This window comes from Arachis hypogaea, chromosome 5 (assembly GCF_003086295.3).
Source record: "Arachis hypogaea cultivar Tifrunner chromosome 5, arahy.Tifrunner.gnm2.J5K5, whole genome shotgun sequence".
NCBI classification, from domain to species: Eukaryota; Viridiplantae; Streptophyta; class Magnoliopsida; order Fabales; family Fabaceae; genus Arachis; species Arachis hypogaea.
In genome coordinates, this window is record NC_092040.1 from 94,665,037 (window position 1) to 94,737,125 (window position 72,089).

At 31.2% G+C, this 72,089-nt stretch overlaps 1 protein-coding gene and 1 pseudogene across 1 annotated transcript; one reads left to right on the forward strand and one right to left on the reverse strand.

The window, feature by feature from the left end:
• Nucleotides 1–26,384: 26,384 nt before the first annotated feature.
• Nucleotides 26,385–28,289, forward strand: LOC112802033 (1-aminocyclopropane-1-carboxylate synthase 7). Its single transcript, XM_025845024.3, has 3 exons — nucleotides 26,385–26,693; nucleotides 26,790–27,073; nucleotides 27,172–28,289. Exons 1-3 carry the CDS (start codon nucleotides 26,508–26,510, stop codon nucleotides 28,034–28,036), a joined length of 1,335 nt encoding a protein of 444 aa, XP_025700809.1. The 5' UTR covers nucleotides 26,385–26,507; the 3' UTR covers nucleotides 28,037–28,289.
• Nucleotides 28,290–51,178: 22,889 nt separating this feature from the next.
• LOC112804806 (U6 spliceosomal RNA) lies at nucleotides 51,179–51,292 on the reverse strand (annotated as a pseudogene).
• Nucleotides 51,293–72,089: the final 20,797 nt, after the last annotated feature.

Sequence of the window (72,089 nt, forward strand, 5' to 3'; positions counted from 1 at the left end):
TAACTAATAAATAAAAATAATAAATTTTATTAACCTTCTAATATTATTTTAAATAATATCCAAATATAAAATTGATGTTATATATATAAACGTTTAATAAAATAAAGCAGAGTGGACTCTTATAAATTTTTACAAAACATATAGAAGTTATTATATTATATTAGATAGTAGAAATTACTTGCCTTAGGATATAAATATTTGCATGGTTGGATTTCCATATTCTAAAATGAAAAGATGAGTAAAGTAATTAAACGAGAATAATCTCTCTAGGTGAATAATAAAAAATGCAAATAACATGAAAAATAGATTGTATTTTAGGTCTATTAACTATTTAAAATAAAAATTATTTTTTTTAAACAAAAAAGTTGTTAAAGTTACAAGTATGAGTATTGTAATAAATTAAGCTCATATCAAAGAAAATAAAAAGAAGTAAATAATTTATAAGATGATAAATTTATTAATTTAATATCTTAAAGTTTTGAGTTGGATATGATGTCAAGACTTTTTAGATTATAAATGTGAGGATTATAATGAATTAGATCCACATAAAAAAAATTATTCTCTCACTTAGTTTTTCTTTAAAAAATTTTCATAGTGTCCCAATAAAAGTAAGCATCATTATATTATAAAATTACTTCTTCTTAAAAATTGAGCAGATAGAAGAAGCCATATAAATAATTAGGGTTTATCTATAAAAATATTTTTTATTGAAAATATAAAAAATTTAAGTTTTTAATGTATTTATTTTATATTCATTCAATGAAAACATCTAAAATTTTTTACTAGTGATAAACTTATCATATGATTTAAATTTTTAATGTATTTGTTTTATATTTATTAAATAAAAATATTTAAAATTTTTTACTAGTAATAAATTTATTATGTGTCCTTAAGACACATGTTAGCTAAATTCAAATAGTTATATCTCTAATATTCTCTTACACAAAAATTTTATCTTTTGAATTTTATGTAAAATGTGCATAGTTTTTCCTCTTTTTTTTTTAATTCTTATGTTCTTTTTTTTTTGTTGGGATTTAATAAGAATTGAAAATTTTTTTGTCATAAAAATTTTAATATTATATTATAAAATTATTATTTTTTTAAAAATTTAAATTGATAATAAGAGACACTTAAATAATTATATCTCTAGTTATTTAATTAATGATTTCCATTGTAAGTGAATGTGTGTCTAATAGAGTACAAATAAAATGTTATAAACCAAGCAAATAAAAATGAAGGAAATAAGCTAAGTTTGTTGAAACAAAAAAGGAAGAAACTTGCAAATAATTTAAAAGACAACAAAAATAAAATTAAAAAAATATTCTATTAATCTTTATAGTTGTATACTTATATTAAATCTATAATTAAGGTCCTATACTTTTTAACGTTTATTATTAAAATTATTTAATTATAAATTAAAAAAAAAAGAAACTAATGAAATAGTTTAACCAATAAAAAATAACGGAATCTGACTAGATCAATAGCATATATTTGTCTTTTAAACTTACTTGCATTAAGATATTATTAAAATGCCCACTACGAATATGCTTAATTCAATTAATATATTGTAGAGATAGTATTTGACCAACGTCTGACCAACTCAATATTCTATAGTAATCTCTCTCAGACATAATCCTAGCATGATTAGAACAAAAATTCCCATGTGGCATGCAATCATTGGCGCTATATCTTCTGAGAAGATTTTCGTGCCATTTAATTGGGATACAAACCATTACAAATTTCTTTGCCAGGTATTAGTTTTATTGGACAATTTTTTTTACGTACTTTTTAATTTGATCGATTCAAAATTAATTTATTTTAAATTTAAATTTTATTTAAGAGTCTGTTACTAGTTAATAAATTAATATATATTTAAAATAAAATTTAAATCTTCAATATTTATTTAAATAAACGAATAAAATAGTTACTCAATTAATTTAAATTAATTTATTGGACAACCATTTTATTATCTTGCAGTTTAATTGATTCTTAATTTTCAATCCCTTTTCCGGTTCCATACATGTACTAGTATGTATAGTGTAGTATTAGCACTTATCCTCAGTATACTTTATTTCAAGCAAAATTTAATTAGATTCTTTCGTAAACTTTAATTTAGTTAACATTGCACGCATGTTTACTTCACATGTCAGTTTGTGATTAATTAATTAAGCTAATAAAGTAATAATTAAACATAAGATTGTTCTTATTGAAACTAACACTAGCTAGCTAGGGTACTTTTACTTAATTAGAGACCCCAATAATATTCCAGTGTAGGATTAGGAATTTAATGATTGTATTCAATCCTCCCCCCTTCCACAAAAAACTACTTGATAGAGGTATGTCAGGTGTGGTTTAGCACTAATAGTTAACCAAAATACCAAATACAATTATGTGTGTTTGGATTACAGTTTGCAAACCACAGTTTGCATAAAATTGATTTTGTAAAATTGATTTTGATGATAAATTAGTTTGGGTTAACGTGATTTATGTTTGGTAATCTTTATATTAAAATTGATTATAGTAAAATAAATATTGTTTAGATTATACTACTCAAAATCACTTTTAGATGAAAAATGACTAAAATAGACATCAATTTTATATACTTGCAAAATCAGAATACTATAAAAAATAATATAAAAAATATTTATCATATAAATAAAATAAATACAATAAAAAATAAAAATATAAAAGAGAGTACTATAAATTTTATAATGTTACACAAAAAGAAAATATTCTATAATTTTTTTTAGTATCGTCAGTACTCTTTAATTTAGTATTATTTTAGACTATAAATTTTTATTATTTATGACTCTATTGTTACTTATAATTAATTTTTTATTTATTTTGTCCTTTTTTTATAGGATCATAATTTATATTATTCAAAATTTTGATAATAAACGTAGTATATAATAATTACAATTACAATTACAAATTTTACAAATTCATAATAAAAAATAAAAAAAATTAATACAAAACAAAAATAGAGTACATCAAAGAATAGAAAAAAATTATACAGATAAGAAATAATAAAAATTTCATAAAACCAACAACATATATCATATGAACAAAAAAAATACCATAAAACGTAAATAAAATTCATATGAATAAAATCAAATAAAAATAAAAAAATTTCAATTTGTTAGTGATTGAAATAAATCTGAACGATTTTGATGAAAAAATGGAACTAAAAAATTATGAAGAAGTAGGAAGAACTACAAAGAATGACTGTGAAGATAATAGTTACTAGTATCATTCTTATAGAAGAAAATAAAGGGTAGGGTTGGTAAAAAAGAAATATTTTAGCTTCTCCTAAACATGAAACGTGACACGTGAAACGCAGAAGCTACAAATTTGAGCTTCTCCTAAACGTGGGTTCAGAGGCAGAATCAATTCTGCGTTCACAAAGATAAAAATTGCCAAATATCAAAGTGAAATTTTCAAGAAGCTCAAACGGGCTTCTCTCCTCCCCAACGTGTTTGCCAAACACACCCTTAGAAAATTGTTACAATATATGAAAATTGTTTCAAATCTACTTTTTTTTTTAATTGGCATGGTATTCTCTAATCTTACCGTTTAAAGACTTCATCATAAATCGAAATTTTAAATCGAAATTTTATTTAAGAATTTGTTACTTGTTATAATTCATTACTATATCATGTATGCACATTAAATCAACATAACAAATCTTAATCACAAATTTTATTATACTAATTTAATCAATAATTTAATAAAATACCTAACAAAATTCTAAACTCACAAAAAATACAAAAAAAATAAAAAATTATACTAAAATGACCTCTGATAGTGGCTATAAGATGGTGGAAGTGTGACGATGACAAGAGACAGCAACGACAATGACAACGTGCATTCTCAATGGAGGAGAGGTGCGTCGGGAGGGGAAGGGAAAGAGAGAGAAAGAGAGTCTTCGCAAAAGTGAGGGAGAAGAGTTTCACATTTAAATTTTATCCCGATAAATTTCTACTAGTAAAGTGCCTAAACGTTACATTTCACTAAATCGTTATAGCGACGTAAAATCCGTCGATAAATTTGGTGCTAGTAAAATAAGATTTTGCACTATTGAATACTGTTAGATTTAGTAGTGAAAAAAATTCGACAATAATCAACTTTGGGAATGAAATTTTGCTCGTACCCGACGCAAAAATCGTCGCTAAATCTGCTAATAATATTCTTTACTAAATTCAACGGTAAATTCGACGGTACTCATTATATTTTTTATAGTGAAAATTGAGTGATTTTTAGAAAAAACTTTTCCTTCTTCTATATCATATTAGGTCTCACTGCATATGTTGTCTCCGTTGGAATCTAACCAAGATTATATACAAGATAGTAAAGTAAAAGGTTAAGACGTCAAATTAGTCACTAAAAGATAAATTATTATTTAAATTTATTTTTAAAAGATTTTATTAATTAAATTAATTTTTTAAAGATTATAAATTAATTATTTTTATCTTTTTGTCATTCTATTAATAATTTCTATCAATGATTGATGATGTAAAATGTTAATTGATAACATACATTATACCTAACATGTTCAACTGAATACTGAATAAATATATTTACGAAAATCTATTAATTTAGTCGCTATATTATATTTGGATTAAGTTTATGTAATTAAAAAAATGACTAAATTAATATATTTAAGCAATGTTTAATTAAATATGCTAAATATTATGTATGCTGTCAATTAACATTTTATATTATTAATTGTTGATAAAATTTATTAATAAAATGATAGAAAAACAAAAATAATAATTTATACTTTTTAAAGAATCAATTTAATTCATAAAATTTTTTAAAAACAATTTCGAAAAGCAATCCGTCTTGTAGGGACCCGTATATAAGGCTGGAAGTGAGTTGAGCTTAGCTAAGCTAGACCAAACTCAAGTTCGACTCACAAAAATTAAGCTTGGCTCACGTCTCGGTTCATTAACAATCGAGCCTATTTCGTAAGCTCAATCTCGACTCAACGAAAGCTCACGAGTTGACTCGAACTCACGAACTGGCTCAAATAATAGAAAGTTAATCCATAATTCTATATCAATAAATTATAACTCATATATATTAAAAAAATAAATTTAATATATTCCTTATCTATCTATTATAAATTTTTATGTATGTTCTAAATCAAAATTATATATAAAAAATGACTATAAAATTTTAAACAATTTAAAAAAATTAATATATATGTAAAATTATATATTACTATTTATTTTATATATATATATATATATATATATATATATTAAACTATATATTAATATGCATATTTTATATACATTTAACCTGTGCTTTTGATATTATATATATAATCGAACTAGCTTACAAATTAATGAATTGAGTTTATTCAAATTCAAGTTTGACTCATTTAATTTATGAACTCAAATTTAAGTTTAAGTTCGGCTCATCAACTCACTAATTCAACTTATCAAACTATTAATAAATTGAATTCAAGCTTACTTATGAATTGACTTAACTCATTTTCAACTTTACCTTACTTATGAATTGACTTAACTCATTTACAACTTTACCGATAAAGTAAATCTTGGCCAAGAGAGTTTACTAACCAACATTTATATGTAATTACTAGCGAAAAATAAATCTTAAGATTTTAACCAATGAAATAACAACAAGAAGAACAATGATGATGACCATAAAATGTTGAACTAACTTGATACTAATTAAAAATTGGGCTTATAATTTTATCGAGCTAACTTGATCTTTCACAAGTATCATGGAATTGGCAACGTGTAAATCTTTTATAAGAGTCAAAGTATTTTTGTTATTTTTATTTAAAAATAATATTATATAATCAATAAATATTAATATTTTTTATTAATATTTATCAATAATAATTTATATTTATATTTATCAGAATTTTAGACACATATATTAATATAATTTATATTTATGTTTTCTTAAATTTAGATACATAAATTAGTAAAATTTATTTTTTAAAAATAATTTAATATTTGTATTGATTAATAATGACTAGAAATACTAAAAGATACTGGTTTTTAAGAGTCTCTCTTTATTTAAATAGTTAACAAACCACAAAATACTATATAACTTAATTTATTAGTATTAAAAAGACTTTTGACTTAAAAAATTTGTATACTTATAGATTTATCGTAATATAATATCAGAATTTTTATGATTGAAATATCTAGAGTTTGATATTTGTTATTTTTTAAAAAAATAATAACACAAAACAGATAAAAAGATAAAAAGAAAATCTATATAAAAATTTAAACAAATATAAAAAGATTTTTATTTAAAAAGACGTATTAAAAATATAATTATTTGTGTGTTTTTTTCTATAAATTTAAATTTTGAAAAACTTATTTAGAAAATAAAAAATAAAAAAGTTTTTTTTTTAAATAAGTAATTAGATAATCATAACAGCGAATCAGACGATATCACATCTTAATCCAAAATCTTAAGTCAAATACTCCATGCTATATAATTCTTATTTAATAACAGTTTCAACTGACGTGAGAATTTAGTTCTCGCCCTTAATTTATAACTAATTAACAAGTAAGAGACAGCAAATGAAGCAGGAACTTTAATTTAAACAAATTGAACATACTTTGCATTGTAACTTTAGAACCAACATATTGAGCAAATTGAAAGTCAAAACCTAGCTATATATAGGGCTTATTATTTTTGGTCCCTAGCTAGATCCAGTTGATGCTGTTGTCATCTGCATATATACGGAGGTTATAACCGAAAGCTTCAGGATTTTTTTCTAATATAAAATAAAAAATTAATTAATTTTTAAAATAAAATATTTTTTTTTTGTAATTAGAACAAGTTTGCTGTACTCCCAACAAACTATATATATAAATTATGATAAATGTTATGGTGTCTAAAAAGTGATGCCTATTTATTAAAGAGGATTAAAAGTTATTATTTAATTTAAAAGATATAAGAATAAATAATTTTTAAAAAATCAAAACTTACTACAAAAAATAAGTTAGGCAAAGTTTAGATAAAAACTCATAGGCACCGTAAAATTGGTCATAAATTATAAAGTTTGCCGTACCCGACGAACTCTATAACTTATATAAAGTTTGCCGCACTCCCGACAAATTCTATGTTGAGTTCGGCACACTATAAAATGCTGGTGGGACCATTTTTATTTGTCCTTTTCGTTCCTTTCTTTTCTCAAAATTTACTTTGTTCCTTCTTTCTGTCTTTTGACGTTCATGAAGTTTGTTATCCGAGACATTTTCAGTTTCAGGTCAGTAAATAATGTTAGTTAGAGTTACTGTTTACATATTAGTTAAAGTTACTAGTTAGAGGTTGCATGTTAGTTAGAGTTACAAATTTATTGTTTACATGTTAGTTAGAATTACTGTTTACTATTAACTATTTACATATTAGTTAGATTTTTTATGTTATTATTTTCAAGTATAATTGCTGCTTATTGTTTATAACATGTTAATCAATATAAGTTGTTAGTCAATTCTTAGTTAGTTTAAGTTGTGAATTATAAGATAATTAGTTGCATAATTAATTTAGATTAGAAAGAAATATGATTAATAAAATTTAGAATTCAATTAGTTATTAATTAGGGTTGTTTAGGGTGTTAGTTGACGACATCATCTTATTGGGTTAAATTTAAATTAGAAGGTTTATAAATTGAGTAAGAACTAAGGTTGACAATTATAGAAAGAAATATGTTTTTTAAGAATTTAGTTTATGTAAAAGGAACTGAGTTCAGAATATGTGATTTTATTTTACTAGAGTGTGGTTAGATGGAGCAGGAGTTATTGGGCTATGAGGAGATGATGTATAGATTGGATCAAGTTGAGCACATTGCTGGCAAGCTTGATCGAGTGGTACAATTTTTTTTACTGTTGCTTATTGTATTGCAATTAATAAACAATGAACTTGTTATTTTATGTGTTCACCATCCCTTTTTTTAATTTTTTGTCTTCGTTTGATAGGCGCCTCAGATCTTGTGCATCAGGAGAAATTTGATGACACGGATGGCGGAGCAGATTAGGCCATATCTCAGACGAGCTGGATTTGAGTATGTGGCCTATATGGTTGAGTTCGAGCACAACTAGTCACTTGCATCGACGTTGATTGAGAGGTGGAGGGCTGAGTCCCACACGTTTCATCTACCATGTGGGGAGATGACTATCACCTGCAGGACGTGGCCTATCAGCTGGGACTTAGGATCGACGGTGATCCTGTAAGTGGATGCATAGGCGGTTGGGAGCAGCACCATCAGGAACAGACCATTGAGGATTATGTCAACAGCTTCTGGATGTTGTTCCCAGCGCAGATGACAGACAGTCACAGACCAAGTGGACTGTGAAACTCACCTGGTTCCATAACATGGTATGCAGAGAGCTGGAGAAGGACGCTACAGAGGAGCACCTGTTGAGATACACGAGAGGGTACATCATGCAGCTGATAGGGGTATCCTATTCCCAGATGCATCTGACTCTCGGGTGCATATCAGGTGGCCCCCCTACTGGAGGACCTTGAGACGTATGGCTGGTTATCGTGGAGCTCGACTGTGTTGGCATGGCTGTACCGCCAAATGTGCCATGCCACGGAGCATGGTCAACGCAATTTGGGTGGGTGCGTTAGCTTGCTGCTGTCCTGGGTCTATCACTATATTCTGCTGCTACGGTCCGATGACTTTGATACTTGTCAGTTTCCACTAGTCGAGAGGTATTATAAATACTTGTAATAACCCTTAGTTAATTTATTAATTAGTTAATGAACGTGAGAGATAATGTGAGATTGTGTTTGGCATTGTAGGTGGATTCAGTACCAGTCAGACAATGTCAGAGACGAGAGCAGGCTTAGGCATTACAGACGTACCTTGAATGGGATTAATATGCTGAATGTAAGTGACAAATAGTTAAGTATTACAAATTTATTTTAATTAAATACCTATTGCATTTGAAATTTGAATGTCATCATTAATTTGCGTTCTGTGAACAGGTTGAGTGGACGCCGTATACTGACCCACACATGATTGATTTAGTTTCACTGGCAACAGGGACTCTATCAGCCCGCCAGTTTACCGGGCTGAGGAGGTTGGCTAGACGGTGGGGTCTCTTTTAGGACCTGTACCCGGAGACTACTTGTCCCTGAGACCCCCTAAGTCACATCAGTCTGAGACTGGGACCAATCAGCAAGGGCAGAGGCCGGAGGCTAGTGTTCGTTTTGACCTCGGGACACAGTTTCAGTTGCCATTCAGCTCATCAGAGCTCGGAACCCATTCCACTCTCCTCTCTTGAGAGATATTAAAATGACACTCCCTTCCCATCTATTTATAAAATATATATTTCTCTCCCTTATAATTTTTAAAAAGCGTCCTCTTAAATCCATTTTAATTTTTTTTGTGTTAACTAACGTTAATTTTATCTATTTTTCAAGAAAAAATAAATTATTTTTTACAAAAATACCCTTTAATAAAAATTTTATTTTTTTGGTCATTGAATTTTACTTACCAAAGTACCTTTTAATAATTTTTTTATTGATTAAATTATATTTTTACTAAAATACTTTTTTAAAAAATTTAATAATTAAATTATTTTTTTAAGATACTTTTCAATAATTTTTTTAATTATCAAATTGTGATTTTACCAAAATTTTTGTTAACCATTATAGTTATATTTTGCTATTAATTTTCTGATATCAATATAAATTATTTTAATATTAAATAAAAAAATCTTGGTAAGATTATTTTTCGATACCAATATATATTAATTGTTATACATATTAACAGTGGTGAGATTTTTTGTTTAATGTCAAAATAATATACATTGATATAAAAAAAATTAATAGTAAAATATAAAAATAATTGTTAACAAAAAATTTGGTAAAATCACAATTTAATAATTAAAAAATTATTAAAGGGTATCATAAAAAAAATTTAATAATTAATTAAAGGGTATTTTGGTAAGTAAAATTTAACGTAAAAAATAAAATTTTTGTTAAAGGGTATTTTTGTAAAAAATACTTTATTTTTTCTTAAAAAATGGATAAATTTAATATTAGTTAACACAAAAAATTGTAAATGAATTAAAGAGGAGGTTTTTTAAAAGTTATAAGGGAGGAAAATATACATTTTATAAATAAAAAGGAGGAAAACGTCATTTTAGCATCTCTCGGGAGAGGAAAGTGGAATTTTTCCTTATTTTTAAGTATGACAACCTAATGACTAATCTGTCACATATCTTAATTCTATTTAAGAGTTTGCTGCTAGCTAATATGCTATAATACATGGATACTGACACGAACATAGAACACGATACGACACGGGACACGCCAACATACAAATTTTAAAATCTTATAAGACACGGAGACACATATATATATAAATTATGAAGTATTTTTTAAAAAATAGTAATAATATTTTATTAATATTAAAATATGAATTTATTTTTTAATTATTTTTAATATATTATGTTGATTATATAAAATATTTAAAATATTTTTTATTTTAATAAATAATAATATATATTATTTCTAAATTTATTTTAAGAATATATGTTAAGAATAAAATTGAACATGTTAATACGTGATGATATTTAAGTGTGTTCAAATGTATTTAAAGAAAAAAATTTTATATTTTATTAAGACACAATTAAACATAATAAATATAACTATCAATAAATACTGTGTCTAAAATGTATCTGATTAAAATATTAGTTTTTCTAGTTCAAGTGTGTCTCATTTAACAACTTTTTCCTTCTTTCAAATAACCATGTTTTTATTATCACATCCGGAAAGAAAACTAACATAAAGTTGATCTGATTAGAATATTAGTTTTTTTTTTTTAATTATTGACATCGAATTTAGTCTTAAACATAAAGCAATATGTGAAAACTCATCTGTAGACTCGGTGACGAATCTAAATAATTTTGACAGTAAAGACAAAATATATATAATATAATAATAATAATAATTTAAATTTAAATAATATGTGTTCTAAAAATACATAACAAATTTAGTATTAATGAAAGATTTTAAATTTTTTTATTTAATAACTACAAAATAAATACATTAAAAATTTAAATTTTTTATATTTTTAATAAAAATATTCTCAATTTATAATTTTAATATGTACCTTTAAGATACAAGATAAATAAATTCTAATAATTTTATAATAAAAATATTATATTACATAAAAATCAACTATCTATAAAATTGTTCATTAACCATTATTTATTTGTGTATAAATATATTTATTGTTTAATTCATTTTCAATATGTATTTTGTATTTCAATATGTATTCTATATACAAATAGTTACTTTTTATGTACATATAGCATAATTATTATTATAATTATATTTTGTTATTGTAAAATATGATTAATCTTCAAAATATATAATTTATAAATTAGAACACTAAAATAATAATTTAAATAATAATATATAATTTATAATTCTATTTTTTAAGTTACATATTTTAAAAAAAATTGAGTAATATTTTTTTTAACAATACAATCGAAATCTCTCTCTCTCTCTCTCTATATATATATATATATATATATATATATATATATATATATATATATATATATATATATATATATATATCACTAAACAATTATTTAAAAATTCACTTCTCATATAATCAAAAGCCAACTCTCAGTGATATTTATAGTTAAAAAAAATTTGTTCGATTAATATAATTGCTACAGAAAAAACTATAACTAATTTAAAAAAAAAATCTTTTGAGTTCATTTTTAAGAAAGAACGCTAGTCTTATTTAAATTGAGAATTGATCATTATTCTAATAAACCTCTAATATAAAATTCTTAAACTGACTATTAAGTACTAAAAGTTGAGTAAAAAATTATTGTGGAGTCAAATTCAATAATTTAATGGGGACAAATAAATATTATTATCATATACTACTCAAAAAATTTTTAAATTGTAGTGTTCACATGAAGTTGTTTTTGAATCGTTGACGCGTGTTATTATTTGGTTTGAAAAAATCGATTTATTTTATACAAATAGTTTTTTAAAAAAAACCGGTTTGGATAAGATCAAATAACCACCTTTAAAAAAATTTTCAATTCTTTCTGTACGTTATCTCTAAATCCCTAAATGATGAATTTGGTACGTTCTTCTTCTTCATCCTTCTTGACCAATCTTTCTTTAAATTTATCTTTTACTTTTATTTATTTAATTTCGTCAAATATATGTATACAAATTGTTTAAAAAAATAAAGTTAGGTATTTTAAAAAAACAAAATAATTCACATTTTTTGTCTGTATAAGAATAACGAAAAAGGAAAAATTAGAAATCGAAAAAGAAAGAGGAAAAAAAAAGAATTCACATGGAAGGAAGAAATCAAGTTTACGATACGAACAAAAAGTTATAAATGGCACCATTTGTATCTATTTTTCTGTCTCTATTTCTGTATTCTTGAGGAGCTTTGTTTTGTTTTCAATAACTCAAATTTTCAGTCGCTAAATTTTTTCTCTAATACAAATTTTAAATTAAACTGTAAAAATATATTCAATTACAAATTTAAAGTTAAATTGAATTTCATGGTAATCAACCAATTAGCTTTCACATTAGTTATGAAAAATTGAAATAAAGAGAATGAATTTCAAGAGCGTAACGAAGAAAAAGAGAGTAAAAGTAATTGTTTGTTCTAACTTAAATTGATTTTTTTAATTAAATTATTTGTATGAAATAAATTGATTTTTTTCAAACCAAATAATAACACTATATCAACAATCCAAAAATAATTTCATGTGAAGTCGACTGTAAATAAATTTCTACCAAAGCAATAACTAACTTAAGGGAGTCATGTCCAATAAGAAGATCTCAAATGATTACCAAGTTCAATTTATTGCTCTCTAATTCATAAATAAATAAAAAAGGGATAACAAATTAAGATTAAGAAGTGAGAGTCCACAATGCAACTATAAGGTGTGTGTTTGAATTATAGTTTGTGTTCGGTTGTCGGTTTCTGGACAGATCGGGTGGTAATTGGAGGGAGTGAGAACGCCTCAATCACGGTCGTGCTGGATTTGGGTTTACCGGGTAGCCGAGCACTTGTTGTGAAAGGAAAGAGGGGGTGCCACCTGCAAAGACACTCTGACGCTCTAGTCAGCTAGTGTGCAGGCGGGGAAATGATAGGTGGAAAAGGTGACGTACCTTGGGGAAAGGGCAGGTCCTTCCCCATTTATACCGTGTCAGAGGTGGGCCCTTCAAGGACAGGCCCACCTTCTTCGAAGCTTCCTCCCAGCTGTAGTGGGGAGCTGCCAGGGACGCGTGTCCGGGTTGCGCAGTGAACCGTATGTGCCCGACCGTTCGGGTCGGGTCATCTTTGGGTCGGGTTGACCTGCAAGTGGCCTGGGCCAGGCCGTAACAGTGCCCCCACGCGCCAGTGGTAGTCGTGGGAGCTATCAATGGCGTGTAATGTTCACGTTTCGTCTGTCCTCGTCAGGTCGGTCGCTCGTGGGAGGGATGTGCCCCCTCTGCGCGCGTCTCTTGGTTGCCCAAACAACCGTTCCGTCGCCTCATCGTTCGCGCTGGGCATTGAATGCTCATAAAAGAGGGGAAAATCCTGTTTGCAAAGACTATTTTGCCCCCAGGTTTTTCGCGCTTTCTGGGAGGCAGTTTTAAACAGTTGGTTTCGTTTCTTTATCTCTTATACTTCTGCACACTCCCATTCTTCCTATTTTCCTGTTCCCTTCTTCAAAAAGTTTCAAAGTGCTGTTGCAATGCCCTTGTGCATCCTCCCTTCATCTTTTTTAGCTTTTTCAACTGATTCAGGTAGTTCTTGGATCTTTCTCTTTTCTGCTTTGTTCTTACATGCTTGTTGTTTGTGCTTGTTTATCATTTCTGCTGTCCTGCTTGATTTTTATTGTGATGTGGTCTCTTGAAATTGGTTAGGCGTGTTAGGGGAGGAATACCATTCCAGGATAGGCTTTGTTTGGGGTTTTTACATTTTTAACTGCGTTTGGTCTTAGTTGGGGAGTAGTGGGGTTAGTATCTGTATTCGCCCCGAGCACCCAGCCTTTTAGACTGACTGGATGGTCCCCTCATGTAGGTATGGCTCGCACGACCTCCCGGGCTTCCCCTTCTCCCGCGGCGTATGATCCCTACGCCTGGGTCGTTTCCGACGTAAGGGATTCTCCTAACCAAATGGGCGAGGAAGAGCTCACCGAGTTCTGTCAAGCCGAGTACTTGTGCGGAGGGACCGATGAGGAAGCCAATTATGACGTCTTCCTCCCGGCTCCTCATGAGCGCTTGTATGAGCTTAATTTCAACCATCCCCGGGTCGCCGATTGGATTTGGTTCTATAAATCCATGTTTACCCAAGTCGGGGTTCGTATTCCATTCTCCGCCTTTCAGATGGCGCTTCTAGGTCGGGTTTCCGTTGCGCTGTCGCAGTTGCATCCGAACAGCTGGGCTTCGATTCGCTGTTTCGAGATGGTTTGTGAATACCTTGAGCTGTCGGTGTCTGTAGATGTCTTTCTTTTCTTTTTCAATCTTACAAATCCTTAGAAGGAGGGGAAACATAAAAAGGGGTTCATGTCCTTCCGGTCTGCCCAAGGTCGGAGAATTTTTGGTTTATTTGAGGACTCCTATCACGGATTTAAGGATAAATATTTCAAGGTCCGCCCTGTCAAAGGTCGTCATCCCTTTTGGTTGTCGTTGGAGGGGGCACGCCTTATCCCGACCTATTGGAGCTTCGGGGCAGGGTCCAATGCCTTCGTTAAAGTAACCTATAAGGGCATGTCGGCGGTGGATAGAAAGATTGCCGACGTGTTGATGGCAATCTTTGGGAGGAATCATGTGAATCCTCACCTCCTCATAGGTGATCGGGAGGCCGGTCGCAATTATATTTGTGAGAAGCCTTTGCTTGTCTTGTGTCAGCTTCTTGCTTTCCTTAATAACTTATTGTCACTAACCGACTTCTTTTTCTTTTCAGTGGGAATGTCTGCCGAGATAACGGGTCTCCCTAACTTGTTTCAAACCTTCCTGTGTGCAAGTGACGACGAGGGAGGTAATGAGAAGTCTGCTGCTGAGAAATCTGCCGTTCCCCCGGAGGACAAGGCCGCTTCGGAACAAGGGGTTGAGGTTGGCGAGACCGGCACCTCGGCTCAAGGTGACAAGGCGGTTCGTGTTTCTCCCTTCTGTGAGGTGATCGGCACCGGGGGTTCGACATCTAACCCGGATGCCGACGACGAGGTGGAAGAGGTTCCTAGCCTCAAGAGGAAAAGAAAGACGTCGTCCAGTCCTGAGGGGGTTCTTACTGTCATGGAGAGGAATTTTGATGCCGGAAACTTCATAGATCCCAGCTGATTCCTGGTACTGAGGAGCATTTTCATGAGTCATCCCTCGCCGGGCAGGCGAGGTGGATGTACTGTACCCTTTTACGCGGCGCAGTGACAGCTCGGAAGGCCGAGTTCGAGCTATCTAGGATGGAGTCCCTTCGTAGAAGGTTGGAATCTGCTGGAAAGGCTAACAACAAACTTAAAAGTAAAGTTGAGACTCTCCGGGAGCAGCTGACCCAATCAAATGAGAAGCTTGATGCCGTTGAAAAGAAAGCTACTGCTGCCGAGAAGAAAGCCACTACCGCCGAGAAGAAGTTGGAGGAGTCGGACGCCACGGTTTCACGTCTTGTCGATCGCAAAATGGCTTTAGAGAGTCAGGTCGGCGCAGCACAAAAACGGGTGGCCGAGATTGAGAAGGAGAAGCAAGTTGTGGAGGTTGAACTGGCAGCGTTGAAAACAAAGTATAAGGACGTCGTCAAGCAGGGGAAGGGTGCAATCCTGGCGACCGAGGAGACCCTCAAGGCTCAGGTTAAAATTGTTTCCCCTGACTTCGACACGTCGGCGATTGGCGTCTTCAAGGTGATCAAGGATGGCAAGATTGTTGACGTTCCTAGGAAATGAATTCTCTTTTTCTGTATAAAACTTTTTGGTTTAGCCGCTTTGTTTTGGCTTTTGTGAACAATTGACTTCTTTGGTCGTTTGCCCGCTTTATTGTAGTTAATATTTCCTTATTCGCTTGGTCATGTTATCGTTTCTATTAACCGTTATTGGTTTATAGCTGTCGTTTATATTATCGGGTCGTGGCTTTTTAGTGTAGCCATTTGCTATTGCGGCAGTTGATGGGCTCCCGGGGTGATCAGTCCCGGGGCCGCGCGTCGTTGTCGAGTTGTAATGAATTCGATTGCGGAGTGGGTTGTCTAGAAAAGGTGAACAAAACAAAAGAGAGAGTTTGCACAAGTATATCTTATTCGGTAATCGCATAAAAGGCCCATAGGGCGTAACTAGTACAAATTTGCGTATGAACAACTTAGCTCGAATGGTCGGCATGTCGCCTCATGTGCTAGGAATAGAATCTTCTCAAGTTGTTCGCGTTCCATGTTCTCGGGACTTCCTTGCCATCAAGTCTTTCTAACTTGAAACTGCCTTTACCCATCACTTTTTTGATTCTATAGGGGCCTTCCCAGTTTGCCGCCAGCTTGCCTGCTCCTGGGGTCGGAGGGCCGATGTCGTTACGCCTTAGGACGAGATCGTTCGGCCCGAATTCCCTTTTAAGCACTTTGGTGTTGTAGCGTAGGGCCATTCTTTGTTTCAGCGCTGTCTCCATCAAATGGGCCATTTCTCTGGCTTCGTCTATTAGGTCTTTCTCCACGGCTTCCTCTACTCCCTTCAAAAGTAGCCGGGGGCTTGGTTCCCCAATCTCCACGGGTATCACCGCGTCTAATCCGTATGTTAGTCGGAAAGGAGTTTTCTTGGTAGAGGACTGCTCAGTTGTTCGGTAAGACCAGAGCACCGAGGCTAGCTCGTCGGCCCAAGCACCTTTTTTGTTATCCAATCGCTTCTTGAGTCCTAGTAGGATGATCTTGTTCGCGGACTCCACTTGTCCGTTTGTTTGGGGGTGCTCTACCGAGGAGAACTTTTGTCTTATGCCCAGGCCGGTGAGGAATTCCGTGAACTTCTTGTCGGTGAATTGTGTGCCGTTGTCCGAGATGACAACTTCTGGGATCCCGAATCGCGTTATCACCTGCCTCTACATGAATTTCCTGCAATTGGATGAGGATATGCTGGCCAGCGGCTCGGCCTCTATCCATTTGGTGTAGTAGTCAATGGCGACTATGAGGTACTTGACTTGCCCGGGACCGACTGGGAATGGCCCCAAGAGATCGACTCCTCATTGCGAGAATGGTCGGGAGGATGTTAACAGGCTTAACTCGGAGGCCGGCGCCCTGTGGAAATTGGCGTTCTCTTGGCACTTGACGCATTTTTTGACAAACTCCTTGGAGTCTGCCATCATTGACGGCGAATAGTATCCGACTCGAATTAGTTTTCTTGCTAGGGCTTTGCCTCCTATGTGGTGTCCGCAGCAGCCTTCATGGACTTTCCTGAGGACGTAGTCCGTTTGGTCGGGGTGTAAGCACTTCAGCAGGGGCTGGTTGAATCCTTTCTTGAATAGCTGTCCTTGAATGACTGCATATTTAGCTGCTTCCTTTCTCAATTTCACGGCGTCCTTTTCATCGTCAGGGAGTTTGCCATTTTCTAGGAAGCTAGTGATGGGGTCTAGCCATGAAGAACCCAGCTTTGATAAATGCAAGGTGACTGCCGGCTCCCTCGTCATGCCTTGGATGAGAGACCGGTTGCCTTCTCCCGGTTTAGTGCTGGCCAATTTTGATAGGAGGTCTGCCCGAGTGTTCCTTTCTCTTGGCACGTGGTAGACCGTGACCTCCTCAAATTTTCGGCTTAAGTCCTTGACTTTTTCCAAGTACTTTTGTAATAACGAATCTTTGGCTTGATAGCTCCCGTTTACCTGGGAGGTAACGACCTGAGAATCGCTGCATATTTCCAGCCTCGTTGCTCCGACTTCTGCTGCTAGGGTTAAGCCCCCTATAAGAGCTTCGTATTCTGCCTGGTTGTTCGAAATGGGGAATTCGAACTTGATCGATTGCTCGTATACGACTCCAACCGGACTTTCCAGGATGATCCCGGCGCCCCCAGACGTCTGGTTGGAGGCTCCGTCCACGTGGAGCTTCCACTGTGTGTTCGTTTCTTCGGTCGGATCCCCCGTTACCTCTACTAGAAAATCTGCCATCGCCTGCGCCTTGATGGCTTGCCGGGGTTCGTACCGTATGTCGTATTGGGAAAGTTCAATGGACCAGGTCATCATCCTTCCCGCCAAGTCGGGTTTTTGAAGTACTTGTCGGATTCCCTGGTCCGTTCTTACGACAACCTGGTGACCTTGGAAGTATTGTTTTAACCTCCACGAGGAGGTCAGGAGTGCTAGAGCTAACTTTTCCAGTTTGTTGTACCTCAATTCTGCCCCTTGTAGGGCTCTGCTTACGAAATAGACTGGTTGTTGTGCCCTCCCTTCTTCTCGCACCAGAACTGCGGCCAGGGCTTCTCTTGTTATGGCGAGGTACAGGTATAATGGCTCCCCGTCCTTTGGCTTCCCGAGAACCGGGGGTGCCGCTAGGATTTCCTTAAAGTGCCGAAAGGCTTCCTCGCATGCGGGTGTCCACTCGAACGCTATCCCTTTCTTCATGAGGTTAAAGAACGGTAAGGCCTTTGTTGCCGATGCTCCGAGAAACTGGGATAATGATGTTAGCCGTCCTGCCAACCTTTGGACGTCCTTGATACTGCCTGGGCTCTTCATTTGGAGTATCGCTTGGCATTTCTCCGGGTTGGCTTCTACCCCTCTCTGGGTTATCATGAATCCCAGGAACTTTCCAGCTTCTATGGCGAAGGCACATTTGAGGGGATTCAGCCTCATGCCGTGTTGTCGGAGGGACGTGAATACATTTGCCAGATCATTCAGGAGGTCGTCTGGTCGCGTTGTTTTCGCGAGGATGTCGTCCACATAGACTTCAACTGTCTTCCCTATGAGGTCATGGAATATCCTGTTCATCAGCCTTTGGTATGTTGCCCCTGCATTTTTCAGGCCGAATGGCATCACCTTATAGCAGAAGGTTCCCCCGGCGTTATGAACACCGTCTTGTCTTCGTCTGGACGGTGCATAAAATTGATTTTGCAAACTTGATTTTGATCAAAAGTAAATTTGTGTTAAAGTGATTTATATTTAGTAATTTTTGTATCAAAATGGATTATAGTAAAATAAATGTTGTTTGACTTATACCATTTAAAATTACTTTTAAATAATAAATTACTAAAATAGACATCAACTTAAATTTTTTTATATTATCCTATTATTTTAATTTAGATATTTAAATACATCTTATTAGTTAATTTTATAATAAAATTAATATTTACTTACTAAAATAAAAATAACATATAAAAATAGATAAAATATATTTTTAAATAAAAATAAAATATAAATTTTATATATATATAAAAGAATATTTAATCAAATATGTTACCTTTTTTAAGTATTAAATGTTACTTTAGTATTTTTTACATTGTACTCTTATTCTAGTACTCTCAATAATCTTATTCTTAATATTAATTTAGAATCCAACGTTTATAATTTTATTATTATCTATGATTAATTTTTTATTTAATTTATCTTTTTTAATGGAATCATAATCTATATTATAAAAAAATTACACTAAAATATAGTATGCGAGAATTACAATTATAAAAGAGAATACTGAAAATAATAAAAAAAATTAAATATTTACTTTATAGTGATTGAAACAAATCTAAAAGTTCTTGGTGATCTTTTTATATAATATATTTTTAGTATTTTTAGTACTCATTGTTTAGTATGTTATAATTTTTTACTATTATTATTATTTACAGTTAATTTTTTATTTAATTTACTTTTCCTAATAGAATTAATAAATTATATTATAAAAATATAATAACAAACATAATACACAAAAATTATAATTATAAAAGTGTATAATGTCAAACAAATAGATGAAAAAAAATAAATAATAGAAAATAGAATTCATATAAATAGAAATAACAAGAATTTTATAAATAATACAATAACATATATAAAGGATAAAGTTAGTAAAGGATAAATAAATTGTTAGTATTTATGGCTAAAAACCAGTTAAAAAAACACAGAAGTTACAAATAGTTGTTTCTTGTAAACGTGGTTTTGGCAACAAAATTACTTCTACATTCATAAAAAAAAATTGTCAAACCAAAAGTTAAAACTTTCAAAAAATTTAAACGTATTTCTTCTTTTCCAACAGATTTTTCAAACACACCCAAGACCATTATAAATTAAAAAAAACGGATGCATGATATGGGTATGTAGACCTTGCTTAATATAGTTGTGTTATAGAGCCAAGTAGCCGCCCATATATCGTCATATGATCCCTTGAGTCACGTTGTCTTTAATAACCACTAAGATTCACCATCTCAACTCCATATCTATTCTTGATTCTTTCTTCTACTTCTAGCACATGCATATTCATCGAGCCCCACGTCCTTAATTTAATTCATTATTTTTTTATAATTAACCATATACATATTCTTCTCTTATCATATCATGCCTTCATCATTTTTATTATTACGTAATATAGAAAAAAATTTCTAAACCACCTAATAATTATTCCAAAAAACAATAAAATTCTCAACAAAAAGAATATTATTTTTATTTTTTATTTTTATGAGATTAATTAATTTTTTATTAATATTTTTTTAAATTAATAAAACATATTTATGTGATATATTAAATTGATAATTTATTCATTAAATATTAATTAAAATTAACAGATTTTTTTAGTTGGAGACATCGTTGTCTGAGAGTTGTCCGAGGCTATTTAGAATTATTTTTAGTCTTTAGTTTATTATCTTTTTTATATATAATTGGTTAAATTTATCATGTAAGAATTGAAAAATATTAATATCTTTATTTTTTTATTTATAAAAATTAAATGAAAGATAATAATTTTTTAATATTTTTACTGTTATTTAAAAAAGTTGTTAAAATATTATATTATTAAAATTATGTTAAGTTTTAGGTGTACTCAATTTAAATTAATCATTATAATTCATATACACTCATTAATATTAAAATACATACAATATTTTATAATAAATAATAATGAACGCGTGCATTGTACGCTCAATTTTAAAGGAGTGGTGCGCGTGTTTTTTCTTGGACACCAACTTGTATAGCTTGTAAGCCAAAAATGCTTGTATGTGTAGTAGGTCTCATAGATATAATATTAAAGAATTAAAATTTAACATTTTTGAATAATTTGTAATAAATAGATAAGACTATTAACTACAATAAAAAAATCTCATTTTTATTAATATATATATTTTTTATTCAATTTCTATAACTAGAAAAATAAAAATTACTAATATTTAGCAATTTTTATATAATAAATTTAATTAATGTATAATAAAAAAATTATAAAAAATAGAGAATAAATTTTAAATAATTCTAACAATTATTCGAAAAATATAACTAAGTCTCTGACAAAAAAATATGTGAATCTTAATTTGCACATAAGGAATAAATCAGTTGATTAATGAACCATGTAAACATGCTTTATTAATTAAAAAAATATTGATAAAAAAATTAATTAATCTCATAAGATTAAAAGTCAAGAACTGAAAAGATTTTTTTTTGAATGGCTGATAATCCTGAACAAAATTAGGATTTAGCTAATATATATTCTAAGAACGCACAATAAACATATGATTAGTAGAAAATTTTAAATATTTTTATTTAATAAATATAAAATAAATACATTAAAAATTTAATTTTTTTATATTTTTAATGAAAATTTTCTTAAGTTATATATTTAAATTAATTGTTAGCTAAACCAAAAAAAAATTATTAGGAACCGGATCGGTATTCACCCTGCCTAATATTAAACAACACAATCCCGACAAATATCTTTAGTTTCCAAACCCCTAAGCCTTGTATGTTAGTTGTGCATGTAGATATAATAAATTAATTTTTTTGTATATCCATATCCAAGTGGATATCCTAGTTCCTAAGCTCCTAATAATTGCACCTTTATAGAAGGTCAAATGATCATTAAGCATTCTTGGATCAGTCTTAATTGCAATTAGTGGAATATTCACTCACTGTTTAATTCTGCTATTTCAATAATTAATATTGAACTTAGGCCTACTTACAATTATTATAGAAGAACCAAAAAAGAATTGCACGTTTTCTTAATTTTCGGACACATAATCTGGCGCTAGATACTTCTCGACAGCAGTATCCAAAAGAAATTCACTTGGCAACCATCTTCTTCCTTTTTTTTTTTTGTTAAAATTGTTTTCAGATTTATCGATTCTAATTTTTTTTACTAATTTCAGTATCTTTTAAATTTACATAAATTTTTTATATAAATTTTTTTATTAGTCTCATACTAAAATTTTTTTCTTAGAGTCAAGAAGAATCGAATGGTGGATATTTATATCATAAAAAATATGATATTATATATAAAAATATTCTTTTTAAAAATTAATAGTAGAAGATATATTAATAGTTATATTTTTAATAATATTTTTATTAATTGCTTAAACTTTTAAAATAAATAATTTTAGATTAATTATTCTGTTGATCTTTATAATTTTACTAAATTTATAATTAGATTTTTATAATTTTTTCTTTTAATTAGGTCTCTATACTACTTTTAATTTTGTAATTATATGAAAAACCTAATTAGATCTTTGACTACATATTTTTGAAAAAAAAATTCCGTTAATTCTAACGTTTTTGATATGAAAATGAGTTAATTATTACAAAATTAAAAGTAGTATAAAAAGCTAATATATATATATATATATATATATATATATATATATATATATATATATATATATAAATCTAATTATAAATTCAATAAAATTAGAGAGACGAATAAAATAATTAAATCATAATTTGATAATAATTCTCTCAGCATAATAATGTAAGTATGACAACATAAAGAATAATATCACTAGACTTCAGTGACCTATATATGTGTATTACATAAATATTTTTAACCTATCATATAATAATAATAATAATAATAATAATAATAATAATAATAATAATAATAATAATAATAATAATTAAAAGATGTGTTAAGTGAGTTGCACGTAGATGCTCCAAGCGATTTGTTTTGGTATGTATTTGATATCCTTTAGAAGTTTAACCAAAATAGATTATAGTTTCTTCTCTAAATTAAACCTTGATCTGGTTTCCATGACAGGAGAAGTTTTAGGTGGATAGAAAAATTATGTAGTGTGAATCTTCATACGAATATAGTAGTTGTTAAATGAAATAAAGTAGAAATATGCTATTTGTTTATCCACAATTATATATACTCTTAGGTCTTTATCATCTGATTTGCAAGATCAATGTAGTTATTTATTCATTTAAATTAAAAAATTTATAATAATAAATCATTGTGGTATATGGGAACTTGATTACATTTTTTTATGTAGAAACATGATTAAATATTTTTAAACTAGAGATCGAAACCTCATTAAAAAATTTAATTAATCATAAAAAATTAATCAATTTTTTATACTTAGGTTTACAATCAACAGTATCACCTTAATTACAATAAAAAATTAATCAAATTATTATTAGATACGAGTATAAAAAAATTATAAAAATTAATTAAGGTAAATTAATCAAATTATAAAAATTTCACTCTATCTAATTATTATTAAGGTAAATTAATTATTAGGTTTACAATTAATTAAATTATAATAATTATTATTAACCTAATTAGATACGAGTGAAATTTTATGCATTGTTAGTATAAAAAAATTATATAAATAATTAATTATGTATTATTAGATTAATAAAAATAATTAATTTTAAAATATATTATTTAAAAAGTCATATAAACTTATAAATATGATTGAATAGTAATTATATAAATTTTTTATTATTTATGTATTAAATTAAACCATTTAAATAATATTTTAATGTTATCTAATAAATAAATGTGAGACAATCAAGGATATAAAAATTAAACCAATCATTAAATCAATAGTAAAACTATAAGTTTAAAGGTTCAAAAATTTAATCAATATTTACCTGAGATTAGATCTGATATAATAAATAATATATTTATATAATATATATTTAAAATATTTTTTATGTATTATTATTTTAAATAAACTAGTAAAATATTAAAAAACAAATTAATTTTGATTTACTAATTTTTTGACCTTTTTTATTTTTACCGATTTTCTCACAACTATTTTTTATCCTAAACCAAATTAATTTAATGGTCCGTATTTGATTAATCTGATTGAACTCTCGATCATAACCATGGAGACAATACATTAGAATTAGTTTTCCTTCTAATAACGGGAGCTCTTGTTTGTACGTGTATTTGAATATACATGAATAAAAGCATACTACTAGTTTAAATTTTCTTTTTTTTCTTATAAGAATTGTTATGCGTGTATGTATATCTACATGCACAAAGGTAAAGTTAACGCCTATGATGGGTTTGACTCAGCTCCCTTCAATCTTGCAAAACAAACAAATAAATAGAAAATTTGTTGCTACAAAAATTTAGGAAGTGAAGGAGTAAACAAGTCAACTAAAACAAGTAGCACCGCGCATGGTTATTGATGCAATGCAACTTGATGAATTCTACAACTCTTAAATAGATATACAAAATATACAGCTATAGTCAATCCCGTAATTAAGTTACTTATAATTCACATAACAAGGTAGGGAACTTTTAAGCTTTATAAAATTATTAAATTCTGTTGTTGTGTTATTAATGCAATGTGGGGTCGGAATATCTTCCTAAAGAGCTTCTATTTTTGTCGTAGCTTCTTGCAAAATCAGAATCTTAATCACTCTTTTGGGTTACGTGGTATCTTTGTCATGTCATCAAGACACTTTAACTACTATATATACCACTAATAAAATAGAGAGATAGAGCTCCTCAAATTAAATCCTTGTTTATTAATAATAATTTGTATTATTAGAACCTCGTCTTAAGGACCTTGATGCATGATTTGGTTTCAAAAAGGAACTTTTTGGTGTTTGTTTGGCAAGGAGATTTGATTACCTAGTCATAGATTGAGAATATTATCCGTTTTTTTTTATGGAGAATTAAACTCACCCAATTTTTTGAAATGATTCAACAATATAATTATTATATTAAATAACATTATAACACAAATTATTAACCATTTGAATATTGGATATAAAATTATTCAAAATTCTATTTAATTATTTAAGCTTTTTAATAAACATAATTTTATAATATGATATTAATTAACATTTTTATAACAAAAATATTATTTAAAATTTAATCTTTATTATCAATTAGCTCTCATTATTCTTAATTAAAATAAAAGCTCATAAAATAAGCCTGACTTTTGAATTGTCCATATATGGTTTGTTTCAGAAAAAACTCTTTACAACAAGATACATTTAAAATATAAGATTATTTATATAAAAGATGATTCAATTTTTATATATAATATCTCTCAATTTAGTATATTAAAAATTTATTATTAGTTAATAAAATATTGTATATATAAAATAAGATTTAAATTCTTTAATATTTTTTTAAATGAACAAGTGAATTAACTACTTAGTCTAATTTATAATCTTAGATGAATTGATAGAGTGGTATTAGTTGTTTGAATTTTTTTTAACAATACGAATTTAAACTAGTCCTTGTGATAGTAATTACATTTATATTCTAAAGTCACGTATAAAATTATTAATTGAAAATTTTTTTTACAAGAAACATATAAAATTTAAACATTTTTATAAATAATTTTTAGATTTTCACTTTGAAAAGAAAATTTGTTCAAGATGTAATTTTGATGACTTAATGAACCAAACAAAGAGAAAGAGTGAAGGTTGAGAGAGGGGAAAATGAACTCTTCTTATTTTTTTAAAGTTTTTTAAAATAAAAACTTAAAAAGTATTTATTAAGTAGTTACATTTATGTACTTCTTGTGTACTCATATTATAAAGTTAATTATAATTGAATCTACAATATTGTTAATAAAAAATAATTTAGATAACATGTAATGTAAACTGTTAAAATGTAATTACATTTATATTCTAAAACTACCATTAAGATTATATATACTTAATTGTATTTGTGTGTGGATCTTAAAGGTTGAACCTATATAATAGCATGAAAAAAATCAAGCCTCAAACCACTATATATTTTCTGTGTGTGGATCTGGTATGGCATGCAAATTGCAGAAGTTAGCCACACAGTTGTCACAAAGTCTCTTAAGTCTTAACAGATAAACTATTTTTTGTTAAAAGCCTTAAAAGGCATTAGTAACGCTCTGATTCGCTCACACTACAGAATCAATCAATCAATTAATTAATTAATATCTAATATATAATATATTTTTTTCCTTTAGATTGTTTGTTCTCAACGCGCCATCCAAGTTGAACTAGTGATCCCTTTCTTTATGTCTTAAATCACAGACGCTATATATGTGCCAAAACTTGCATATAATTTTCATCATTCATTCAACACATCCTCTCTTGTTTCTCTCTCTTATAGACCCACTTCAGCTTTCACCTTTCTGAAATCAAAGATACACACTTTTTGAACATACTCAATTATGGGTCTTAAAATTGAGCAACAACAACATCAACAACCTTGTGTAGAGCTTTCAAAAATTGCTATCTCTAATACACATGGTGAAGATTCTCCTTACTTTGCTGGTTGGAAAGTCTACGATGAAAATCCATATGATGAATTCACCAATCCCTCAGGAGTTATTCAAATGGGCCTAGCAGAAAATCAAGTAAGTTTATTAATTATTTCCTGTCTTTTATTATAGTAGTTTTGATGATTTAATTAACATGCTAATAATAATAATAATTATGATGAACTTTTTCAGGTTTCATTTGATTTACTTGAGAAGTACATAGAAGAACATAAAGAGACAAAAGGAGCATTAGAAACAAATTTTAAAGAAAATGCATTGTTCCAAGACTACCACGGACTAAAATCATTCAGATCAGCAATGGCAAGCTTCATGGGAGAAATTAGAGGGAATAGAGCAAAGTTTGATCCTGATAGAATTGTCCTCACTGCTGGTGCAACTGCAGCCAATGAACTCTTAACCTTCATCCTCGCAAACCCGGGAGATGCTCTTCTTGTTCCTACCCCATACTACCCTGGGTAAGAATAAGAATTCGAATGATTTCAAACTTATACTTTAATTCTACTTCAATGTGAAAGACATTAAGACTAATGATTTGATTGGTCTAATTTTGCAGATTTGATAGAGATTTGAGATGGAGAACTGGTGTGAACATTGTTCCAATCCATTGTGATAGTTCAAACAACTTTCAAATAACAGAACAAGCATTGGAATCAGCATACAAAGATGCAGAATCAATGAGTTATAGAGTGAGGGGAATTCTGATAACAAATCCTTCAAATCCTTTGGGCATAACAATCCAACGTTCAGTTCTAGAGTTGCTTCTTAATTTTGTCACAAAGAAGAACATCCACCTAGTCTCTGACGAAATCTACTCCGGCTCGGCATTCTCCTCGTCCGAATTCGTCAGCGTGGCAGAAGTTCTTGAGTCGCGAAACTACAAGAACTCGGCTGAAAGGGTTCACATTGTTTATAGCCTCTCGAAAGATCTTGGCCTTCCAGGATTCCGTGTTGGAACAATATATTCTTACAACGACAGAGTCGTTACCACTGCTCGACGAATGTCGAGTTTTACACTCATATCATCACAAACACAGAATCTTTTAGCTTCAATGCTGTCAAACAAGAGCTTCACTAAGAGCTACATTAAGATCAATAGAGAGAGGTTGAATAAGAGGTACGAGATGATCATTGAAGGATTGAAGAGTGCAGGAATTGAATGCCTTAAAGGGAACGCAGGGCTGTTTTGTTGGATGAATTTGAGCCCATTGTTGAAAGATAAAACGTCAAGAGAATCCGAATTGGTGCTATGGAATGCAATTCTTCATGAGGTGAAGTTGAACATCTCACCTGGTTCTTCTTGCCATTGTTTAGAGCCTGGTTGGTTCAGGGTTTGCTTTGCAAACATGTCTGAGAACACTTTGAAGATTGCATTGGAAAGAATTTGCAAGTTTATGGAAAGAATAAAATCACAACAGTAACAAATTAAATAATTATTAATCTGTTTCTCTTTCCCTTCTTAGAGTCCCTTTTTTCAAATGGTTGGTGGCCATTTTGATATATCATGATTCTTTACTTGGGTGATTAATTAGTTAATTAAGAACATATTGTGAAGCTAGCTATATATCTCATGACTTATCATCAGTTGAAACTAAAAGTGTATTTGTCTTTGTTTGCTTGCTTATTTGGTTAAGCAAGTTTCTCATGATAATAAATTCTTCTTTTTCTTCTTCTTATTAATTATTAAGTTGGTGGGTTATTAGTTATTACTATGTTAATTAATTTTATGAATCTATCAATCTTTGTCTCCAAACTTTAAATTTTGAATTATTTTATCTTTGACCGACTATTAAATATACAAATCTAAGCAGCCACTAGTAATTAATATCTTTGATTATGAGTTGGGAGTTTTGAGAGTACATAACAACTAGCATTTAACTTTGAATTTTTTTTAACATAACAGTGGTAATATAGAAAAATAAATATAATATCTAAAATTTTAGAACCAACAAAATAAAAAAAAGGAGATTTTCAAATATTTACAAAACAGGTACAATTGAAAGAAAAAAATAACATAAAAAATAGATAGAAAAAAAAATCTTAGGACATTTCATAAGGCAAAATCTATGATGTACAGATACTGAGACCGGATACGTTGACACACGAATTTTAAAATCTTGCATGACACGGGACATGCATACATATAAAATATAAAGTATTTTTTAGATAAATTATAATAATATTTTGATATTTTATTGATATTAAAATATAAATTAAATTTTTTTATAAATTAATAATTGGTTACTTTTTTTAGTCCCAATTTTCTTACCAAATTTATAATTAAATCCGTATAATTTAAAAGATTTTAATTGGATTCTTGTAATATTTTAAATTTTATAATTAAGTCTTTGTCGTACAAAAAATATTAGAATCAACCAAAATTTCTTTTTAAACTGAAAATACGTATATTTAACCACTAAATTCTTAAATTTTAATGTCTTTTTATTTTTAAAATATTTTGTTAACTCTTAAATTTTGGACTTGATAAATATCTAATTATAAAATTTAAAATAGTATAAAAATTTAACTAAAAATTTTTAAATTTTAAAAATTTAATTATAAATATAATAAAACTATAGAGATTAAAAAAATAATTGAACTTTAATAATATAATATACAATAAAATAAAAAGATGAATATACAAAATTTTTTTTTTGATAAAACTACTTTGTCTTGATGATTCATATATCTGACCTGAATAGGGCCATTCATTTATATAAAAATGGCAAAAATATTTTTTTTCTAAAATTGTTTATTTGGACAAAACTAAAAAAAATTCTAAAAAATGGGTTAATAATAAGAGTGTGAACTATGAATAAAATTGAATAAAAAATAAATTAAAAAATCTAAAAAAAATAATTAACTTATTCAAACTAATAGACCAAAAAATAATAATTCTAACTAATATTAATTTAAACAATGATGTATTTCTTAAATCAATATAAAATAATTTTTTAAAAATCTCAATTTTATTATAAGTTTACTCAAAAAATTCAAAAATAAAATGAGAATTGCTATACCAAAAATAAAACAATTAGTAAATTTATAAATAAAAATAAAAATTCACTTCTTAAAAAAATATTAAATTTACAAAATGAAAAAATATCAAAATAATAATAAAATAAAAACAGAAAAGATAATGTTATAAAATTTATATAAAAAATTAATAACAAGATTAAACCATCTTTTGATAAAAATGTTATTAAAAATTTAAATTTTAAATAAATTAAAAAATTAATATAAAAGTTAGAAATAATAATTTTAAAAATATAACTACATTTTTTAATAAAAACAATATTTTTAATTTATACTACGTGTCAAAAATTTAACACATAATAATTTATTTTATTAATAAATTCAAATATTCTTATTTAAAAATATTTTAAACGTTTTTATTTAAATTTCTGGCATGAATAATTATCTATTTAATCATGCTATATACTTTATTGTAAGGATATCTGAATTGACTAAGATATATATTATATTAAATTGCAATATGCTCTGCCCCTATTGTTGTTGTGGGGGTATAAATTCAATAGCAAAATTAAGATTAAAATGGTCTACTATGTGATATTACTGTGTGAATAATTAAGACTAATGTATTATATTAATTACAATGCTAATATCACCACAAAATTTAGGTGTTTATTGATTGGAAATTAAAAAAAAATTGAATAAAATTATAAAAAAATAGAATAAAATAAAAAACATATTTATTTAATTATTTGTTTCTAAAATTCTCAGTTATCACTTTTAAAACGATTTTAATTTCAAAAATTCTAGTTTTGGTTTTAACATTTCGAATTTTTATAACTCTTTTTTTTATGGTTATTTTTTTTCTATTATTAATTTTTTAATTTATCCGTGCTCATGTATTATCGCTAGGTTTTCTATTTTCTAACCAATTTATCCAAACATCTTAAAAAGGTGAAGATACATGTTAGTATGTTGATTAATTTTTTTAAAAAAATAAAATTTTATTAATTATTTTTATTAAAGAAATAACATAATTTTTTAATATGAATATTAGAATAAGAAGATGAGATCTCTCAAATTTAATTAAAAAAATAAAAAACAGTAAAAAATAAAAAAAAATAAAAAAAGGAAATAAAAGTATTAAACAAGTGTATTTAATTGGTTAGAAATATTTTGTTTAGTATTAAGTACGTGTTCACGGAATTAAAAAAATTATAATAAATGATAGATTAACTTTTACTATTTTCTAATCTTATTTTTTAATGATAGATTTATATAAATACAATTAATTATCTTAAAATAATAATTTATTTCATGTTTAATATTGTATAAAAATAAATTGTTAACTTAATAAAATACTTAAATAACTAAAATTATATATTTAATAAAAAATAGAATATTATATTAAAAATATTAAAAATATATTTTAAACATAGATCAATTAAATATATTTTTATTATTTTCAATTTTTAAAAAATAAATTTTCTTTTTATAAATTAATTATATTTCTTAAAAAGTAAAAAATTAAAAACAAAAATATAAAGACAAATAAAAAATATTTTTTTAAATCAAGTGGTACTTCAACTTATTATCGTAGAATAATTCATGTAACATACAACCGATCTCTATTTATCATCATCATTAGAATAAATAATTAGTTAATTAAATGTTAGCTATAAAACCATGATTATCACGTATCTTTTGATTGAAAAGGGCATATAACCTATTATACTTTTTGTAAATTTATCGTTACCACGTGGATGAAGCTACTAACACACTTGGTTAGAGTGTATTTTGACTTTTGATTACTTATTTTTTTTTTAGCAATTAGAGGACGCTTCACGGTTTGACTTTTTAAGATCCTAGTTTAATTAATTAATAATGGATATATTTAGAAAGTCATATTTATTAATAAGTTTTAACATGAAATACTACTAAAATTTAATCATATCATATTATATGTATATATTAAATCTATCAAAATATCTCTAAAAATAAAGGTTAGAATCCAATAAAAAATAGTCAACAACCTTCTTTTGCCAATAGAAAAAATTAAGAATATATATAAGAGAAATGAAATAGAAGAAGTTGTAGGGCTGAATAGAAATTATTTAGTCAGACTCAAATGTTGGTCAAAATAATCACCAAAAAATGTTGGTCAAAATTAAGTTTATCTAATTTAAGGTATATAATATTAATTTAATTTTAATATTACTAAGAACTTGATTGGTACCAATATTAATAAGTTGGTGGACATCTCCATTTCTTAAGTTGCTTGTATGTAGGTAAAATGATGAACACAAAGAATGAAAAACAATTTAATAATGAATTAATAGTAATTCAGTTTCTAGACTTTTCACCAGTCCATTGGAAAATGAAGAAAACTATGTCCTAAAGTCCTAGTTACGTTTTATAAAGACACACATATACATATATAAGAAGCTCAGAATTCATAAAGTCTTAATAGAAAAAAACATCTAAAAACTAAGAGACAAAAAAATACTTAATGATGTGTATGGCCATAACACAAATGATAAAAATATTTTTTTGTTCAACACATATAGAATAATGTATCAAGGTAGTTGTTGCATGTGAAGAGAATTTTAATTTTATAATTTGATAAATATATTTAAAAAATATAATAATATCATAATAAATTAGTTAAATAAAAATGAGAATTTAATCATTATTTTTTCTATTATTTTAATTTAAAATTATTAAAATAATTTTTGAAAACTTTCATGATGAATCTCATGACATGTATGTTGTTATTATTTGAATAAAAAATTTATATATAAATATATGATATTTAATTTATTTTTAAAATATTTTTATTTTAATATGTATTTTATATAAATAATTAATTTTTTATTTTTTTTGTTGACAATTTCTTGGCACCTAGACCAAACCTTCTCTCCATTCATGAGAATTGTGTGGTGTATATTTTTCTACATAAAAATGAAAGTCAACCCAATATGTGGTAGCTAGCTTGCTTGAAAAAATGAGCTACTGAACTAACAAAAGACCAATCATAGAACACCAAAGCAGCTCCATGTGGCTCATGAACTCGATAATAAAATTACTTAAAGCATGCAAGGGAAAGAGAAATTTTGTGAGGAATTGGATTCTTGTCATAACTCCCAACCACTTCTTTGGACTTTAGCTTACAAATGATACCGTACTAACATTCGTAAAATTCTTCACTAGCTAATGTACAATGCAACAGAGTCCAAGGTTTTAAATTACCGGTTGTATTTCTAGATGAAAAGATTTGATTGTACTTCTGGTTGTAAATAAAATTAGTAAATATCTATGCATTTGTATCATAATTATTATTATTACTAGTTTATTAATAAGTATGTCAATTTATCTTTTACAAATCAAATATGTATATTAATAATAACTATAAAATTAGTCAAACTAATAAGAATCTTATATTATTTTAACTAAAAAATTAAATCTTTGATTCAAACATTAAAAATAGTGAAATATATATAAAAGAGTATTTTAGAAAAAAAATTAATTATGAACCAAATATTTTTCATGTTCCATTATTACAGTATATGTGCCTGTTATTAACTTTTTATATGAAATGAGCAAAAATACATTATAGCTTAGCTTATACTCTAACTAAAATTTATTTAACTAATTATAATTTAATGGAATTAGGATTTTAATGGTCAAATTGTTAAGATGTCAATGTAACCATAATTTAAAATCTCTAACAATAGAGATATAGACATTCTCAAAACCACTGTATTAATTAGATTACTATGGTCACAATTACAGTTGTCAGTTTGTAATTTAAAACCCTAAAAAGGAGTGAAATGCAGACCAAATAAAAGTTCCGTGATGAAAACTGCCAAAATGCCAGATACTACTACTGTCATAAAGCTCATACATTGCGAAAGAAAGAGTTTAGCACCACAACAATGAAGTTTGTTACAAACAAACAAAAATAAAAATAAAAATAAATAAAAAAAACAAAAATAATGAACACATACTCTATATAATAGGGTGTACTCTCTGCTATATCTTAGTCCAAGACTTTTGTTATTTTAAATCACTCTTTTTTCTAATTGTAAAAACATGTCATTGTAAAAAAAATTATGTATGTAGATATCAATCTTAACTAACTAATTAACATAAGAATAATATATATATATATATATATATATATATATATATATATATATATATATATATATATATATATATGACATAATTGAATAGTTTCAATGAAAAATTAAAAATTATAATGAAGAAAGAAACTTCACACACACACATATATATATATATATATATATATATATATATATATATATATATATATATATATATATATATATTATGATCCCTGGTTAGTGGTTAAAGCAGTTAAATAGATGTGCTAGCTTATTATAAGAAACTAGTTAAAATTAAAAATAGATAAATTAATTTAGCTGTTTTTTTACAATAAACATTTAGTTGGCTCAATTCAATTCGATTAGATTTGTCTAAACTAATTAATTAAATAATTGACTTATTTTCTAATTATTTTTAAAAAATAAATTAAAAAAATATTAAAATATTTAATAATTTTTTTACTTAATATCCAAATAAAAAAAATTATTATACATGTGTATCTTTTCATATTAAATTTACTAAAATCTAACCATATAGTTAACGAATTAGTAGTACAATAACAAATAATTTATTCAAAAATAAATAACAAATAACAAAAAGTTATTTTTTTCTATAAAAGGCCTAAATTTACAAACTTGTTCTGGCTCAATTCAAACCCTTTTAACTTGTGAAATCTGCCACTTTCTATCACTAATCTTGTAACATTAAAAATATTTCATGTTAAGGAGATTGCGATGTAAATAAATAAAATGAGTGTGATGAAGTAGTATAAATATATTTAGTACTGAATCTGACATTTTTAACTTTCCATTATACAAATATTCTATTTATTTCCTATACTCCTTATATTTGTGTTGTTGTTAAACGTTCGAGTAACTATTCTAGTAAGTACTCTTTCTTGTTACTGTTATATGAGTGATGAAGGATGCGCATGGATAAGAAAAATAAACGAAGAGATAATTTTGTCTTCAAACGAATTGTTTGGGACTAATTTTAAAGCTAAAATTAAGGTTAAGAATAATTTTAAATTCAAAAAATTTTATGAACAATTTTGATTTTCAGTCAAAATTATAAAGACTAAAATAATACTTAGTGTATACTTAAATATATATAGTTAAACCTAATATTTTTTATGCTTATGTAACAATATACAATTTAAAGTTTATTGACAATTTATTTAGGATAATTTTATTTGTTGGTATAGTATTCATTCTTAAAATTTAAACAATATGATCAACATTGTTACTTGTTAAAACTTCACATTTTATGAAATAATTTTTAAATTTTTAAATGCATTATAAAAGTTATTAGATCGATTAGTATTTCTTGATAACATGGTGTAGCAAAACACCATCGTCGAGTATTAGTTAGTGTGAAGAGAAACCAATAATAACTTTTGTTATTTAATATATAATTTATTCTATTAAAAAATAAATTAATATTTTCTAAATTTATAAATATATTCTCTTCTAATTTCTTACACCATTTTATTTGACAATATTTACCATTAAAAAATAACAAATGACTATACTATCCCACAATATATATATATAATGTGCAAAATAATTTCTTATTTTGAAATTAATTTTGGTTAGTTAAATAAAATTTAAAATATTTTTTATTTTCTTACTCAAATTTAAATTTAAATTTAGAATTGATTAATGGCTTATTTTTTTTAATTTCAATAAAAAAATAAATTGATTAGACATAAAATATTTAACATTTAATAATTTCAATCATTTAATTTTAATTACCAAAAATTAGATTAAAAATTAATTATAAACTTAATAATCGATAATATATATTATATTAGTACATAATAATAATATTTAATATATTAATTATTTATTTTTTTGATAGAATTAATGTATAATCTATTAAGAATTAGTTTATTATCAAAAAAATTTTTCATAAACTTTGTAATACATAAAAATAGTGATCTTATTTGTTATTATTATTTAAACAATTTTTCGTAATTTTTTAATTAGATAATTATTTTAATTAATAATCTTTATTATTATTTTTATACTAAAAAATATCATTTTATACTATTTACATATTTTTCATTATTATTAAATAAATAAATAAATAAATAAATATTTACCCTATTATATTTATTGTATTAGATGATTATTTAAGTTACTTATTTTGTATGTTAATTTATTAAATATTAAGATAAAAAAATTGTTCAATAAATTATGTAAATAATTATTACAGAAAAAAATTATATATTATATATAATAATCCTTGATATATATAATGTCATGTATATATTAAAATTATCTATTTTAATTATGTGAATTATTATTGTTATTTTTACTTTTTCGTTACATTAAAAGATAATATTTAAAACTAAAAAAGAGATAATTAATTTTTTTAATTTGAATTAAAAAAATGTCTTATAAATATATTCAACTTTTACATATACTACGTGTTATAATATTAAATAGTATAGTATTTGTTATAACAATGACTCAAAATATTAATCCAAGATATATTTGGGCCTAGTAAGACCTCAATACAAGCAAGATCAACTAAAATTTATTGTTAGGGTCCCAAATCTGACTTAGGTTTATTACCTTAAAGGTCCAATGCAGATGAAGTCCACGCGTATCCTCTTAAATCGACTTAGATTGAATCTCCATTGCTAGTTAGATATGGTAATGAGTACTCAGAGGAGCGTGAGAAGCCCCCTTCTCATCTACTCTTATTTAAAAAAAATGCCCCCGTTCATTCTCCATCATTGCAAGTTCTTGTTTAATTACCCTTTAGGGAATGTAGATCTCCTCGGTAAACTTTTGAAAAAAAATTAATACAAAAAGATATAATATAATAATCATAAAATAATTAGCTCAATATAATTCACCACAATTTATAACATATTCGTTATGAAAAATAATATTTCAAAAGGAGAAAACATAATCCAACATAATAATATTACATAATTTTTTGGGACGATACTGAGCGACGTAGTGACGGACTTGAGAGGCAGAGAAAGTGAGTTAGAGAGAGAGGATCGAGGCTGAGAATGAGTTTGAAAGAAAAAGGAAAAATTCGAATTGTTGGCAGAAATTAGGGTTACTAAATTCAAGAAATGAATTTATGTATATATAAATTAGGATAATTAATAATTTTATTCCATAGGGCGGGTACTTATGTCTGTGTCCCTATTAAAGATGACAAATAGGAAAGCCCACCCTGTCTCGCCAAAAGCCCGCGATCTGGTGGGCTAGCCTGTCCCGCCCCGCTTAGTAAGGTAGTTTTAAATTTCTCTCCCATCCCGCTTAATGGTAAGCTGGCGGGCTCTCTTTTTTTTATAAATAATTAAATATTAAATAATATATATAATTTCAATAAATTTATAATTTCTAAAAATATAAAAAAATTATAATTATAAATATGTAATAAACATAATTATAAACCAATTTTTCTTAAACAAAATAATAAAATCAATAATGTCCAAAGCAAAAAAAATATTGTCTAAAATATATAATTAAACATCTTCAAGTTTATAATCAATCAAACATAAAAATATAATCCAAAATATAACTTAAAACATCTTCAATTATCATTTTCATCCTCTTGTAGATTAATAACATTATAGAAATTTGTAAAAAAATGGTCTTGACAAAATAAAAACTTGGCCTAGCGAAAAAACTTGCACCGTCCCACTGAAATCCGCCAAAATTCATGGATTAGGCGGTGCGGGGTAGGCGGACTTTTTAAATTTGACAGTCTCAAATTTTCAGCCTAACCCTCCTTTTTTGTCAGGTTATGCAGGTCAGCCCGACGGATTGTGGCCCGTTCGCCATCCCAAGTCTCCATCCATTTTCGGATGGCAAGTCGTGAGGATTTTACGAGTCCCCATCTAACCCCAAACTACGAATAATTTCTGCAAATACCTTTTTTGGGTGTTTTTGTGATCATCCCTATTGCTAGCATTCATTTGTTTGTGACGTGGAGCTATTTTAGCCACTCAATAAATTCTCAGATAATCAAAGTTTAGGTTATATAATTTTTATACAGTCACATGTATCCTTGTTATAACAATTTTAATAGAAGATAAATAGATAAACACTAAGCTATTGTTTGAATATAAGATAAAAAATAAGAGAAAAGAAAATAAAAAGAAAGAAAATGAGAGGAAACAAAATGAAAAGAAAAGTATATTTTTGTGTGTGTGTTTAGACGAAGAAAAAATGAATGGAAAGAAAATAGAGAAATTTTCTTTTTGCTTGGATGGAAGAAAAAGTAAGAAGAAAATAAATTATAATAGAATAAAATTATATTAATATTTTTATATATTATATATAAATTATAATTCAAATGGTAACTCTGTATTTTAACCCATGTTTGCACTTGTACATAAGTTTTCTTTGCAACTTTGAAGAGAAAAAATTTACATGAGCTCCACATACATTTTTATGTTTTTCATTCAAAATTTTTTTTATCCAAACAATAAAAAATTATATTTTTTTATCTATTTTCTTCTCCAGCATTTTATTTTTTTACAAATTCTTTTAATCCAAACAAAGCATAAATAAGTCACATTATATGTAACACCCTAACTTTTAGCACGTCATGATCGTACCAAAAGTAAGGCGTTACAGACCTGATTTCCTTTATTATAAATTTACTATTAAGCCTTTACGTCGATATTGCGTTTCAACTTATAAGAAAATACCAGAAAATTATTTGTAGTAATTCAAATCACAATTATTAATAATAATAAATGCTATACAAATGAATTCAATATAAAACTCAAAACAAATTTTAAATATAAAACTAGTCACCTTTTTCGTCTCTCAGCCACATAGTTAATCCTCAGTCAAATGTCAACTCGTAATCACTTTAATACACTCACAAACAAATAGTGCAAGCAAGAGATTTAATTCAATGTACAAGAAAGTCACAACAAGACAAACAATACAATCACAAAGTAATAACACAAGCAAGCGCAATCAAATGCAAATGTGCAAACAACATGATGCATATCTATCCCTAACGCAGGCCATGAGCTCATGTGTCGGTTGCCTACCCGCTCCCGACATTACCCGGGCACAAGTCCCAGATATGACTTTCCAGATGCATCAATGTGCTTATAAGTCGTACGGTTAGGCCGCATCAGTGTCACTTTTCAAATCAATAAGCGTACATCTGGAAAATAGTTTTCAGTGTGTGGGCGTCCCCACTTTACATTTGGCATTAAGGCCCAAACAATGTCACATCTGCTCTCCTGTGGCAGACATTTCATTAATTTAATATATTTCTTTAAACTTTGTTCTCTACTCTCCTGTGGCAGAGATCCTTTTAGTTAATATATTCTTTAAATCCTTGTTCTCTGCTCTCTTGTGGCAGAGATTCCTTATCTTAATAAACTGGGCTCAAATCTTTACTTAAAACAAAATCTCTCCTTAAAAGATTGGGTTTAAAACATTATATTTTTATTAATAAATCAAACTTTAAAATAGAATAAATCTTTTCTTAGCTAAATATATTTTAAATAATTTAATTTTGCAAAACCAAATCTTTTAAAATAACTTTTCAAATAAAACCTCAGATTTTATAAAATTTCGTCGGTATTTTCTCTAAAATTCGATCTAAACCACCCTTACGGATTCCCTATTCTTCAACAATTCACCAGCCTTTTTCTCAAAAATTCTCAAATCAGCGAAATACTTAATAACAACTCAGTAACATTAATTACTATTATTAATATATAGCCTTTTTCTCAAAAATTCTCAAATCAGCGAAATACTTAATAACAACTCAGTAACATTAATTACTATTATTAATATATATATATATATATATATTTGTAATTATTCAATTAATTTTGTAGGCATTCTAAATTAAAAATGTTTATCTTTAAAAGTAAATCCCCTACCTCCGTATGAGATCGAAATCAACGAAAGTTCCGGAAAAATTTTCTAATCGAGCTGCTAAAGAGGAAAGCGTCAAAAATTATTTGTGCCTCCTAGAATTTCAGTTGGCCAAACTCAAGGGACAAAAGAGCTATGTCACCGTCGATTTTTACTAAATAAAAATAACACTAACATGTAAAAAAGGAAGATACGAATACTTTTACCGGATTAAATTTTTTATTGAAGTTGCAGATCGCAAGTAATCGAAATTGGAAACTCACGGTTCCATGGTTTCGTTCTCTTCTCTCTCTCACGGTGTTTCTTTTCTTTTCTTTATCAGGTTTTGTGAATGAAGAAGGAATACGTGCAATTAATGAAAGGAGGCACGTGTTATGATCTAAGGTCGTGTGTGATAAATAGATGATTTGGTGTCACAAATCTTTCTTTTCTTCCTAAGTACAAGTTCGGTTAGCATAATGAATTGGAGAAGATATTTATTTGGTGGAAGAATGATTTGTCAAAGCAAAGCAAAGTTAGATGTCATGATATATATATATATATATAGTAATGCATAAGCCACCTTTGGCTTCCTTTGTTTTAATTTTCTTAAGGCTTCGCTGAGGTATAATAATAATAATAATAATAATAATAATAATAATAATAATAATAAATAATTAACTATTTAATTTAAAAAAAATATGGGGTCTTACATCCTATCCTATTTATAAAAATTTTCGTCTTCAAAAATTGATATAAATTGAAAAAGATTTATACTAATTTTCCTTTTAAATATGTCAAAAAAAAAACAGAAAGATTTAACATGTTCAATTTTTTAAACGTGAGAAAAATTATATCTTATGAATGACAAGATATGGTCGGGAGTTATTCAAAACACATCTCAAGAAAGAAGTTCGAAACAAAGAATTTCACTACAAGCAATCAAGAAAGAGATGACTTCAAGCTACACTAGCACAAGTAAGGATTATACGTTGAAACGAAGCTTACCCCAAAAACTTAACCTCTAACGTTCCCAAATCCCGTGATTCGCATTACCTATTACTTCTATTTCGCCCATGATAATCCATTAGTATTCCCATATACATAAGTCATTAGTATCAAGTTGACCAGACTTAATACCATGAGGAATGCAACGGTCGACTAACAGCATTAATCAATAGACAATCATGCATCTAAAACTTAAACTCGTCATTAGGACAAGTCCTATCGCATGACAGACAATTAGAGTATGCAGTGAAGCATAGTCAGTCCATTCCCAAGACTCTAACAGGGACGAACTGCTCTGATACCATAATGTAACACCCTAACTTTTAGCACGTCATGATCGTACCAAAAGTAAGGCGTTACGGACCTGATTTCCTTTATTATAAATTTACTATTGAGTCTTTATGTCGATATCGCGTTTCAACTTATAAGAAAATACCAGAAAATTATTTGTAGTAATTTAAATCACAATTATTAATAATAATAAATGCTATACAAATGAATTCAATATAAAACTCAAAACAAATTTTAAATATAAAACTAGTCACCTTTTTCGTCTCTCAGCCACATAGTTAATCCTCAGTCAAATGTCAACTCGTAATCACTTTAATACACTCACAAACAAATAGTGCAAGCAAGAGATTCAATTCAATGTACAAGAAAGTCACAACAAGACAAACAATACAATCACAAAGTAATAAAACAAGCAAGCGCAATCAAATGCAAATGTGTAAACAACATGATGCATGTCTATCCCTAACGCAGGCCATGAGCTCATGTGTCGGTTGCCTACCCGCTCCCGACATTACCCGGGCACAAGTCCCAGATATGGCTTTCCAAATGCATCAGTGATGCTTATAAGTCGTACGGCTAGGTCGCATCAGTGTGACTTTCCAAATCAATAAGCGTACATCTGAAAAACAGTTCTCAGTGTGTGGGCGTCCCCACTTTACATTTGGCACTAAGGCCCAAACAATGTCACATCTGCTCTCCTGTGGCAGACATTTCATTAATTTAATATATTTCTTTAAACTTTTTTCTTTACTCTCCTGTGGCAGAGATCCTTTTAGTTAATATATTCTTTAAATCCTTGTTCTCTGCTCTCCTGTGGCAGAGATTCCTTATCTTAATAAACTGTGCTCAAATCTTTACTTAAAACAAAATCTCTCCTTAAAAGATTGGGTTTAAAACATTATATTTTTATTAATAAATCAAACTTTAAAATAGAATAAATCTTTTCTTAGCTAAATATATTTTAAATAATTTAATTTTGCAAAACCAAATCTTTTAAAATAGCTTTTCAAATAAAACCTCAGATTTTATAAAATTTCGGCAGTATTTTCTCTAAAATTCGGTCTAAACCATCCTTACAGGTTTCCTATTCTTCAACAATTCACCAGCCTTTTTCTAAAAAATTCTCAAATCAGCGAAATACTTAATAACCAGAAAACAGTCACATTCACAGCAATAATCCATACTCAATAACATTACTATTATTAATATATATATTTGCAATTATTCAATTAATTTTGTAGGCATTCTAAATTAAAAACGTTTATCTTTAAAAATAAATCTCCTACCTCCGTATGAGATCGAAATCAACGAAAGTTCCAAAAAAACTTTCTGATCGAGCTGCTGAAGAGGAAAGCGTCAAAAATCATCTGTGCCTCCTAGAATTCCAGTTGGCCGAACTCAAAGAACAAGAGAGCTACGTTACCGTCGATTTCTACCAGATAAAAATAACACTAACATATAAAAAAAAAAGATACAAACACTTTTACCGGATTAAATTTTTTATTGGAATTGCGAATCGCAAGTAATCGAAGTTGAAAACTCACGGTTCCATGGTTTCGTTCTCTTCTCTCTCTCACGGTGTTTCTTTTCGTTTCTTGATCAGGTTTTGTGAATGAAGAAGGAATATGTGCAATTAATGAAAGGAGGCACGTGTTATGATCTAAGGTCGTGTGTGATAAATAGATGATTTGGTGTCACAAATCTTTCTTTTCTTCCTAAGTACAAGTTCGGTTAGCATAATGAATTGGAGAAGATATTTATTTGGTGGAAGAATGATTTGTCAAAGCAAAGCAAAGTTAGATGTCATGATATATATAGTAATGCATAAGCCACCTTTGGCTTCCTTTGTTTTAATTTTCTTAAGGCTTCGCTGAGGTATAATAATAATAATAATAATAATAATAATAATAATAATAATAATAAATAGTTAACTATTTAATTTTAAAAAAATATGGGGTCTTACATTATATATATATATATATATATATATATATATATATATATATATATATATATATATATATATATAACAATAACTAATATCACATATTAGGTTAATTTATATTGATAAATTAAAATCACCCCAAAATTATCTAAATTTCCAAAACCAAAAAACGTTATCTAGTTATCTCCATTTATATTTTTATTTCCATTTAGGGTAATAAGTAATAAATCGAATCTATAGGATTCGAATTACTTAACATTGTGATTCGAAAGTAAATTGAATTCAATGAATTCAAATTATGTCATTCCCTACTAAATCGAATCTATAAATTTCGATTTATATGGTCCATGCTAAATTGAAGCAATAAGGTTCGATTTATACTCACTTAAAAATAATTCAGCTCATTGTAAATCGAATCTCCTTCATTCCATTTAGTAGCATAGATAGCATCCAAATTCAATTTACAACGAAAACACATAATTCGTACTCCATAAATTTGATTTACATAGATATGTAATTGAGACATGTGCGTAATTTTTTTTACTTTGGTAGAAATACGTAAAATTGGTTTGCAACTGGTTTATAAAGGTGATTTACTCCACATATTATAACTTGTGAAATCATAATATTTAGAGAAGTGATGTATAGATAACTTAAATATTGATAAGTCTGAAAAATTTTAGAAAAAATAAAAATATAAAAAATTACACATTGATCTATAAATTTTTTTTAAAAAAATTTTAAAAAAAATTTATCCATAGTCTATGATTAACAACTTTAAAATTATATATATTTTTTATTTTTATTTTATAGAGACTTATAATTTTGTTATTAGCGATGTTAGTGGTTATAGAGAAATTTTTACCTTTAAATAAATTATAAAGAAATTAAAAATAAAATTAGTTCCTATTTTTCTGACAATTCATTTAGTTTTTAGTTTAAATTAAAATTAAATTATATATATTTATTTATCCTAATGATTGTATATAATAGATAATATATTTAAGTATGTTTTGAAAGAAACTATTGAATTTTATATAATTGAAAGTTAACTATGAAATTGAAGTTAAGTTGAAGTGAAATACAATAAATATATGAGGAGTGAAATTAAAATAAATAATTAAAAATAAGGTAATAAATAATTAAAAATAAGTAAAAAAAAAAGAGCAGAAAAATAATGCATGTAGTTGATAAAAATAGATTGTAAAAAAATTAGTATAATCAATGAATATAAAAGATGAAAGACAAAAATTAAGATATATTTTTATTAAAAAATTCAAGAAAAACATTGTGAAGAAATATCTATTAATCAAGTTTTATAAAAATATTATAAAAAATTTAAAATATTAATAAATAAAATAATAACTCCTTTAAGAATTATTAATCAAAATACATAAAAATACATTCTGATTTCTAGATAGAGTAAACTACCATTTGTACCCATAAAATATGGATTTCGCATAACAAAATCATCCAAACACTAAAAAATTACCTAAAATCCCTAAAATACCCTTATCTTTACCACCACACCACCTCCTTCACCCAATCACCTTTCTAATCCTAACCCTCTTCACCCAACTACTACCCCTCTTTCCCTTTCTAATCTCAAATCCCACCACCACCCTCTTCACCCAACCATCACCCCTCTTTCCCTTTCTAACACACTCTCACCATTAAGTCAAAAACCTCAGCTTCATGTTCTGCGTAACAGAGCCCCTCTCTTCTTCCGACTAAACTCAACTTCAGGGCTCAGAGCTTGAGCTTCAATGGCGCCGAAGAAGCAGGACGATGGAAGCACCAAGAAGAGGAAGCGGATTCCAGCTTCGGGCTCTAATGCCGAAGCATCACATGAATCCCCTTCTAAGGCTCCTAAACTCTCTGCCTCTAACAAACCCTTCAAATCTCTCAAAACACGCAAATCAGATGCCGTTCCTAAAGACAAGACCTAGAAGGCTCCCCTTACAGGTCGAGAACGTCGTCTTCATGCTAAAGTCTTAAAACGTTACCAATTTGTTTTCAAATGCATTTGAATCTGTGTTTTGTTATTGGTATGAATCGGTGGAACATTTTGTTGTTTGATTTCAGGAACTTGCGGAGGCTAGGAAAAAGAAGAGGAAGCGCCATTTCACTCTTGAGCAAGTTTTACTTTGAAATTTTGTATAACTCAAGGCTGGTGACAGAAACTCTGCAAAAGATGAAGGTGAAAATTCCTGAAATTGCAGGCCTGCATCGCCATCTACAAAGTCTGCTGGAACGGTGGTTGCTTCGACTCTGACAATCTCGCAGCTTTTGATGCCGCCGTCACCGACGGCGTCCATGTTGTCTCCCTAAGTGTTGGAGGCGTGGTGGTGCCCTACTACCTAGACGTTATCAACATTGAGAGAGAGAGAGAGAGAGAGAGAGAGAGAGAGAGAGAGAGAGAGAGAGAGAGAGAGAGAGAGAGAGAGAGAGAGAGAGAGAGAGAGAGAGAGAGAGAGAGAGAGAGAGAGAGAGAGAGAGAGATAGAGAGTTTAGGAATTTTATTTAATTTTTTAGGGTTTGGATAATTTTGTTTGTAAAAATCATTTTTTATGGGTACAAATGGTAATTTTCTTTTTCTATGGATAGATATGTCTGCGTTTTCAACTTTCGTGGGTACAAATGGTAGTTTACTCTTCTAGATATAAAAAATAATAAGAAAATAATTCAAATTAAATTCATTTATTTTATTTATTTGTTTATTATTTATTAAGTAATTTAATATTTATTTAATTTTGGTCAAATCAGATAATATAATTATTAGTTATAATTAATATTGTTCACTCTAATGGTTTAATTGAAACATATTGAAACTCTAAAGATATAATTAAAACTAAATATTAAGGATAAAATAAAAATAAAATTGCATTTGCTATCTTGAAATTTTTTAATAAAAATTTTATTTATACATCTTTAAAATGCATCACATTAATACAATAATATTTTTATTAAAAATAAAAATTGTGATAAATATCTTATATATTTGTTAGTAAATTATATGCAAATATTTTTTGAAGTATATCATTTTTATTATATAAAAATAAATTAAATACTTTTAAATGTGATTATGATAATTCATTAAGTATTATATTTTTTTTACTAATTTATATTTAATAATTTATCTTTAACTTTTAATTATAGTAAAATGTAAGATATGATGCCAAAAAAAAAGCTAAAATGACATAAATTTTTTTATTAACAAAAAAATATTTTTTATTTTTTTAGACACATATCTATTTTTTTTAATTAAGTTATACATTTTAATTTATATAAATTAATGACAATTAAATATATAAAAAAATACTAATTAATAAAAAAATAAAATTTAAGATAAACATGTCCTGAACAAATTGAAATAAAATAAAGACTTTTAATTATGATCATTAATTATAATCACATATATTTACTTCAAGATTTATACTTCAAAAACTCAATATATTAATATTTTATATTTTTATTTTTTAATTTTAGACTATCACCAACATTAATTACTCTCCAATAATGACAATACTTTTAAAAATAAACATAATTAAATGATCTTAAAATTATATAATAATTTTTAAAATAACAATAAAATATATAATTACTTAAAATTATAGTAAAAATGTAAGATATGATGCAAAAAAAAAAGCTAAAATAACATAAATTTTTTTACTAACAAAAAAAATAATTTTTTATTTTTTAGACACATATCTATTTTTTTAATTAAGTTATGCATTTTAATTTATATAAATTAATGACAATTAAATATATAAAAAAATACTAATTAATAAAAAAATAAAATTTAAGATAAACATGTCCTGAACAAATTGAAATAAAATAAAGACTTTTAATTATGATCATTAATTATAATCACATATATTTACTTCAAGATTTATACTTCAAAAACTCAGTATATTAATATTTTATATTTTTATTTTTAAATTTTAGACTATCACTAACATTAATTACTCTCCAATAATGACAATACTTTTTAAAATAGACATAATTAAATGATCTTAAAATTATATAATAATTTTTAAAATAACAATAAAATATATAATTACTTAAAATATAATATTTATGTAGTAATTGAAATTTAATTGCCAATATAAAAGTAACATATAATATCATTTCGTAATCAAATAAGTGTTTAATCAAATAATTTAATATTTATACATATAATAATATGACAAAATAAATAAAAATTTGAGTTTAACCATAATATAAATTGTAACTGATTTGATTTAATAATTTAAAAAAATTAAATAACCCTTTTTAAAAATATGGCAATCTAAATAATATAGATTGAAGATAAAAAAAATATAACTAAATTATATAATACAACATAATATTCCTAAAAATTTATTCTATAGCAGATCTAATATTAAGATATTTATCATCATCTGTGGTATAATCTAATTTTACAATTATTTAAACATTATTTTTATGAAAAATCGCATTATTTATTTTGAAAAAAAAATATTTATTCATTATTATAATTTAAATAGAATATAAAATAGATATTAAACCAATTATTTCTTTTAATAATTACTCAATCACAAATATCCATCAAAGACATAAGATTTAAGAGCATACAAAGTAAATATAATACTTACAACTTTTACACTACCACGATAAGATGATTATCACAAGTCTTTTTAGTATAAATTAAATAGAACAACATATAATAATAAAGAAACAATAATCCAAAAAAAATTATAGAACACCTGTCATACACTACGACGGTTAGTATTGAGAAAGTTTTAACCATTTATTTTTTTATTGAATAAATTACCATTTGTACCCATAAAAGATACAGATGCTGACAAATGTACTCATATAAGAATAAAACGACAATTATAACACGGAAGATGGCTTCCGTATGCCAAGCATACTGGGACGTTGGTTACACAATTGGTCCATTAGGGTATTCTTGGCACACAGAAGCTATCTTTCGTGAGTACAATTGTCGTTTTATTCTTATATATAAGGATACATTTGTCAGCGTTTGTATATTTCATGGATACAAATGGTAATTTATTCTTTTTTTATTAGCTATCTGTTTATCTACTCTGCACGTCATCTACGAATATGTTAAGGACTAAACCTATGTTTCAACCTTTCAAAATCTCATATATTCTTGCCAAACACAATATTATTATACCTTTTTTTTATAGAAACTATTTAATGGAAGAACCTTTAGTAAAAAGATGAGGTTCTCTTATAATATATATGACTTTTTATGATAATAAAATAAAAATGACAAGCATAGAATAATATTGTGTATATTTAAGTTAACTTTAATCTTTTTTAATAATCAGATTTGTCATAATGTAACTGATAAATAATAACAGTTAATACGGATTGGATATATTTTGAGTATGCTATACATTTTATGATTTTGTACGGAATAATATTAATTTTAATTTATATATTTATTATTGGGTATTAAAAATAAAAAGTATTTGTATTGTTTGCATTTTTCAAACCTTCCTCAACTCTTATCGTGATTAGGCCTAAAAAATCACCTACCTCGTTGGACATAAATGTAATCCAATCAATTTTCATCTGATAGTGCTATACATTCGCATAATCATAGGAGAATCACATTCGCATAATTATAGGAGAATTAACTTTAGCGAGATAACAATATGGTATTTAGTTACCACATAAGTATTTTTATATATAGAATTATCAATCAATTATGTATGGCTTCTGATGAAAATAATATATTCAACATGGATATTGTTTGTTAGGTAAAAGATAACAAATTGACAAAGAAAATTAATTACAATAGGTATATTCATTTGAAAAAATATTTTTTATATAATACTATAAAAAATATCATGGTCACCCTGAATTACTACTGTAACAGCTCAAACCATCCGCTAGCACGATATTGTCCGCTTTGGCACACAAGACCTCATGGTTTTGCCTTTGACGATAGGGATGATAGCCGAAGCCCCCTACACTCACTCGTCAAAACGCGTCATGCTAGGGAGAGGTATCCACACCCTTATAAGGCATGCTTCGTTCCCCTCCCCAACCGATGTGGGGCCTTATAATCCACCCCCTAAGGAAACCCAGCGCTTTTGTTGGCACATCGATCCGGACTCTGGCTCTGATACCATCTTTAATGAAGAAGTTACATTACCTGGAAGTTAAGTAAAAATGAGTCAAAATCTGTTTTAGAAACCAACAAGGTTAGTACCTTTCAATTTGAATAACTTTTATTACAAAACTCCAATTAAGCTAAATTTTGGTTTGAGAACTCCTAGCTCATCCAAGAACAAGTGTGTTCTAGTTGCAACCCAATTGCTATTCAATTCTAAGAGTTACAAGCATTGGAAGTTGGTGCATAACTTGCTGAAATCTGTTTCTTTTCAGCTTTGACCACCAATATTCAAAAATTCACAACTCCCAATCCTCAACTCTTAAAATTCTGAAGTTTTAGGGAAATAAAGAAAGTTAATCAAATTTTATAACAAAATTGGTTTTGCTCCAAAACTCAACTCGTAGAAGTCGCAGCAAGACAAACAAGTTGCTATCCTGTTTGACCTTTTCTGCTGCTGGACAGATTTAACAACCTAACTTTAAAAATTTGCCATAAATTGTATATTTAACAAAAAGGTCTCAAATTTTCCAGTTTAGTTCTTTATATTCCGAGGTCTAACCAGGACTTAGCTCCACACAATTCTGGTCATCACAGAATTAGTTACAGCATATGTAATACCACCACAACACAACTCTACATCCTTGCCCTCAAAACTTGCATATTGCTAACATATCTAATCCCAACTTATCAATAACCACTTCAAGCTACCTTTAACCAATCCACCAGCCACAAGTCAATTTCACAGCCATTCCGATACATTAGATAACTAAAAACAACAACAAGCACTTACTCTCAATGACCAGAATACAGCCATACAACTCAACTAATTCAATATAATCACATAGAATTAGAACTTTTCAACAATTCCATCAAAATCAGAAAAACCAATATCAATTACAGCATTTAAACACTCACAACAAAGTCCAAAAACATTCACAGTCATAACCTGAATTCAATACTCCAATTGAAACACTAAAACATCATCAAACTTAATCCAAATTTCACAACCTCAAACCAAGCTTATTTCTATCAATTAGTCTCTTATAACAACAAAACCAATTACATTCACAACAACAATCCAAACTCAATTTATCAGTTATTCATACGACAGCTTTTCAATAATTAACTCGGCATATTTCAATTTAATAAATTATGCTAAATTAATCATTATTCACAACAGCATCTAAATTCAATCACAGCTCAGAATAACCACAACAACTAACTAATTTCAAATGCATTTCACATCATTCATGTCAATTAAGAAATTCTTAACCATTATTAACCATTTGCACTTATCCAAATAACTTTGTAGGCATTCTAAATTAAAAACGTTTAACTTAAAAATAAATTCCCTACCTCGATGTCGAAACTCACGAAAATTGCCAAACACAGCAGCTCCGTTAGCGATTCTAACACTCATTTTGTTTCCTGGGCAGCAACCAAAGTGGTTTTGGGCAGCTCCAATATTGCTTCCGAGTGGCGGAGGGCTCTGGTAACTACAAAATCTGAAGCAGAGGCTGAACAGAGCAGCACAAAGTAGTTAAGAGCAGCAGCAGTCTGTTTTGTCAATAGCTTCTTCCCCGGCAAGCTTCAATGGTGACAGTGGTAGCGTCCTCCTCCAAACTTGATGGTGGCAGAACAGCGACTCTAATGGCGGCAGAGGCTTCGACAACTCACAAAATCCAGAGGCAAAACAGAGGATAAAGATGAGCAGTGACACGGATGAATTGCTTCAGAATCAGAACAGTATCCTCGGCAAGCTCCAACAACCTTCCCGGTGCTAGCTACGGCGGCACGGTGGTTCGGCGACGGCACTACAGCCCTTGTCGAGCTTCGGCGTCATCAACAGTGATGCCTCTCAGTACCATTGCATTCTGTTCGCGATGGCCAAACTTCCTTCCCAGCGACAGCGTTCGGGCTCCCTTCTTCAGCGACGGCTCTGAAGGCGATAGCAAGGCACAGTGACGGCGGTAAACCCTAGTGTCAGCAGCGATGGTCAACGGTGCTCCTTGGACAACTACGCGTGCGATGGGTCCAACGGCGGTGGGAACTGCCGAGACGACGGCGACCGTAGCGGCTCACGACCCCTTGAGAGCTCCTTCTCCTTTCTCGCGCGATGACAACAATCGCTCAGTGGAGGTGACAGCGCAGGCAAGATGCGGGGGTGGCAGCGAGTTGGATAGCGCAAAGTGCGGCTCCCTCTTCTTCTCCGATTTCGAGCTCTTTCTCTCTTCTCCCTTTCCATTTCTGCCTTTCTTTCTCAGCTATGTGTGTGTTGTCCTTGCGCAGGGGCCATGCTAATCTTCTCTGTATCGTTCCAATTTTAGAGGAGATGCTTCCCAAATTTTTATAAAATTAGAGACTTTGTCTAAAAATGATTATTTAGAAAGATTTATATTTTCAAAGATTTTATAATTTGATTTTTGGGAATTATGAAGAAAGTTTACGTTTGGTGCTTGATTTATTTAGAAAAGAATGAATTATATTTTGAATCTGAATTATTGAGGAAAGTAACAAGTGGTATGATGAGAATGAGTATGAGAGTGAAGATTGATTTTTGAGTATGATTTTTTAAATAATTGAATGAAAATGAGGATGAATGTGAAAATGAGATATGAATTCGTATCGGAAATGAAAATGATAATTACGAGAAATTATTGAATATATTGAGCCTGGGGCGTTGCCCCTATGTCAGCCGGGATTTTTTTCGTGATTACTATTGAGTTTGGGGTATTATTTTCTCCATGTCAGCTTGGGGGAGGAAGAGAGCTCCCTAACCCTCACTCAAACACCACCTCTCAATAACTTTTGATCTGGAGCTCCGATTGACGAACCGTTTGCGACTACACGTTCACTGCGACGAGCTATACGAAACCCATGGAAAGGCACACTCCTTCGATGTGGAAAGGCACTCTCCTTCGTTTATGATCCTCCTGGAGATGCACAACCTAGAGACCAATGTCTGGGTTAGCTACTAAATGTGTCGGACTCTGGCAAAATAACCGACACGTGAGCTCACGGTCAGTAGGATAGACATTCATCATATGCATATGTGTGCTTTATTTGCTATGCCTTAATTGGGAATGCCTAATTGATATATATAACCTGCTACTTGTATATTTGCTACTTGTATTATCTGTTCATTACTTGTGCTTGAACTTGTTTGGTTATTTGTTCCTATTGCATTATGGATGATGGAGGGATGGAGGAAATGGAAAGTTGAGGACGGAAGTTCCCTCTCTTGTCGTGATGCAGATGTGGTGAAGGTGGAAAGGCACTCTCCTTTGTATTGTTTCTCCCACATTCTTCTCTAGTTGCAAGGTGGAAAGGCATACTCCTTCAATGTGGAAAGGCACTCTCCTTCGTATATTCTCTAAGAGAAGGTGGAAAGGCACACTCATTCGATGTGGAAAGGCACTCTCCTTCGTTTATGATCCTCCTGGAGATGCGTAACCTAGAGAGCAATGTTTGGGTTAGCTACCAGATGTGTCGGGTTCTGGCAAAATAACCGACACGTGAGCTCACGGCCAGTAGGATAGACATTCATCATATGCATATGTGTGCTTTGTTTGCTATGCCTTAATTGGGAATGCCTAATTGATATATATCACCTGCTACTTGTATATTTGCTACTTGTATTATCTGTTCAGTACTTGTGCTTGAACTTATTTGGTTGTTTGTTCCTGTTGCATTATGGATTATGGAAAAAATGAAGAAATGGTTTGGTGATAGGTGTGGATTGAAATTGAGTAAGTTAGGTAGATTTAGAATACCTACCCCTGTTTATGGTTTTTGTTTAGTAATTAAGTTGGATAATTGAATAACGAAGTTCTAGGATTGCCTATGGCATTCTCAGGACCTTATTTATTATACGCGTGGCACTTTTACCATGCTGAAAACCTCCGGTTCTCATTCCATATTATATTGTTATTTTTCAGATGCAGGTCGAGAGGCTCCTCGCTAGGCGTTTGGATCCTGGGAAGCGAAGTAGTCCTTGGGTGTATTTTGGTTTTCTATTTGTATATATGTATATATGTATTTAGCTTATTCTCCAAGTAACTTATGTATGCTGCTCCTCTTAGAGGTTCAGGGAGAGATAGGAGTTTATTTTGGTATTTTGGGGATACCTATGTATGTTCATACGTATATATATATATATATATATATATATATATATATTCTCTGGCCAGTCTTAGCTTCGCAGGCTGAGTCAGGGGCTAGTTATGATGTTTCCTTGGCTTTTCTTTATTCTTTTGCTTATCTTTATCATGTTCATATTAGGTTTCTTAGCACGCAAGTAATCCTTTCCTAAGCGTTGCGCTTTTTATTTTGCGATTTTGTTTTACCCGTTTTTTCAAGGTTCCTAGTTAAGTATCATTTTCTCTATTTTATATATATATATATATATATATATATATATATATATATATATATATATTACTATTCTTAGAGTGTCGTAATACCTTACTATAGTTAATTCAAACTTCTCAAAATTGAATCCCAACAACAACTTCTATTATACTTTACTAGACTATAACATAAAAGAAGTTACCTATGCGGTATAAATGATCATCCTGCTCCAAGCATAGGTTCATTAAGTCTATATTGAACCAGTCAAATACTTTATACAAAACTAGACCTTAAACGTACCAGTCACGGCCTCAGGCCCAAACAACTCAATCAAGATCCAATCACCACAATCCGAACAATCAGTCACAAACACGGGTAATGAGGTTTAAACAACCAAACAAGTTCAAGCACAAGTAATGAACAGATAATACAAGTAGCAAATATAACAGGTAGCATGTGGTATATATATCAATTAGACATTCCCAATTAAGGCATAGCAAACAAAGCACACATATACATATGATGAATGTCTATCCTAGTGGCCGTGATCTCACGTGTTGATTATTTTGCCAGAACCCGACACATCTGGTAAGTTGAGATGAGAAAATAAAATTAACTGAGAATTAATTCGAACACATAAAATTAATTCTCTCATGTTCTCAGTCATAGTAATTTTGTGCTAACCTGAAAGACCGAACCGGTTGAACCGGGATCCAAATTGGACACGTGGGTCCAACCGGACCTATACTTAAAAAGGGGACAGAAGCTCTTCTTTCCCATTCTGCATCAAACACACCAAAACAGGTTGGGGGAGGAAGAGAGCTCCCTAACCCTCACTCAAACTTCACCTCTCAATAACTTTTGATCCGGAGCTCCGTTTGACGAACCGTTTACGACTACACGTTCAGCACGACGAGCTCTACGAAACCAATGGAACAATTTGGTAGGTAACTCATTGTTTGCGACCAATTTTCTGCTATTGGTCGTTATAAATGAAGTTGCGATATGTGAAGCACGTCATGCAAGTTCGATAGCTGTGGTGGTAAAGCGATCCTACATGCCATTGGTCCAATTTCCTTCAGGATTCCTAACGGCCCAATGTAATAGGGATTTAACTTCTTAGTTTTTTATTGCTTACCCGATTCTAGTTTGTTGAAGTGATTTTCAGAAATAAGTATCCTCTTCCTTCCCACTTGATAAGTCTTCCTCTTAAATCTGCCTAATTCCTTTGCTGGCTTCTGTTCATACCCTGGGTCGAGCTGACCGACCCGGGATGTTTAGCGACAAGGCAACCCACCTCTTCAGGTCAGACTATCCGACCTCTTCTCAAAAGAGCTCGGCCAAATCGACAGGAAAGCCCAATAAAGGGCCTAAATAGAGGAACACGACCCAAATCCAGAGGCAATCCCAGCCTATAGAGATAAAGGTGGTTCCATTGAAGATAAGCTGACCTCACCTAAAGATAAGATAAGATAAGATAACTAACTTATCTTATCCAGAAAGGTCACTTCTCACCATTATAAATACACTGGAGCACCCAGGTATAACTCACACTCTGATTCTACTCAATACCTGCTTAATACCCTTGCTAACTTAAGCATCGGAGTCCCTTGCAGGTACCCCCACCCTCCGGGGACAAAGGAATCAGCACCACCACCAAGTCTAACAAGTCGGATACAACAGCTCCGGCCGTCTCCCACCAGCCAGACACGTTAGCACCGACTAGTACAGAAGATCTCATCCGAGATCGACCTCCAGTTTCAGGTAACCCTCAGAACATTGGCGCCGTTGCCGGGGAACCTGGAAGTCATCCCATCACCATGGCGGACGACCATGACAACGGCCACGATTCAGGTTTGGAGGATCGGACACCGCACAAAAACGCGGATGTCACGCCACAAAACACTCCGGAAACCAACAAAGACAAAGACTCACCAAATTCAGGGGCAATAGAAGCACTCCTGGATCGCCTAAAATAACTGGAAAAAGAAACCCAACAACAACGGGAAATTGGAAAAGATCTCCAAAGAGAAGTGCGGCGACGTCGGGAGTTGGAAGAAAAACTATAGCAATTGGAAGCCGATCTCAAATCAAAAGCCCCGCGGGCTAATCTCGAGGAAAATTCACGCAAAGAGCAAGACCCGTTCACCAGGAAAATCATGAAAATCAAAATTCCAAAAGACTTCAAACTCCTGGATATGACCCTGTATGATGGCACCACGGATCCCAACCACCATCTCAGCAACTTCAGAAGTAGAATGTACCTCACTGACGCCCCAGATGCTATTCGCTGCAAGGCTTTTCCAACAACTCTCACAAAGACAGCGATCTGATGGTTCGACAGCCTACCCCCAAAGTCTATCTCAAGCTTTGATGAGTTAGCAACAAAATTCCTAGCTAGACTCTCCATTCAGAAAGATAAAGCCAAGCACGCCCCCAGTTTACTAGGGATCAAACAAGGAGATCGGAGAGCTTCCACAACTACATGGAGAGATTCAACAAAACATGCATGGACATAACGGAGGCCGCCATTATGGGACTCATCAATGGCCTACGAGAGCGACCTTTCAGCCAATCTATCTCAAAAAAGTACCCGACCTCCTTAGACGAAGTACAGGAACGATCAGAAAAGTATATCAACATGGAGGAAAACGCTCGGTTAGGAGAAACCTCAAAATTGGGGGCCTCCTACCGAGACAAAGACAAGGAATCCAAAAGAAAATAAGATCGACAACGGGAGAAAATCAAAAAATACCATAATTTCACTCCCCTCAGGGCATCCCTGGTCGAGATATACAAAGAAGTCTGCCATACAGAAAAAATTCCCCCAGCACGGCCACTCAAAGGCAAAAGGGGAGGAGGAAACCGGAAGGAATATTTTGAATACCATCGAGTTCGAGGACACTCCACAAACGAATGCTTCGACTTAAAGAATATCATAGAAAAATTGGTGAGAGAAGGAAAATTAGATCGATTCCTGACCACCCGAGAAGATGATCAAAGAAAGAGACGAAGGGATGAAGATACCGAACAAACAGAACGATCACCTTGGACACCAGAAAGACATGTCCACATGATACACGGCGGATTCACAGCAGGTGGGATCTCCAAATCCTCTCGCAAAAGATATCTCAAAGAAGTATATCATGTCGAAGGAGAGGAGAAAGCACCCAACATTCCGGCAATTACATTCACTAAAGAGGACGCATCCGGCATCATCACAGGACACGATGATCCCATGGTTATTGCCATCATATTGGCAAACGCCAACCTACACCGCACCTTAATAGACCAAGGGAGTTCTGCCGACATCTTATTCAAAACAGCCTTTGATAAACTCGGCTTGGAAGAAAAAGAACTTAAAGCATATCCAAACAGTCTGTTTGGGCTAGTAGATACCCCGGTTCGACCACTCGGATACATACCACTACATACAACCTTCGGAAAGGGGACCAATCCAGGACTCTCAAAATAGACTACATTGTAGTCGATGTAAGTTCAGCTTACAACGCTCTCATAGGACGGACAACACTCAACCAACTCGGCGCAATAGTCTCGACCCCACACCTATGTATGAAGTTCCCAACCCCAAAAGGGATAGCCACGATAAAAGCAGACCAGAAGACGACACGTCGCTGTTATAACGAAAACATAAACCTCCGAAGCAAAGGAGAAGAGTTCCACACAATCGAGCTGGGTGGAGTTCATCGACGAGAAGAACTTCGTCCCCAACCAGAAGGCGAAATAGAAAAGATTCAGATCAGGGACACCTCGGAAAAAACAACCAATATCGGCACAATCCTAAAAGGAGATTTAAAAGAATTACTAATACAATTCTTGCGAGATAACGTCGATCTCTTTGCGTGGAAAGCCGCAGACATGCCAGGCATAGACCCTAAGCTAATGTGTCATAAGTTGGCAGTCTATCCAGGATCTCGACCGGTGCAGCAGAGACGAAGAAAACTCAGGCCAGAGCGATCCCAAGCTGTGGACGAGCAAGTACAGGCACTACTGGAAGCCGGATTCATAAGAGAAGTCAAATACCTGCTATGGCTAGCCAACGTGGTCTTGGTGAAAAAATCAAATGGGAAGTGGCGAATGTGCACCGATTACACCGATCTCAATAAGGCTTGTCCAAAAGATCCATACCCACTCCCAAGTATTGACGCTTTAGTAGATGCTTCCTCCGGATACAAATATCTCTCGTTTATGGATGCATACTCAGGATACAATCAAATCCCCATGTATCCACCAGATCAAGAAAAGACCTCGTTCCTAACACCGAAAGCAAACTACTGCTACATCGTGATGCCTTTCGGTCTTAAGAACGCAGGAGCTACTTATCAAAGGCTAATGAATAAAGTCTTCTCAGATCACATCGGAAAAATCATGGAAGTTTATGTGGACGACATGTTGATAAAGACACAAAGCGAAGATACATTATTATCCGACCTGACTCAAGTGTTTTACACTATAAGGAAGCACAACATGCGGCTCAATCCTGCAAAATACACCTTCGCAGTAGAAGCAGGCAAATTCTTAGGCTTCATGCTCACACAAAGGGGAATTGAAGCAAATCCAGACAAATGTCAAGCCATACTCAACATGAAGAGCCCAACCTGTGTCAAAGAAGTACAACAACTCAATGGGAGGTTGGCCGCCCTATCCCGATTCTTAGCAGGAGCTGTGATGAGATCTCTCCCCTTCTATGCTACTTTAAGAAAGGGAAAACAGTTCGAATGGACGACAGAATGCGAACAAGCCTTCCAAGACTTCAAGGAGTTCTTAGGACGGCCACCTATCCTATCTCGACTACAAGAACGAGAACCACTCATATTATATCTCGCAGTAGGGAGCTGGGCAATAGCCTCAGCACTAGTCAGAGAAGACAAAAATGGGCAAAAACCCGTCTACTTCATTAGCAAAGCACTACAGGGATCCGAGCTGAACTACCAGAAAATAGAAAAATTTGCCTATACCCTCATCCTGACATCTCGATGACTCCGCCCGTACTTCCAGGCTCACACCATTAAGGTTCGAACTAACCAACCCATAAAAGGAATATTGCAGAAAACAGATCTGGCAGGTAGAATTCTACAATGGGCAGTCGAGTTGTCAGAGTTTAACCTCCAATATGAAGCTCGGACGGTCATCAAATCACAGTATTTGGCCGACTTTATCGCAGAATTCACAGATGCCCTAGAAACCCCCACAGAATGGAATCTTTACGTGGACGGTTCTTCAATTAAAACTGGAAGTGGCGCAGGCGTGATAATAGAAAGCGACCAAGGAACCCAAGTTGAGCTCTCCCTCAAGTTTGGGTTCCCGGCCTCAAACAACCAGGCAGAATATGAAGTATTATTAGCTGGTTTGAAGTTGGCTAAAGAGGTCAGAGCTCAAAAACTCAACATTTACAGTGATTCACAAGTGGTCACATCACAAATAACAGGGAGCTACCAAGCCAAAGATCCTACCATGAAAAAATATTTGGATAAAACAAAGGAACAGCTCGGACAAATCGGGGAGTATAAAATCTGCCACATACCCCGCGAATGAAATGCCCGAGCTAATGCACTCTCAAAACTAGCTAGCACCAAACCAGGGGGCAACAATAGGAGCCTCATCCAGGAAATGTTGCAAAACCCATCAATCTCGGAAGAAGAAAAAGTCCTGACTATAACAAGCCAGGACCAAGGATGGATGACCCCTATAATCAACTATCTCAAAACAGGAACGCTCCCCACAGAAGAAAAGGAGGCAAAGAGGTTAAAAAGGGAGGCACAGTACTACACCATCATAAACAACATCCTGTACAAACGAGGAATCTCAACACCTTTACTAAAATGCGTGCCAACCTCCAACACAAGGGAAGTGCTAGAAGAAATACACGGCGGTATTTGTGGCAATCATCTCGGAGCACGAACTCTCACCAAAAAAGTACTCCGGGCGGGATTTTATTGGCCAACTCTACAAAAGAAGCTACAGAATTTGTAAAGACATGTCCACCATGTCAGAAACATGCCAACTTTCACATCGCCCCGCCAGAAGAGCTCATTAGCGTGACCTCGCCTTCGCCATTTGCAAAATGAGGACTCAATCTTCTCGGCTCCTTCCCACAAGGATCAGGACAAGTTAAATTCCTCATAGTAGGAGTAGATTACTTTACAAAGTGGATCGAGGCAGAGCCCCTAGCCAATGCCATCGCTCAGAGAAGCCGAAAATTCTTATATAGAAACATTGTCACAAGGTTTGGGGTTCCATATTTTATAACCACAGACAATGGCACCCAATTCACAGACGCAGGCTTTAGAAAATTAGTAGCCGACTTGAATATAAAGCACCAGTACACCTCTGTCGAACATCCACAAGCCAATGGACAGGCCGAAGCTGCCAACAAAGTTATATTGGCAGGGTTAAAACGAAGACTGCAAGATGCAAAGGGAGCCTGGGCAGAGGAGCTCCCACAGGTTCTATGGGCATATCGAACGACGCCACATTCGACCACAAAGGAATCCCCTTTCCGATTAGCATACGGAATGGAGGCAATGATTCCGGTAGAAATTAAAGAAGGATCGCATAGAGTAGTCCATTACAATGAGGGAGCAAACTCCCAACTTCAGAGGGAAGAACTCGACCTACTACCTGAAATCCAGGAAAGAGCTCGGATTAGAGAAGAAGCTCTAAAATGTCGAATGGCTTCTAGATATAATCAAAGGGTAGTACCAAGAAGTTTCGCTCAGAACGATCTCATCTTAATCCGAAACGACATTGGAACAACTCGGCCTGGAGAAGGGATGCTGGCAGCAAACTGAAAAGGACCCTACCGAGTCATAGAAGTACTTGGGAAGGGCTACTACCGACTGTCCGAACTCGATGGACGAGAGCTTCCCAGATCATGGCACGCCTGCAACCTAAGAAGGTACTACAGCTAGAAAAGGCAACAGATCTCACTAGTGGATGTGCTCTTTTTCCTGAAAAGGTTTTTTAATGAGGCACCATGTTGAGATCTAGGTCATGCCCGACTTAAAGGGATAAGAAAAGTCCCACATGTATATATTTGCATTTTTTCTTTGAATAAAGTCTATTTAGATATTCTACAAAGAATCCAAGACGCATTAATCTGAAGTATTCATCGTCCGATTATAAAGCGACAGGTCGACAGAAAGTGAAAAACAATTTCACTACGCGACCACGATAAAGATAAATCATCCGATAAAGGTGAAAACACGATTCACCCAAAGGACGATCTAAAGATGCCAACCACTTTCTACAAATCGGCAAAGATGAACACAGAATAATGTAAGAAGTTATCGAAAGTGATCTAAAAAAGAACCTGACGAGGTCTTACGGATCGCTAAAATAATAACTTGAGGACTGGTCGAACGAACCAAGTCAACCCAAGTTATAAGTAAACCCTGGAAAGAGGTCTGACCAACCCTATTAAAGGGGATTACTTTAACTTAGAAGGGCTTGACATAACAAAGTCAGCCCAAAACAAAAAGCTATAAAAGTAGTTCCTAAAAGAGATCTGACAAAGATCCAAGAAAGAGGATTACAAAAAATAACTTAAAGGAGGCCGACATAACCAAGTCGGACTCCTACTACAAATAAAGTTATAAAAGTAATCCCTGAAAGAGACCTGACAAAGGTCCAAAAAAGAGGATTACAAAAAATAACTTAAAGGAGACCGACATAACCAAGTCGGACTCCTACTACAAATAAAGTTATAAAAGTAATCCCTGAAAGAGACCTGACAAAGGTTCAAAAAAGAGGATTACAAAAAATAACTTAAAGGAGACCGACATAACCAAGTCGGACTCCTACTACAAATAAAGTTATAAAAGTAATCCCTGAAAGAGACCTGACAAAGGTCAAAGAAAGAGGATTACAAAAAATAACTTAAAGGAGACCGACATAACCAAGTCGGACTCCTACTACAAATAAAGTTATAAAAGTAATTCCCGAAAGAGACCTGACAAAGGTCCAAGAAAGAGGATTACAGAAATAACTTAAAGGGGGACCAGCGCAAAAGAACCACCAAAAAACAAGTTGGACCCATAAGTCACAACCTCAAAGGATCCAAGCTACAAACAATAAAACAAAGTAATCCGAGGAGGTCGAGATACAAGATTTCAAACGTCAGTAGAAAACTGAAAAGATGCCAAGACAAAAAACTACCTCTACTACTCCACAAAAGTTATACGGCCCCGGAACAGCGGTCATCAACACCTGCTAAAATAGCGAGCTATTTTTTGTTTTTCAAAATAAAGTTGCTAAAAAAAGCAACTAGAAACCGTCAGCAAAACAAACAAAGTTTTAAAAAGCCCACAAGCTGGGCCAACTACATAAACATCTAGAAAGAGATCAACAAGTATCAGGAGCCTTCTTGGCATCATCAGAACAAGGAGAAGGAGGACGAGTCTAAATAGGCACAGCATCTATAGTTCCATCCTCTCGGTTCAGAACCTGGCAATCCGAATCAGGTGCAACCGAAGGAACAGAAGAGGTCGACACTTTGGCAGAGGACACAGGAGGAGGATCAACATCATCATCACCATCGTCATCAGGGACAATCCTGCCATCCCTGACAACATTGTCCAGGCTGAAAGGGGTGAGATCGGCCTCGGTTGCAATGACCCGAACTTGCTCCTTCAAGTTCTCGTAAGCAGCAGTCACGCTGCCAACGAGATGACCTTGGAGCTCAGAATAATCTTCCCGGGCATTATTCAACTCCTCCCTCAGGCGCATCACCTCCCGATAAGTCGTAACGTAACTCTCCTTATGCATCAAGGCTGTGTCCTCGGCCAACCTCAAAGAAGCCGCCAGTGAAAGGGAACTCGCCTTCTCATTCTCTAGATCCTTCTCCAACTTGGTCACCTTTAATTCAAGCTCCTACTTCAGCCCCTTCATCCGGTCAAACTCCTGCTTTGCCTCCTCTATAAATGCCTTGGTAGCATGGAGAGGAAGATTTAGAGCAGTCCGGTATATAGCAGCTGCCATAAACGCCATCTGTACGTGATTTCGGGCCATAAATTCCAAATGATGAAGGATGGACACATCATCCATTGAGAGGGTACCATAGGGACCGATTTGCTAATCTACAAACTCAATGGCATTGAAATCAGGGGCATTGAGGCCAAAGGGCTCAGCCGTCTTTTGCTTCTTACTTGGAGGGGCAGCAGATGGAGCGGCAGAAGTAGGATGAAGATCCACCAAGTGGACCCGAGGTGTTGGGATCACCTTCTTCACCCCGGGGGAACCCGGCACTGATGGCTTCTCGCGCACCTGGGAGGACCCCTCCCTAGCCGCCTTGGCAGCAATATTTCTGGCAGCAGTCGCCTTCTGCGCCCTCTTAAAAGCTTTCATAGATTTGTTATTCTTCATTGCCTCTGCAAATAAAACAAAAAGTTAAGCTACAAGTCGGACAAGTTGGAAAGACAGCTACAAGCAACAACAGATAATAAAAGAAACACAAGATACCTAGTTCAGTTTGAAGAAGAGAAGGATTGGTTAGAAATTTCTTTGTATCAAGATGGGGAGGTTGACCCCAGCGTTCTTCCAAAACAGTAACAAAGGCTCGCTCAGCCTCATCCAACATTTCCCAAGAATACCTGGAGACCCTCACGTCTTTTTGCCATTCCAAGGGAAAGGCAGGCTCATCATTTTCATCCAGAAAAAAGGGCCGAGTTCCTTCAACAGCTCGGACCTTGAAAAAGTAGTTTTTAAAATCACGGAATGACTCGTCAAACATGGAAAAGACCTTCTTTCCCTGGGTGGAACGAAAGGAGACCCAAGCTGCCTTCTTTTTCACCACTCCGGGCTTAGTCAAGACAAACAAGTAGAAAAAGAGAGATTGGGAAGCAGGAATACCAAAACCATTGCACAACAATTGGAAAATTTTTATGAAACCCCAGGAATTGGGGTGAAGTTGAGAGGGGGCAACATTACAAGACCATAACAGGTCGGTTTCAAATTGAGTAAAAGGAAGGGTAATACCCAGCTGACCAAAGAAAAAATCATAAGCATAAAAGAAAGGGCGAGCATAAACAACCCGAGTTGAAAAGCAGACTCTCTCGTCAGAAGAGGGAGGGACAAGTTCATAATTCTTCTCATCACCAGACTTACTATAGACACTATGAAACTGCCTAAGCTGAGCACAAAACTGAGAATCAACTAGCGAGACACACATGAGAACCATGGAGTCCACCCAATCAGCCATACCCGCAGGAACCTGGGAAGGCATCTTTACAACGTTATGTCGGGAAGACATGAGTTCAACTAAATCCTACAAAAAGAAGAGAAGAATGGATTACTTAAAAACATCCCGGACGAGGAGCAAAACATCTCGATAAACAGAAAGGGAAAACCCCAAGACTCAAAATAAGAAAGTCTGGGGGCATCCCTTGGAGGCAGTAAACAGGCAAGGCTTTTAAGATATTTCTACAGCCTACATCCCGACACTCATCAAAAAGAAAATAAAATCCCGAAAGAAACAAAAGAAGCAAAAAACAAAAACACTACCCTTCTACGGTTTATCAGAAAAAGTATCGCTCCTACAGTGAAAAACACTACTGCTACAGTTTATCAGAACACCAAAAGGACCAAGAAGAAAAACAGCAAAGGCGCAAACTTTTTTGAAATCAAGTAAAAAATCATCAGCAAAAGCACAGGCAGAAACGGCAGCAACATGCAAAAGAAAAAGATTCAAGCAAACAAAGAAGAGATCTGCACCAAAAAGGGAAAAATCCAGAGCATGCAACAAGTCAAATATGATAAAAACAGAAAGATCCAAACTTCCTCCAAAAAGAAGATCAAAAGAAAAACTCCATCGCAAAGTCAAAAATAAACAAGGAAACACGAAATGGGACTAACCTGGAGACAAAAGAAAGCTTCGAGGAAAGGAATGGAAGTGCAGAAACAAAGGCTGCCCCAAAAAATCGCCAAGTGACGACGCAACGCAAGAAAGCAGACGCGCAAACGAAAGATAGAGAGCAGATGAGAGAAACAGAAAACGAGAGAGTAAAGGGAGAAGTTACGAAATGAAGAAGAAAAACCGGTTTTGATCGAGAAAATTCAAAATAAAGCCAAGAGAGGGGGGCAATTAATGCCAATTAAATGCGGATGTTAAAACCGCTTACGTTCCCAAAAAAGCGCTAATACAAAAGCGCGCGCTTTTAGAGGAAAACGTTCTACATTCAAATATCTACAAAAGAAGAAATCGACAAAATGCTTGAACTCGGTTTCACTAAAAGAAGGACCGACGTCAAAAGACTCGACCTCAAACAAGAAAACCGAGCTCAAGCAGGGGCACTGTTCATACCCTAGGTCGAGCTGACCGACCCGGGATGTTTAGCGACAATGCAACCGACCTCTTCAGGTCAGACTATCCGACCTCTTCTCAAAAGAGCTCGGCCAAATCGACAGGAAAGCCCAATAAAGGGCCCAAATAGAGGAACACGACCCAAATCCAGAGGCAATCCCAGCCTACAGAGATAAAGGCGGTTCCGTTGAAGATAAGCTGACCTCACCTAAAGATAAGATAAGATAAGATAACTAACTTATCTTATCCAGAAAGGTCACTTCTTACCATTATAAATACACTGGAGCACCCAGGTATAACTCACACTCTGATTCTACTCAATACCTGCTTAATACCCTTGCTAACTGATAAACGAAATTTAGCATGCCAATGTAGAATTCAAGGATGAATATGATCGTGAGTATAGTCTAATCGACACTCAAATTTCGTACCAAACAATCCTACAATCTATATCCGAGAGTACTAGTCTCCCGAGTCGTCCTCCCTTGGAATTGCTAAAATGTGCATCTTATTGATTAGAAAGATTTGTTAAGGTTCTTTGAAAGTTTTAGCAAAGTAGTAGGAAACAAGCAATCAATCATTAAAGGACTTGGCTTAGGGTTGGCAATTGAATTCATATCCTTATAGTTCTTTCAACGAAGATAACAATTAGGCCATGCCTCATTTAGTTATCCCCTAGGTATAGAGGAAAGTCAAATGAAGGTAATCAACTTGAGTCACAAGTCCTAGCTTCACCTCATGGGAATCTAGCTTTAGTGCACTCCAAGTCAATTAGCAATCCCTAATTCCAAATCAACAATTGACACAACTATTCAACTTCTTCCAATGGTCCAACCCTATGCCAAGTGAGAATTTTCTACTCCATAACTAGTGTTGACATTTTATCAAACATTTGATGAGCAAGAAAGAGAGTCATAGTAAAATGAGAAAAAAAGTAGAATTAAAGGTATTGCAACACAAGGAACTAACAACAAATATCAAAGAGCAACAATGAGGATCAAAATCTCAAAGTATTAATGAAATCCAAAATCATAAAGTTGAATTCTAGATCTAAGAGAATTTAGCAATTACAACTACAACTTGAAATTGGAGAAGAAAATCTATTACATGAACAAAGTAAAGTGAGAATTGCAATGGATCTCACCAAAGAGTGAGTGAAAATTCAGAATTTTAATGAAGAAGAACCCTAGTAAGAGCTTGAGATCTCTCTCTCCTCCTCCAAGAGTGTAACTAACTATCCCTCAAAATATCTATAAACTAGAAAATGAACCAAGTGTCTTTGACCCTTGCTCCTCTGGTCTTCTTAAACTTTTCCCGCCAAGGCATTCCCCAAAAAAATGGGATCCCCAACCAACTCCACGCCTAAGTCACGTGGCTTCTAAAAAAATCACATTCGAACATCGGCACGCACGCGCAAGGTACACGCGCGCGCCACAGATGCATTTTGGAATGTACGCGGAGGCGTGACGTACGCGTGCGCGCCCAAGAAGATCATGGCTTAGCCGCTACGCAAGCCGACTCGTGGCTCGACTCTTGGCTTCGGCTTCTAGTTGTTCTATCCACGTGGACGCGTCAAGTGCGCGCACGCGCCCATGCTGGGATTTCCAAGGCTTAATTCTCTTGCTCTCTTCCTTTGCTCCCATCCCCCTTCTCTCTTCCGGTCCATCCCTGCCCTGTATTCTGGAACCACTTAACACACGGGTCACGGCATCGAATGGCATCGAGAGAGGATTAGCAATGTGTCTATTTTAATGCAAAATGAGTATGTTTTCATCCATGGGGCAAAACTAGGAAAGGAATTCAAATCCTTGTATTTTCATACAGAAAGTGTGTGGAATCATTGATAAAACTCCTGAAATCAGCACAAGATAAACCCTCAAAATGGGGTTTGTCACTAACTTAAGCATCGGAGTCCCTTGCAGGTACCCCCACCCTCCGGGGACAAAGGAATCAGCACCACCACCAAGTCCAACAAGTCGGACACAACAGCTCCGGCCGTCTCCCACCAGCCGGACACGTTAGCACCGACCAGTACAGAAGATCTCATCCGAGATCAACCTCCAGTTTTAGGTAACCTTCGGAATAGCTTCCATAGTGAGAATTCTAATTCAGATTTGTGTAACTTCTTCTCCATTGCCTCGGCTGTCAAATTCAGGAACTAAGACGTTTGATGTTCCAGTTTTTATCAATACGGTAGTATTTAGGGCTTTGTGAAGCTCCATCTTCTCCTCTAGTCCTCGACAATCTAATACGAAATCGATAATTACTCTTCCTTACTTCCGATGTAGAATCTTCAATGGTTGCAGCATTTCGAATAGTTTCTGATGGTCCTCCTTTACTTTCTCATGCTTCAACATGCCATTACATGCATTGCCACTTTATTCTTTATTTCTGATAACCCAAAAACATCTTCTTTGATTCATGGTACGTCTTGGCAGCTTCACGGTAACTTTAAAAATCCTTTCTCGTAAGTTTCAGACAGTAATTTCTCGTCTCAATTTCCAATTTAAACATATAACTCCTTCTCGATATCTTCTTGATTCAACAGGTTTTAATACTTTTAGTAGTTCCTTGTCACTATTTTTGTGCTCCCTCAGTCCTTGACTCTACGATTTTTATTCCGGCATTGGACATATAAATCTCTTCTTAATTCACTTTTATTTACCAAACTTTGACATCTTTGACAGCTCCTTATTATCTCGTTACACGTCCAAGAATCTTTTAGAAACTTCTTGCTTAGGGCGTCTATCACAACCTCACGACGTTGCATCCGCATGCATCTTAAGTTTTTCAATAATACATCGTAGTCATTCCCTAAACGGTTTGCTAGGCTCAAGTGATACAAGCATTGGCATGAAGGTCAATCTTCTTTCTATGGCTCAAAGGCTTTCATCTAATCCTGGTAATTCATTCCCACGATGTACCTCATTGCATCTATTCTGGTAATGTCACAGGTTTGTTTTGCATTCAAAGGTCTTGCTCTAAGAAATAAATGTCTCTCTGGTTACAGCCGGGATTCATACGCAATACTAATATAGGCTCGAGTTGATTTTCAAAGAAATATTAAGCTTGAAAGACAAATGAATAGTGTGAACAATGTTCGTGAGAAAATAGAAAGAGTTTTATATACGGTAAATCAAAGTTGTATCAAAATAATAGAATGCACAAGAAGAAGAATTTAGGCGCATCTCAAGAAAGAAAACCGGACCAAAAAATTTGATAGTATGGATTAGTGTGATGTCTCACTTCCTCTATGCAAATAAAATTTCAGGTATCAGTTTCAGTTTACCTTTTCCTTCTTATGACCCACCATCATCTTGGGCCCTCTTACGTGAATAGACTATTGTTTCATTTCCCTGATTCACTTATCTCTAAGAGTCTTGATTATTCATCCAACGCTAACTAAAAACTTCACTAAACTTTGCAGGCTTTGACAATAATACTCTATTCGGAACGATTTAGTTTGGTTCTAAGTTTTAACCTAGGTCTTTCTTCTCTATCTTAGACTATAAGTAATCATGGTATCCTAGAATAATTCATTGCTTCTCAAATCCAATCATTGTATTTACCTTAACCTGGTGATTGTGATCTATCTGCATCATGAGTTTCCACCACGTGGATTAGGACAGTCCTTAACTAGATGCCTGGGTGATCCGCACCGATAACACAAACCTTGCTTGTTTTTATGCTGCCTATTGGGTAGGTAGTTCTCAGTCCTCTTGAATTCTTAACTCCTTGGTGCTAAATTCTAATGGTGATCTCTTCGGTGGAACTCCCGGTTATCATTCTTTGCCACAGCTGCGTTCCTCACACATTCTTCAGCTATCTGGCTCTTGTTCACAAGTTCAGAAAATACCCAGATCTCCATAGGTGCTACAAAGCTCTGAATGTCGCTCCGAAGGCCTCCTTCATACTTAATGCATTTCCACTCAGCAAAGTCCTCAGGAGCTCCCTGACAAATCCGTGAGAAACGGCACAGTTTCTCAGAGCCAGAGCCCGGATTGATGTGCCAGCGAGGGCGCTGGGCTCCCTTAGGGGGTGGATTGTAAGGTCCTATATCGGTTGGGGAGGAGAACGATGCATACCTTATAAGGGTGTGGATACCTCTCCCTAACATGACGCGTTTTGATGAGTGAGTGTGGGGGGGCTTCGGCTATCATCCCTATCGTCAAAGGCAAAACCGTGAGGCCTTATGTGCCAAAGCGGACAATATCGTGCTAGCGGGTGGTCTGGGCTGTTACAACTACCGGTTCAACTTCCATCGACAACGGTAGAATGCCTAAATTGAGACATTTTCAGACTATAATATTTGTCAAACAAACAATTAATAAAACACTCATCCATACCTTCTCATTTTGAGTATATTTATACATAAAAAAAGAGTTGAAATAACAAAAGTGATAAAAATGATGATTTTTATAATTTTGTGTGGCTATCTATATATAGAAGACCAGAAGACTATGATTATCTAACAAAATTAATTTTATTTATTGAATTCAATTTGAATAAGTAAAAAATCATCTTATTTTATTTTAGTCTTTAATTCACATAATTTAAATTTAGCTCAATATATATGATTTGATTTGATTTAATTATTAGTGAAAAATATATTGAGAACCTATTTTATGCATAGATTTGTTATTTTAATGATTAATTAATTAATCTAATTAATTAATTAATATAGATAATTAGTATAAATAATTTGAATTAATAAATTAAAAAATACTAACAAAACATTAAAAAAATAAATTAAAAAATACTACCAAATTAATTTGATATAAATTATAATAAATTATGTGATATTTAAATATCTAATCAAATCAATTAGTTGATATAGCTGATTTATCATAATAAATTGTATTTAATGAGTTAAAAGAAACAAATCGCTAAACACTCTTATAAGTATGCATGTCACGTCAACGTCATCATTAAGTGCAGAAACTTGATTTTTATATAATAGAATAGATAATAAATAGAATATATGAGAATATGATATGAGACATATTTTAATTATAAAATTGGTATTATATAATAGATTTTTTCTAAATTCTTATTGCTTGTTCGTTGCTAATTTTTACGTAATTACTTAATAATTTTTGCCTATGAAACTATCAACTACCTAATATTATGATTTAATTAACAAGAATGATGACATTAATATTTTTTCATAAGTATTGTTATTATTTTTAATTAGAAAATAGCTATAAATAAATTTATTCCCTTAATGAGTGTTAAATTTGTTGTCAAATTCTATATTACCTTTAAACTTTTAGTGTAATGGAGTCTAATTTCTACATTTTGAAATAAATTTACTCAAAAAAAGTAATATGTAAATTATATTATTATTGTAAATTATTTTTTTAACATAATTAGTGGTGTTTGTTTGAACTATTAAATTTAGCTTCTAATGATATTAAAGTCAACCTATTTTATTATCTTATGCCTTCAAAGAATTTACATGACTAACATTAAAATATAACAATTGAAAAATAATTAATTACAATGGGTATATTCATTTTAACAAATATTCTTCTATCTAATATTATAAAAAAAATACATTGGCCACTTTGAATTGCTACAGGTCAACTTCCATCCACATTAGTAGAATGCCTAAATTGAGATATATTCATCAAACAAACAATCAATAAAACACTCATCCGTACTTTCTCATTTTGGGTACATTTATACATAAAAGAAATTATACATAAAGAAAAAAATAAGAAGAAAAGAAGAGTTGAAATAGCAAGAGTAATAAACATTATGATTCTTATAATTTTGTGTGGCCATCTATATATAGTAGATCAGACAACTATGATTATCTAGCCAAATTAATTTGTATTTATTGCACTCAACTTGAATAAGTAAAAAATTATCTTATTTTAATTTAGTCTTTAATTCACATTATTTGAATTTAGCTTAATATATATTATTTAATTTGATTTAATTTGATTATTAGTTGAAAATATTTCAGTTGTCTATTTTATTCATAAATTTATTATTTAATGACTAATAAATTAATCAAATTAATTAATTAGTACACACAATCATTTTGGTTTAATAAATTAAAAGAATTAAATTAAAAAATATTAATAAAATATTAAAATAAATAAATTAAAAAATATTATCAAATTAAATTGATATAAATTATAATAAATTATATGATATTTAAATATCTAATCAAATTAATTAGTTGATATAGTTAGTTTATCGTAATAACTTATATTTAATGAGTTAAAAGAAATAAATCGAGAAATATTCTCATAAACATGCCATGTCATTTCATCATTAAGTGTGGAAATCGATTTTTATATAATAATAAAATAGATAAATAAAATAGATGAGGAGAATACAAAATATAGAGAAGTCTCTGAGACGATGAAGCTTCACCGTACCATGTTTACTGAAAGCTTTAAATAAAATAGAAATAGAACTTGTAGAGTTATAGTCTATCTTATAGAGATAAATGGTGATAGAAGTATGAGATTATTATTATTTTTTTTTTATTGTCCTAATAAACATCTAATTAAAAGAAGAGTTAGTTTGGTCAATAATTAAACCATAAAAGTCCAAAGATCTAATTAACTATAGATAGAGCCAATCATCTATACAAGAACTTTTTTAAATTAGTCCCTACAGTAAAAAAAAAATTGAGATAATAAAATATTTTATTAAAAAAATAAATATTTTAAAATTAAGGATAAAAAACTTAATGAAAGACACTTCAATATTTTTAAAATTTCAAACATATCTTTATTATTTTTTTATTCAAAAATTCCAAACCCTTGTTGTATTTTTATTGAGACGAGAATCCTAATTTTCAATTTGATTTTTCTCAATGTTCCTTTTCGCCAGTGGTGGAGGTGACCATCAACGATAAATATAAAGTGGTTCATCAGCGGCGAAAATGGAGTAACAGTTCGTCGTTAGTATTTTTTTGTTGCATTTTCTTTTTTTTCCATTAGTACACTTTGATTGTAGATGTAACAATTATTCTAATTTTAAGGGTGATTTATTTGAAATTAATCTATTTAAAATTATTCTAAATTGATTTGTTTCAAATTAATCTTATTTGCAGAAAGTTTATTTTTGTTCAATTGAATGGTATTGAAGATGCTGTTTAAAAATTTTTTTAATTTTTTTTATACTTTTTGAACTATAATATAAGCGTAAGATATGGTTAAATAATTTAATTTATACTTCACTAATTTTTTTTTATATTTAACGTTAATAGAAATTTAATTAAAAATATTAAATAATATAAAATTTTAATTAAAAAATATAAAAATTTAATAAAATTATAGAAATTTATAGAATAATTAAACCTAAACAAATTTATGTATCATTTAAAACACGGGTTCTTATGTTGAAAACGAAAATTAAGTACACATCTTTATAAATTTTTGATCCATTTCTTATCTAACATTTTTTTGTCGAGAAATGGTCCTTATTGCAGTCTTTGCTATGATGTACTGTATTTGCATCT

Excerpts from the sequence above, each read along its gene's own strand:
- LOC112802033 (XM_025845024.3), top strand. The coding sequence starts at position 26,508 with ATGGGTCTTAAAATTGAGCAACAACAACATCAACAACCTTGTGTAGAG. Across the intron at positions 26,694-26,789 it reads TGGGCCTAGCAGAAAATCAA|GTTTCATTTGATTTACTTGA; the intron begins GTAAGTTTATTA and ends GAACTTTTTCAG. Across the intron at positions 27,074-27,171 it reads CCTACCCCATACTACCCTGG|ATTTGATAGAGATTTGAGAT; the intron begins GTAAGAATAAGA and ends CTAATTTTGCAG.